Source organism: Spinacia oleracea, chromosome 1 (assembly GCF_020520425.1).
Source record: "Spinacia oleracea cultivar Varoflay chromosome 1, BTI_SOV_V1, whole genome shotgun sequence".
Lineage (NCBI taxonomy): Eukaryota > Viridiplantae > Streptophyta > Magnoliopsida > Caryophyllales > Amaranthaceae > Spinacia > Spinacia oleracea.
In genome coordinates, this window is record NC_079487.1 from 133,197,931 (window position 1) to 133,270,019 (window position 72,089).

The 72,089-nt window shown below is 36.9% G+C and overlaps 5 protein-coding genes across 6 annotated transcripts; 2 read left to right on the top strand and 3 right to left on the bottom strand.

Annotated features, from left to right (window-relative positions):
- Window positions 1–8,433: 8,433 nt before the first annotated feature.
- Window positions 8,434–9,964, bottom strand: LOC110799227 (uncharacterized). Its single transcript, XM_022004445.2, has 2 exons — window positions 9,814–9,964; window positions 8,434–9,160 (listed from the first exon to the last, which is right to left on the bottom strand). The coding sequence occupies exon 2, from the start codon at window positions 9,128–9,130 to the stop codon at window positions 8,582–8,584; it is 549 nt and encodes a 182-aa protein (XP_021860137.1). The 5' UTR covers window positions 9,131–9,160; window positions 9,814–9,964; the 3' UTR covers window positions 8,434–8,581.
- A 2,180-nt stretch (window positions 9,965–12,144) lies between these two features.
- LOC130466230 (uncharacterized) lies at window positions 12,145–13,711 on the top strand. Of its 2 annotated transcripts, none has more exons than XM_056834929.1 (2): window positions 12,145–12,278; window positions 12,963–13,711. In XM_056834929.1, the coding sequence occupies exon 2, from the start codon at window positions 12,980–12,982 to the stop codon at window positions 13,499–13,501; it is 522 nt and encodes a 173-aa protein (XP_056690907.1). In that variant the 5' UTR covers window positions 12,145–12,278; window positions 12,963–12,979; the 3' UTR covers window positions 13,502–13,711. The 2 variants fall into 2 exon arrangements, with proteins under 2 accessions (XP_056690907.1, XP_056690908.1); XM_056834930.1 differs by having other exon boundaries at window positions 12,195–12,278; window positions 12,971–13,711.
- A 522-nt stretch (window positions 13,712–14,233) lies between these two features.
- Window positions 14,234–41,811, bottom strand: LOC110799214 (putative FBD-associated F-box protein At5g56400). The gene is made up of 3 exons (XM_056829674.1): window positions 38,597–41,811; window positions 15,298–15,456; window positions 14,234–15,203 (listed from the first exon to the last, which is right to left on the bottom strand). Exons 1-3 carry the CDS (start codon window positions 39,491–39,493, stop codon window positions 14,907–14,909), a joined length of 1,353 nt encoding a protein of 450 aa, XP_056685652.1. The 5' UTR covers window positions 39,494–41,811; the 3' UTR covers window positions 14,234–14,906.
- Window positions 41,812–48,107: 6,296 nt separating this feature from the next.
- Window positions 48,108–52,146, bottom strand: LOC110799215 (F-box/LRR-repeat protein At1g55660). The gene is made up of 4 exons (XM_056829677.1): window positions 50,969–52,146; window positions 50,336–50,494; window positions 49,993–50,253; window positions 48,108–48,629 (listed from the first exon to the last, which is right to left on the bottom strand). The coding sequence occupies exons 1-4, from the start codon at window positions 51,872–51,874 to the stop codon at window positions 48,621–48,623; spliced, it is 1,335 nt and encodes a 444-aa protein (XP_056685655.1). The 5' UTR covers window positions 51,875–52,146; the 3' UTR covers window positions 48,108–48,620.
- A 7,956-nt stretch (window positions 52,147–60,102) lies between these two features.
- LOC110799234 (alkane hydroxylase MAH1-like) lies at window positions 60,103–61,903 on the top strand. Its single transcript, XM_022004453.2, has one exon. The coding sequence runs from the start codon at window positions 60,151–60,153 to the stop codon at window positions 61,657–61,659; it is 1,509 nt and encodes a 502-aa protein (XP_021860145.1). The 5' UTR covers window positions 60,103–60,150; the 3' UTR covers window positions 61,660–61,903.
- Window positions 61,904–72,089: the final 10,186 nt, after the last annotated feature.

Consider the following 72,089-nt stretch of genomic DNA (forward strand, 5'->3'; position numbering starts at 1 on the left):
ATCAGACAATGCTAAAGAGTTTTGTGAAGGTGACATGAAAAAATTATATCAGACTCTTGGTATTTTGACTCAAACTAGCTGTAGTCATACTCCACAACAGAATGGTGTTGTAGAAAGGAAACACAAGCATTTACTAGAAACAGCAAGAGCATTGTACATTCAATCTAAGGTGCCAGAGAGGTATTGGGGAGAGTGTGTCCTTTGTGCTGCTTATCTGATCAACAGGATGCCTCTACAATCCTTAGATCTTGAAACACCTTACTACAGATTGTTTAAACAAACTCCAAACCTCTCACATTTAAGAACCTTTGGTTGTCTTTGTTATGTATCCACATCTAAGGTTGGGAGAAACAAGATGAATCCTAGAGCAACACCTTGTGTGTTCATGGGATACTCTACTACTCAGAAGGGATACAAAGTACTGGAGATAGACACAAATAGATTCTTTGTAACCAGAGATATCCATTTTCATGAGAAACATTTTCCTTTTCATCTCTATCTAAAACACAGCCTTTCACCTTCTCCCTATACTAATGCCATCTACTTACCTAGCTTCATGTCACCTACAATTTTTGATCCACCTGATTTCACTTCTTCTGCAAACATCTTTCCACCTCACTCTTTGCCTGTACATTCACCACCACCCACAGAATCAGCCACATCTACAGATTCTGTGCATACACAGTTCAATTCTTCTCCATCTCCAACACCACCTCCCTCCAACACCACTCAAACTCCTAATAACTCTAACTCTTCTTCTGAATCCCACCCAAACACCACTCATTCCACAGATTCCACTTCCAGTTCCTCCAATTCATCTCTCCCTTATCCTATTATCAGACAATCTGCAAGAATACATAAACCACCAGGTTACTTAGATGCTTATGAGTGTTTTGCAGTTTCATCCACCAACACAGACACCCCTGTTGTCACCAAGCATTGGTGTAATCTAGTTTCATATGTCACATTTCCAGATGAATTTCAAGCTTTTTTGTCTCAAGTTTGTACTATCACAGAACCAGTGTCCTATACTCAAGCTGCTAAACATCCATTATGGCTTGAAGCAATGAAGAAAGAACTGGAAGCCTTGGATAGAAACTACACTTGGGAATTAGTGGAATTACCAAAAGGAAAAAAGGCTATAGGGTGCAAGTGGGTGTTCAAAGTGAAATTGAGATCCACAGGTGCACTGGAAAGGTGCAAAGCCAGATTAGTGGCTAAAGGGTACAACCAGAAGTATGGTATTGATTATGAGGAAACTTTTAGCCCTGTTGTGAAGATGAGTACTATTAGATGCTTGCTAGCAGTTGCAGCTAGTAGAAAATGGCCCCTTTTTCAGCTAGATGTCAATAATGCTTTCCTACATGGGGATCTCAAAGAAGAAGTGTATATGCAGATGCCTGAAGGGGTAGACAATCCAACCAACAAAGTTTGCAGATTGGTTAAATCCATTTATGGCTTAAAACAAGCATCAAGACAATGGCATGAGAAGTTGTTGACTGCTTTAGAGACACAAGGTTTCATACAATCCAAGTATGATTACAGTTTGTTCATCAACAAACAAAATGGTCACATCAACATTGCAGCAGTTTATGTAGATGACATCATTTTGACAGGAACAGATGTTGATACACTGAAAGCATTAAAAGCATATCTTCATCAAACATTCAGTATCAAGGATCTAGGGAGGTTAAACTATTTCCTTGGTATGGAGGTGGGCTATACTACAGATGGGATTATTCTGAGCCAGAAGAAGTTCACTAGAGAACTTATTGAATCTTGTGGTTTTGATACCACTAAGAGAGCAATCACTCCTTTGCCCATGACTGTTAAATTATCAAACACAGAAGGAGAGTTCTATTCTAATACTGAGAAATATAGGTCTTTAGTAGGAAAACTCAATTTCCTAACCCACACAAGACCTGACCTTTCTTATGCTGTCCAAACTCTCAGTCAATTTTTGAAGAATCCTAGAGAACACCATGTGGCAGCTCTGCACCACACTCTAAGATATCTAGCACACACTGAAGGTCAAGGGATATTGCTGAAAGCATCAGATGCTGTTAGTTTACAAGCATTTTCTGACTCAGATTGGGCATCTTGTCCTGATACTAGAAGATCAGTCACAGGGTACATTTTATTGCTTGGTGGATCACCAGTCTCATGGAAGTCTAAAAAGCAAGGGACAGTTTCTAAATCCTCTGCAGAAGCTGAATATAGAGCAATGGCAGCAGCTGCCTCAGAAGTTACTTGGATTGTCAACCTGTTAGAGGACTTGGGAGTTCATCATTTGAAGCCAATCACACTACACTGTGATAATCAGTCAGCTCTCCACATTGCTAAAAATCCAGTGTTTCATGAACGCACTAAACACATAGAGATTGACTGTCACTTCACCAGAGATAAGGTTTTGGAAGGGCTACTGCATCTAAATTACTTGCCTACTCAGCAACAATTAGCAGATATCTTCACTAAGCCATTGTGTTCTACACAATTTCAGACACTTCTTTCCAAGATTGGAGCTTGTGACGCCCCATCTTGAGGGGGGATGTTGATTATAGCATTATCATTCTATGCATACTAACAGTTTAGTGATGCTGCTTCCCTAATGTTGTAGTGTTGCTGCTGATGCTATGCTGTTGTTCTGCTGCTGATGCTGCTTTGTCAGCATACAGTCAGCAAGTCAGTTATGAGTTTGTTATAACAAACTTTAGAACAATCTAGATCCCTAAGCTGTACTATATATACTTCATTGCTGTAATAATTATATTATCATAAAATACAGAAAATCAGAAACTGAATTCTGCTTTCTTCTTCTTCTCTCAATCAATACTTTTCTATTCTGTTTCGTTTTTCTTCAATTCCGTATTACGTATCGATAAGGTTTTTGCTTCCCGGTTAATATTAAAGGTCTATGTATCTTGGTAATAGCCGTTTATGAGCTGTTTAAAAACGTTTGGTACTCAAGACAGAATGAAATAGTTAGGAAACAACAAGATGTTACTTCCCAATAAATACCTACGTACTACATGTGAGGTGGATTGAAAAAAAGAGGATAGAAAATACCAATTTATAAAATTTAGGAGTGAACTGAAACTTATTCACCCGAAATTCGCCAAATTTGGATTAGCCTAAGGGTAAAGCGGGTGGTAACGCCCAAAAAAAAAAAAGTTTATGAATTATTCCCACTGTTGCCAAATGATTTTAGTGTGAAACCTTTATTGGACTTATAAATGGACCGAACTCTCCCCCTACTTATTAGGTTGCATTTTCCTAGGCCTGTTCATATTTCTCTGAAAGCTAACAATCATGTTAGCCAACCACTAGATATGATCTTTATTGCACATAAATACATATAATTTGGAAGATCCAAAAGTATGATATACATCAAATTTTTACAAGTTATACAACACATATATTACATCCATTTCATATAGATCTTTACGGTTACTATTTGCACAAATATTAAGACAAAAGTAGAAATTTGTCTGAATATAATAAAATATGGCTAAAGTAATAGAAATATGTAAACATGTGTGTGAGTGTAAGAAAAAAATGAATAAAGTAATAGAAAATGCGTGAAAAATTATTAATATTGTGGGTAAGAATGGTAAGCTAGGTAGTAAATTTTTATGTCCATTATAAAACGAACTATACCGAAAAATACAAAGGTCATTTTGAAACGGAGGTAGTATAACTTGAAAGATCCAAGTGTATGATATACACCAAATTTTTACATATTACACACCACAATTGTGATTTTAAAAATAGTAACCTAGGGCATCACGCGCCCGGGTCCAAACACTAGTTAAAATTAAGAAAAGGGAACTTTGAGACGGCCTGATTTCCCAAATTCCCCCTAACAGCTCAAGTGGCTTAATTAAAGGTGTATAAATATGAACACCAATACACAAGAATTATATATTATCCAAACTCACCAATTTATTATACACACTAATTAATTACAAAAAGCTAATTAAGTTATGTCAACCCCAGAGCCAGAGGCAGAGCCAGAGGCAGAGGCAGAGGCAGAGGTAGGTGATATCAGGTACAAAACATACGAACTCCCACCAAGTTTAGGCGAAAATCCCTCAGACGAAACCCTCAAGGCCTTATTTTCAAACTACGGGTGGGTTTGGTTATGCCAAATCACCAACAAAACCGGCCATAATATCAATTTCTACAACCCATATTACGGCGTAACCGGCTATATAACTCCCGGTGCAACAGAATCTTACAACAGCAAGGGCTATCTCCCTTATTGGAGCCATTCTAGAAGGTACGAAATCACGTACTACAATACGGCTTTCGAGGAGTCGAAAACGATGACTATTAAAGATCTTGATGGTAACTGGTTGTTGTCGTTTGAGCAACCTGGTGTTGATGAAGATATTCGTGAGGTTCGACCGGTTTTCGTGCTCGTGGCTGGGATTAACCTGACTATTAGTGATAGCGGGTATGAGATTTTTTCTGTTAGTAGGAATTGCATGCAATCACGCATATCTTGGCAGAAACCTATCAGGGAATGAATTGAATGACTACGTACTGTTTGGTTTGCAAGATTGCGCGGTTTTTCTCTTAGGCTCTGTTTGGTATGACGAAAAATATTTTCGCCAAAAACAAAGAACAATGCCTAATTTAATTTGTTTTCATTTATGAAAGTTTGGTGTTTGTTTGGCTTGTAATCTTTTTTTTTATTTTTATGTTCTCGATTGTGTAATTTTGTAAGAAAGAAAATGAGCATTATGTTGTGTGGTCTCGTAACATTAATTCCAAACTACTATCTTTATTTTTGAGTTCGCAATGATATATATTTACCATTACTAGTTGCACATTGAAAAATATAAATATTAATTCTATAATAGACTAAACAAGAAACTGTAAAGATCATTATAAAACATACTAAATTGGAAAGTGTAAAAATGGCGCGCTCTTTAAGCCTCTTCGATCGAAGATCTTTGATTAGTGTATACTCTTTCCAATTAGGTCTTTTAGTTTGAGTCGATATCACATGCATTTAATTTGATTATTAGTGTCGATTAACCTTACGGTTTTTAGGGTTTATGAGGAGTTGACGGTGGCGGATCCTATTGTTCAATAACATAAACAAACGAAGTGTTCATGAACTTATAAGAAAGAGTATATGTATATTATATATTGTGTTCAATCTATTAATCAGCCTTCAAAAATTGTTCAATGTTATTGAAATTCTTTTCGTTGAAAGTTACTAGTACAAGATAATTTGAATCTAACACATACGATTAAAATCAAACAAAAGCTTTCGATCTTTCATCAAAGAATTGATCGTTGCGTATCGAATAGTTTGTATATCTTCTTTCATAACCTTTTTGAACGAGGGGTTTATGAACATGTTGTAGAAGTGAAAAAGATTCTCTGATTTGATCACCGAATTGCCGTCGAAAAATTACTCTTGCCAAGTAAACAACTAGACTTTTTCAAAGTGAGGATAAGGTTATATATCTCTTGAGAGTTGAGAGGTTGGAAAGTTGTTAATTAATTTGGTTTTTATTTTATTTAAATCCAAGAGATTATTTTATTTGGACTTGAAGTCGTTAATTTGAATTAAATTGGAAATTATTAGCGTGCAATCGGCCGGGCATCAAGTATCATATCGTGCTAGATACATGTCGACAACTACACAAGAATATACGCGGGAATCTAGCATTAATTGTAATCTTTGTTACACCTTCTTAAAACTTTACCACATAAGTTAGTTGACATTCACGTACCGAATTATCACAAATAATATTGATATGTTTTTGAACCACAAAAAAGCAATAATGTGGAACCCAAAATGTACCCAACACTAATATACGTAGTATTACTAGCTACAATGCTTCCTCTGTTCTTTAACGTTCAACTCACTTACTGTAGATTTAGTAATCAATACAAGGAAAATGGAAGTACCATGTGGGTTGTTGTCAAAACAAAGATGTGAATATGTAGTGTTGTTCATTTGCCATTGGCATGCGATCGTCTATCCCGACACGAGCCCTTCGTAAACCCGATATGGCACAAGAGTGAAGGCACGAGAATGGGCTATTATTTTAGAAATTTGGCACGAGCAAGACAGACCTAAGCCTAACCATGCATCATCCCACTTATTTTTAACCAGTTAAAAAAATCTTAAAAGTAGTAAGGGGGCCGTTGACGGAACATGTCCGGCACGACATTTAATTTGAACCTATCTCTCTCTTTCTCATGTATGACTTCTAAGAAGGTACTTAAAAAAAAAAAGTTCAAAGTAGTTACATTGTTTAATCATAAATGAACTCATAGAATGGTGTATAAATATAACCATGAATAAGCATTAAGGTAACATAATCCAAAGTATTTGAATTTCCTCTTAATTAACCTTGCATTAATCAATTAAATTAAACATTATGTCAACCAATGAGGTGATGGATGATCCCTCTTCAGAAACATCCCTAACTGATTTTGGTTCACTATACTTGTGCGAAATCACAAACAATTCTATCCACCATATCAAATTCTACAACCCATCAAACAACAAAACAGGCAGAATCAAACCAGGAGAAACAGAATCCATCGACAGCAAGGGCTATTTTCCACTATGGAGCCACCCTCGAAGGTACGAGATCACGTACTACATCGAAAATTACAAGGAGTGGAAGTCAATGACACTTAAGGATCTTAATGGGAACTCGTGGTTGTCGATTGAGCAACCCGGGATTGATGAAGATATTCGTACGATTTCTTCATCGATCAACCTTATTGTGAAAGATAATGGTTATGAAATTTTTAGTCCCGAATATAGTTGCACTCAAGCAGCTCTTATACTTCAACCAAGGTACTAATTATTCATTCGGATATCGCTTGGTTTTGATCATGTGTTTGTGCGCATGTTTGTTTTGTTGAATAAATTTAACTACCTTATTTTTCATCCTCGTATAGTCGTATACATATCATGTAAGGTATTGTTATTTGGTTTGTTTCTACGTACAGTTTAATACTTCATCCGTTCTTTTTCTATTGCATAAAATATTTAACTTTTTAATGTTGATTGTATCACGTCATTTGACCATCTTAATGTAAAGAAAAAAACAAAGTCAAATAAGATCGATCTTATTAGATGTGTCTCGTGTGATTTATACGTACTTTTACAAATATAAACTTTTTGTAATTTATTGCCAATATACAGCTATGTCCCCCCCCCCCCACACACACACACAAAAACAAAATAAAAATTTGGCTACGGCAATTAATGATCAAAGCTAGTTATTGTAATAGACTAGTTAGTTAATTGAGCGGGCTAGTTTGTTGAGCGGACTATCTGTAGATATATCTCAAGCAAGTTTGTAATAATGGGAACTGAAAAATTAATAAAACATTCTGAACCGGTAGATCAATATTAGACCTGGGCTGGTCGGGCCATAGTCGGGTCATGAAAGGTCGAAAATTGGACGGAACAAAATAATTAGCGGGATGATTATATTGTGGATGACCGGATGCATGGGTCATTAAACGAGAAAGAAAAATGAAAAAGGAGAGAGACAAAGGTGTAAACAAGTTATTACGAAGCTATATATACATACGAAGTGTACGTTTTTGTATCATGATTATTTTACTTTTCAAAAGTATTCGGGACGACCAAAGTTTTTTCAGTGGGTGCTATTTATGCTGCACCAATAGGATTTTAATCTAAAACATTCTTATATTATTAGTTATGTGATGTAAATTAATTGTGTGAAGTACACCTAATGCATGTGATTAGGTAATATATTACGAGCAAAATAATAAAAGTGAAACATAATATTATATGTTTAAATTTTTTACATTGGTACCATAATTTAGATTTTTCGTCATGTGAGGGCATGAGTATTATGGAGTACATAATTTTACTATTTATACGTTTGGTTGTTGAGATCGATAATGTCTGAATTTTCTTTACATGAACTTTGTGAATAGTTTTTCTTGCCTATTACTACCTCCGTTTCTAAATGATCTTCACACTTTCCGCCTTAGTTCGTTTCATAATTTTCTTTACACTTTACTTTGTGTAAATTTATCCAATTCCGACTACATCAGGCTTGAACCGAGACAAAATAATCCGCCGACATAAATCTATACTATATATTAAAAGGCGTTGATAAGCAAGTCTATGTGCCACTTGGCACTCACACTAATCTCATTCAATGTTCTATGTCATAGAAAATTATTTAAAAATGATAAATATGTATGATATAAGTCTGGAACCCATGACCACTAATTTGTAAACCAAACAATTAACCACTAATCCAAATCAAATTATATGTCATCTTTTCATAACAAAATATAATAAATGACAATTTAATAATTACGGAGTATTTATTCAAAAAATTTATCCGTGTATTAACCTGGGGCATCGCCCGGACCCGCATACTAGTTCGATAATTAAAACCCGATACCAAATAGAAAGGAGGATGCTTAAAATTCATTGACACTTCTCATTAGAAGAAGAAACAATCACATAGTTATTAAACAGAGATGGCTTTTATTAGCTAGCACACGGACATACATGTAGCTAGCATCATAGTAACAAAAGTTGAAGATGATGAAATTACTTATTAGTCCATGTAAGACTTGCTATAACAGAGTTCCAAGTAGGATCATAAATTTCATAGCCATCATCATTCACAACAAACTCAATTTTAGCCCAATCAGATAATGCTGCAGGATTAGGAGAAACTTCACGAACATCTTCATCAGGTTCATCAGTTTTAGAATCCCTAACAGAAGAAGTAGACATCAACCAATCTCGTTCAATATCATTGATAACTAATTTTGTCCATTCGTCGAACATTGTGTTGTAGTACTTGATCTCGTACGTAAACGAAGAGCCATCGTACGGGAGATAACCTACGCAGTTTTTAGACTCCGATTGCCCGCTTTCGATTTCGTCTTCTAGTCTTGCTTCGTATGGGTTCGTGAATTCGAGTGTGTGGCTTGATTTGTTTGTGATCTTTTGTACTTTTATCCATCCGTAGTCCGACAACCAGCCCGTGATATTTTCTTCATCACCCTCCAATTGCCTTGGTGGCTGCCTACTTCCCTGCTCTTTCTTTGGCCTATAGTTGACCTTAATCTCATCGTTGTTGCTTCCCGCCATATTGTTGATTGATTGATGGATTGATTACAACTGCAAAATCAATCAATTTTAACCAAGAAAATTAGCATTTTGTTAGTTGGAGTACTTAATTCAGTACACAATCAGTTCGATAATAAATATATACTACTCCCTCCGTCTCCGTCCCTTGATGTTTGCCTCATGCACAGATATTTTTATGAGAAGTTGGGTAATTAAGTACGGATTATAATAGACCTTGTCATCTATAGCTCGGCATGTTGGCCCGACCCTAAAAAGTACGCGCTTAGACAACCTCAAACACGCATTTTTGACCCAAACCCAACCCAGCCCGAAAAAGTGAGGGTTTAGACAATCTCAAATACGCATTTTAAGACCAAAACCCGACCTGGCCCCAAAGTACGGGTTTGTGCAATCTCAAATACGCATTTTTAGACCAAAACCCATCCTAGCCCGAAAAACACGTCTCGTCTTGAAAAGCCCGTACCAAATTTAGGGGTTTGGACAAGAGTTTGTGTGTTAAAGCCCGACCGGCCCGGATTTTGATCTCTAGAGCATTATTTAGAACAAATAAAGATGGTGACGCTAAACACATTTTATGTGAAAATAAAGTTTATTTTTAGTAAGTTGACAATCTTCTATAGACATATCAAAATGAAATATAGGATAAATAAAAAGAGGCAGAGGGAGAGAGAATATGTACTTACATTATAGTTTTTGAGAGAAGTATTACATGCTCTCTAATACAAAGCGGGGGGTGTTATTTATAGTTCATCTTCCAGCCTCCCTTATTACGGAGTAAAAAGTAACAACCAATATGGTGTGCACAGTGCACTTGTGGCTAAGCTATGCGTGTGAACGAGGAGACTATTTGCTCGGTCATTTAAAATAATTTTTGTGTGGTACTCCCTCCGTCCCGGAATACTCGACCCGGTTTGACCGGCACAGAGTTTAAGGGACTTGAATTGACTTATTTAATTTATTATGTAGTAGTTGATAGTGGGGTATTATTTTAATGTAGTTAGTGGGAGGTGTGTTAAGAGGTGGGGTTGGGGAGAGTAGGGGTTGAATTTTTAATTATTTTTTGTATGGAGTAGGGGGTAGGTGGGTTAATAGGGGTGGAATGAGAAATAATATAATATTGTTAGAATATTTCCATTTTTAGAAACAGGTCAAGTATTAAGGGACGGCCCGATAAGGAAAACAGGTCAAGTATTCCGGGACGGAGGGAGTAGTTCACAATTTGTGTAAACTTTCACTATTAGTTTATATTAATGTAATTTTAAACACTTCATCCCTTTCGAAAATATCACACCATTTGTTTTTTACACTATACACACTACGAATTTGGCAATTTTTTGTTTCCTTTTTTATATCGATTACCTAATTTACATATTTTCATAGTAAAAATATTGCATTGATAGTAAAAATATTGCGATCACTAATATCCTACGTGGCGGCTATATGTACCAATTAAACTCCGACACGAAAGATTGCGACAATTAAATATTGTCGCAACTTGCGACCTTTATCATCACCCAATTAAATTTGTGTATTGGATGAAACTACCTAAACATATTGGATCGGGGTAAAATTTGGCGAAAATTAGATCAGATTGGACTTAATATAATATGTCATACGGAGTAATTGAATTGTTTTAGATGGTAGTGTCTAGCATTCTTAAAACACAAATTCTTAATTACATCTGGTGTACAATAAATATTAGGGCGTAAAGTTACTCTAAAATGGATAAAAATATATCCAACATAATGTTAAAATTATTTATTTATTGGTTGTTTTTTCTTTTTAATAAATGTTATCTCTTTGAAATTATGCATTATATAAAAGTAACCATATCCATCAAAAATTACTTCATAATAAATAAAAGCTTAATCAAAATATGTACGACAGATATACCCCAATATATAATAAATTTATTGTACAACGAGATATACCCCAATATATAATAAACTTAATATACAACGAGCATAAGGCATCATTGATTAAAATATTCGAAGTGAAGTAATTTAAAATAGATTTATACGAAGAATTACGTTTCTTTGTCAACATATATATAATATTAATGGGTCGGCCAACTTTATACTTAATGAAAATCCTTTAAATAATGACAAATTGACAATAATAGTAACACTAAATCCATGAGAGTTTGGTAGAGTGCCCGTATGTTTGTCATTTCTTGCAAATTTAAAATGACAATTGGCGCTAGTCAATCTCTTAATCAATAAAATAAAACTTGAAAATGTTCGAAAATGCTATAAAGTCCAAATATGTCTTTTGAACTTTTGACAAACTTAACAGTGATGGGTAACCTAACAACAGAAGAGACTGACTAGGGTCTAGGGGTAGATTTAAAAATATACGCAATATTTTAAAATGACAATAGATACTTATATCTTACTTCTTTTTTAAAAGTTCTTTACGCTTTGGAATATGTGTCGAAATTATGGAAACTTTGACTGTAAATTCTCATCATAATATACATCAAAACGTTACATGTAAGATCTTACTAGATCAGTCTCGGTATGTAGTTTTAGAATATCAACTTTTTATAATATTCTCACCTACGAAATTAGATATATTAGCAATTAAATAGTGCATTGGAGTCCGTGTAAATAGTAACTGTAAAGAACTTTCTGAAACGGAGGTAGTAATTAATAAAACAAGTGTGTAACTAAACTCGAAATTAATGGTTAACCGAACACCAAGACCCCTAATCTTATTGCAATTTTATGAATTATTGCAATAAATCAAACATGTGGAGTATTGTCACGAACTAGAAGGTGTACCCGATTATATATAACACTATATCACTACAAGAATTTGTATCTTTAACGACAACCTAATTACGACGGGTTAAAGGTACATTTTTACGATTAAACAGTTTATACTTTACAATTTTTTTGTAAAATGTAAAAAGTACTCCCTAACTCGTATCCCTTATCACAAAGACACAGAGTAATAGATTTATATAATTAATAAATAGACCCTGATGACCATAAGGTTAGCTAGAGATGCGTACTCTATATATACATAATTGAAATATTCACAAGTATGCATTACTCCGTATAACAAAAGCTATAAACATCATAGAGTCAATTAGACAACAAACTTTCGAGCTAGTCCTAAGTTGCTAACCAGAGTTATCAATCAAGTAAGTTTTTTTGTACGTACGGTATGACGTTTCCTGTGTTTCTTTTGGTTCTTTTTGTTAGTTAAACTTTTTTTTTTTTATCTTTATCTTGGTAAAGTTTTCTCTTTATACCTCACACAATCCCAGTGTAACACTCTCTTTTCTACCAAGTTTTTTTCATATTACACAAACCTCGCTTGTTTTACCTTCTTACTTATTTTCTTTTCTTACACAAAACATTTTTGGACCGATCCCAGGTTACAATCCACGACTTCGTGCTCGTCTAGGGCCGAGTCAAGCCTTCGTGCCTATGCCCATTTTCACTAAATTTAACGTATCTTATCGTCTCGTGCTTAAGTGCTTTGTCATGCTTTTTCCAAACACATGCTGCTGAGTCCAGGTCACATCCCACGACTTCATTCTCGTGTCGGGCCTCTGCCGGCCAGGCCAAGAACCCAGGTCACAACCTATGACTTCGTGCTCGCGTCAGACCTAGTCGAGACTAAGTTTAACGTGCTTTATCGTGTCATGCGTCGAGAAAAAAACATGTGGTCGAGTCCAAGTCACGGCCCACAACTTCATTTTTGTGCCGGGCCTCTAGCCGGTTCGGCCCGCCCCGGCCCAGAGCTATCTCTAATCTACAACCGTAACCAACAGAAACAGAGAGTATACTTCCTATTCAATTAAATTGTGTTTTGTTTTTAGTTTTACAGAATCGAATCATGGCAAGCAATAGCGATGAGAAAACCCAGAGTTTGGGTTTGCCGGAGCAGGCAGCTAACGAAGAGGCGGTAGGCTTGTTTGATTATGGTTGGATAAAAATAGTAAAAATAGTAAATAATACCAAAATCGATGTAACCTTTACCAACCCAAACGGGGACAAGACAGGAACCATCGAACCGGGTCAATCAGAGAGCACGGACTGTGTTGGTTGGGTGCCTTACTGGGATTCTTCAAAAAAGTACACCATCAAGTTTTTTAATGATGTTCATAACGAGTTTAAAGAAATTAGCATGGTCGATTTAAAAGGTGAATGGAAATTATCGTTGAAAATGCCAGAGGTTCAAGAAGATAAAAGGGTTGTTCGCCCAAAATGGGGTCCTAATAAGGAATCAGCCCTTCTTAAGATCACTGTTTTTAATAGGTATGATGGTTTTAGTATGAAATATTCTGGGTATACTCTTACAGATAATGATTCTAATTGGGAAATTGGCGAATTTTATGAATCTAAAAGGGATTGGTGAATGGTGAAACTCTCCTCAACTAGTCAACCATATGTATTTGGTCAAACTCTCCTCCGATAAACTTATCGTACGATTGTCCCTTTTTAATTTGAGTGTTAACCAATGCCTCCGATTTCTGGAGTATCAACAGAAACTGTTACGAGGTACTGGAGTAATGTATTTTTCAATTGTAATTTGTAAGCTTGAATAATTATCGTATTTTGCACGAAACTCGGAACACTGCAAGAATTTGTATCTTTAGCGACAACCTAATAACGACGGGTCAAAAATTCCGACGTAAAAACCTTTTGCGACAGGGATAACAACTAAACAAAAACGGGAACAACCGTCGCAAATATCTTTTACGACGGGTTACAACTAGATTTTCCATTAACGACGTCCCCTTTTAGGACGGATTCGCGACAGAAAATCTCGTCGTTAATCAACGATTATTGACCTTTAGCGGACGGGATTTCCCGTCGTAATTGGTACAATTTCTTGTAGTGGAAGTTCCAATACTCAAACAAATGCACACACTTGGAAATCGATTCTATCATGTGTAAGTGTAAGTGAAGCTCCCTCAACCTGCTTTTTTTGTCTTACAGTAATGTCTTGGAGAATAATTATATGACTTGGGGATTAGTCATACTGTTATTAGCATTGAAACTAAAGTCAAACGGTCGCAAATAAAAGTCAAACCATCGCGTATAAAAATAAACAGAGAAATCTATGCAGAAAGGGAAATACCTAACTGGGAGAAATAATGTAACTAGTTCTGCAAAATTACATAAAACTCACAACTTTTACTACCTACCAAACAGGCTGCTATAATATCAAAGAGCAGCACCTGATGCTTAATACCAAGTATATATACACAACATATATAAACCGCATCTGACTGAACCATTTTCCTAGCAATCTCTAATTTAGTAGCAGGAACATTAAATTTTGTAACAGGGGTCCTATCTCCTAAAACAAAAGATATCATTCATTATAAACATGCACTATATGTCTATATGCACTATATTACCTACCATTAGGCCTGGTTATCGGGCGGGGCGGGTCAGGGTCGGTGCGGGTCAAAAGAGGGTCGGGTATTGAAAGGGTCATTTTTAGAGGGTCGATAATGGGCGGGTCAAAAGCGGGTCGCGGGTCAATAGCGGGTCATTATTGGGCGGGTCAATAAACGAGCAATGAAAAATGAAAAACAAAAGAGCCATGTGCAAGTACAAGTAAATACGAAGCTATGCATGTAATTTTTTGTATCATTACTATTTTTATTTTCAAAATAATTGTAGTATAAGTTTGACCCTATAATGACACTGTCCAATAAAGGCCCTGTCCAATAAGAGCTCTGCCCAATAAAAGCCCTATTAACTTGACCCTAACCCTATATCCATTGGACTACCCTGTCCAATAACCAGGTCTACCTACCATTAGTATATTTCTTAGCAATGACAACCTTTGCCTTCTGTGAGGCCCTTGGTAATCCTGATAACTGTGAAATGAACTCTTTTTCCTCTGTTGAATAAAGTTTATCCTTGTTGTTGCAGACAATAAGTAATTTCTCCAAGACGACTGCACTTTTGAGCACAAATTTCATCAGCTCAAGTAGAGCTTTACAAGGTTTCTCATATCCACGAATTATGACAGTTTTGAGTCGCCGCATCACAATTGGAGAAGAAAGCTCATACAGAAGCATATTGCAGTCACACAAAAAATCCTGACAGTAGTTACATGCAAAATTCTCTGTTATATGAAAGGTATTGGCCAACTTAAGTATTAGCTAGACAAACTTGATATACATATAGACTTACCACATCTGCAAATATAATAAGTTTCTTCAAGCGCCAAGAATTTCTCAGCAATCTACAAATGCCTAGCAGACAGCTTCCATGGCTTACAGGCCTCAAAGCTAAATCAGTCCATGGAGTTTCTCGAAAAGTCAGTTTCTCACTACCACATTTTCCCAGTTCCTAGTAAGAAGGAAAGAACATTAGAATTATTCCACTTTAGTCAAATAATAGTATGAAAAAACTATAGCAATGAACACCCAACAACAGACAGATAGAAAGCACTACTTAGATGTTGAGGTTAACTTGCTTAAATCTATCTGAGAATACAACAGAGTAATTGATATCGATAATGAAACTTGGTAAAACATTGCTCTATTCGACTACATGACGTATGGTATCCTACATAAAATGCTTTACCACAAACCATGTAATAAGACACTGAGAGTCACATAGTATCAGCTGCTTCATCCCTCAAAATGTAGCGAATTTCAGCTACTAGAAAGTGAAGAGCAATACTGTAAATTAACTACACTACCTTCTCCCTAATATCCAGAAATAAAACCTATGATTCACCCACAGTTTAACACCTTTTACAAACAAGTTGATTCACCCAGAGTAACTATCTTCTTCTTTTTTTTTTGAGAAAACAGAGAAACATCTTTTACCATACACTCTTCCACAGTTTCACCCGCCTGAGATAAATTACATTTACTAAGTGTACGGGATCATATCCAGAGAGGGCAGAACATCAATGACAGAGCAAACCCTGACACCCAGGGCACACCCAAGTCAAAGAAAGACTCTAAACCCCAAGCCAAGTATATGCAGCCCAGGCAGATCAAACCTCCCCAGATCACGTGTAAAGACACAGAGCAGAGCTAGGCAAAGCTGCATCAGTCCAAGAAGGGACCTGCAGGCTAAACGACAACGACAAGGAATAAAGTACATCGCCGTCATACACGTGGCGGCATCTGAGTAGGCCAAAGTACAGAATAGTACGCCTATAAATAGCACCCACATCATTCATGATGGGACAGATTCTTACACACGGTACTTGCTCCACCTTCTCTCTATATCCCCTCTCTAAAGACTTCTTACCTATTTGCTGACTTAGGCATCGGAGGGGGTTTCCTCGGTTAAACCCCCGAGGTTAGCTCACGTTTGCTCTGCTTGACAGGGCCAAGGCACTCCGGAACGTCCTCCCAGTTCCACACCCGGAACAAGTGGCGCTAGAAGGAGGGGACTTCCCAGACCTTGCCTCTAAAAGACCTACCCTCCCACAAAATGACTGAGTCAAGCGAACCGATAATCCAGCAGATAGAACCACCCACCTCTAGAAACAACCAGAGAATCACAAACGTACCTTTGTTCGGCATGCCTCAGAGTCTTGGTCCGCCAAGAGAGACACCACAACCCAGAGCTATGGCAACCCCCAGCCAGGGCCAGGGCATCCCAGTTCCAACCAGTGCCTCACTAGCACGGTTGGGGGCACAGTTCTCACCCGACCAGATGCGCACAGCCATAGAAGTCCTGACCTTCCTTACCCAGACAACACCGCAAGCCCAGGTCGTGAGGACAGCCCCAGAGGTTGAGGTTGAGCAGAGGAGGAAACGTCCCAGACCCCAAAACAGTCCGAACGTCTGGAGGAGGAATCTGCAGCAGGAGATGGAAGGGGCTGACAGCCAGGAATATGAGGCAGAAAGTATCACACCTAGCAGAGCTCAACCCAGAGCGAGAACCGAACAAGCACCCAGCCAGAGGCACCACTCCGGGTCAGGTATGCCAAATCCCACCCGAGCAATAGTTAAACCTGATAATTCCCCTTTCTGTGATGAGATACTCTCGGAAAAAATGGAAAAGATAAAAATGCCCACCTGCAAATATTCCGGAAAGTCAGACCCAACGAATCACCTCTCTGCCTTTGGAGGACACATGATGCTATATACCAACACAGACTCTATGTGGTGTAAGGTTTTCCCTTCCACTCTGGAGGGGATGGCACAGAGCTGGTTCGGTAAAATACCCAAGGGCACCATAACCTCTTTCCGGCAGTTAGCCATTTTGTTTCGCACCCAATATGTGGCAAACATTGCCAGAGAAAGGATGACAGGGGAGCTGATGTCAGTCATCCAAGGACCTCAGGAATCTCTGAGGGAGTACATATCCAGATTCAATATGGAGGCATCGAATATACCCAAGTTACAGCAAGAGGTAGCAGTCCTGGCGATGATGACTGGTCTGCGGGATGGAGAATTCAAGAGTTATCTGGGCAGAAAGTCATTCACAACCCTGGCAGAGGTACTGGGGAAGGCAAATGAATTCATAAAAAGTGAAGAGATTGGCAGAGCAACCTCACGACGATATGTAGCAAGTGAGAACAATTACGGTAGTCAGAGCAGAAAAGAGCCATACAAAAAAGAATACCCAGACAAAAGGGAAAATCAGCAGCCCAGAAAAGATTGGCACGGGCAGGTCAGAGGAAGGGGTAGTGAGTTCAAAACTGAAAAGCGAGGCAAATTCAACGAATACACTCCTCTAGTTGCATCCAGAACCCAGATTTTTGCTATCAGCAAGGAGGATGAGAAATGGCAGAGACCACCGAAAATGTACAACAAATACAGGGACACGAAGAAGTACTGTGATTTTCACAAGGATCATGGTCATCTCACAGAGGAATGCACTCACCTGAAAGATAACATTGAGGACTTGATCCGAAGGGGGTACCTAACACAATTTAAGGCAAAGAGCTCATACAGCAGGACCTACGAAAACAGGGATGATGAGGGTCGATTTGATAACAGGAAGACAGAGCAAAAACAGAACCACCCAGCAGAGCAGAAGAGGTCGAATGATATACTGGTCATAACAGGAGGACCAGTCTACGCTGGTACTACAGCCAGCGGTGCTAAGGCCAGTGTGAACGAATTCAAACACCAGGTTAATTACCACAACTCAGGAAAATGGCCTGCCCCTCCAAAAATCCCACAGTGCACTTTTACAGAAGATGATTGCAAGGGCATAATTTATCCCCATGATGACCCAATGGTGTTAGCTCTGGATGTGGCTAACAGAAAAGTCCATCGAATCCTGATAGACGGAGGAAGCTCTGCAAACATTCTATTCTGGCCAGCTTTCCAAGAGCTGCAGATTGAAGAGAAGCACGTAAAGCCAGTTAGCTATCCAGTAATTGGTTTCACAGGAGCAACGGTGATACCAGAAGGAATAGTTAGCTTACCTGTCCAAATTGGGCAGGGGAAAGATATCAAGGATGTCATGGTTGATTTCATGATAGTCAAGGTACCCGCAGCGTACAATGCCATTCTGGGCAGACCATTCATTCATGATGCAGGAGCAGTGGTGTCTACTTATCACCTCACCATGATGTACACAACGAATGATAACAGATCAGCTAAGGTCAGGGGAAACCAAGAGCAGGCTAAGAGATGCTACCACACAGCCCTGAAACAACCACCCAGACCCCCGCCCCTGGCAGAGGCAGACATTCCCTTGTCCAGAAAGAGAAAGAGAGCAGAGCGTAAAAAAGACGCACTACTGGACATGGAGAATTTTGAGCATCGTGAAGAAGGACTGTTAAAACCAGCCCCAGCAGAAGAAACAGAGGAGATAGAGCTGGAAGAAGGAGTAGAGGACAGAACAGTCCGAATTGGCACAGATATAGACCTTTCCCTGAGGGTAAATATCATTGATCTGTTGCGAGAGCACGCAGACATATTTGCCTTCTCTGCTGACGAAATGCCAGGGATTGACCCCAACGTCATGGTCCACAGGTTGAATGTTAACAGAGAAGTCAGACCGGTAAAACAGAAGAAGAGAACTTTTTCGACAGAGAAGAATGTAGCCATCCAGGAAGAGATCAGCAAACTGTTAGCAGCCAAATTCATAGAAGAGTGTGACTACCCGGAATGGTTGGCTAATGTCGTGATGGTAAAGAAAGCAAATGGTCAATGGAGGATGTGCGTAGACTTTACAGACCTAAACAGGGCTTGTCCAAAGGATTGTTACCCGCTGCCTAGAATAGACCAACTGGTGGATTCCACCAGCGGGCATGCCCTGCTGAGTTTCATGGATGCCTTTTCGGGCTATCACCAGATCAGTTTGTTAGAATCAGACCGGAAAAAAGCCGCCTTCATCACAGACGCCGGAGTTTACAACTACAGGGCTATGCCATTTGGCCTAAAGAACGCAGGGGCCACATACCAGAAACTGGTAGACAAAATATTTGCAGGACAAAAAGGCCGAAACGTGGAGGTGTATGTAGATGATTCCATAGTCAAGAGCAAAAAGGAGGGTGATCACATTAAGGATCTGAAGGAAACTTTTGCAACATTGAGGCAATTTGGTATGAAATTAAACCCAAAAAAATGCGTGTTCGGTGTTAAGTCTGGAAAATTTTTGGGATTCCTGGTCAGTCAAAGAGGAATTGATGCCAACCCAGAAAAAGTAGAGGCCATACTCAACCTACCAGAACCAAGAAACATACGAGACATCCAGAGGTTGACTGGGAAAATGGCAGCACTCACCAGGTTCATCAGCAAGTCCGCAGACAAGTCTCTCCCCTTTTTCCAGGTGCTAAAGGGAAACAAAACATTTAAGTGGGGAGAGGAGCAAGAGAAAGCATTCAAGGAGGTGAAGAACCATTTGAAAAGCCTCCCAACCATAGCCAGACCAGAAGTGGGGGACATATTACAGCTATACATCTCTGCCTCCAAGAAAACTGTAGCAGCAGCTCTGGTAGTCGAGAAGGATAAAATCCAGCAGCCAGTCTACTTTGTCAGCCACATCCTCAACCCAGCAGAACAGAGGTACCCCCTGATTGAAAAAATGGCCTTCGCCATCATGATAGCTGCCAGGAAATTGAAACCATACTTTGACGCGCATAAAGTGCAAGTGTTGACTAATCAGCCTTTAGAGAAGTCATTGCAGAGGCTAGATACCTCTGGTAGACTCCTGAAATGGGCAGTGGAACTCTCAGAATATGACATCGAGTACAAACCCAGAACCGCCATAAAAGCACAGGCACTGGCAGATTTCATTGCAGAGGCATCATACGAGGAGGAGGAAGAACCATTGGGGACTTGGCAGATCTCAGTAGACGGCTCCGCCGCAGTCACAGGGTCGGGCGCAGGTATCATAATGGTGTCACCAGAAGGCAACATTTTCGAATATGCTATAAAATTTAAATTCAAAGCTTCAAATAACGAAGCAGAGTATGAGGCGGCAATCGCAGGAATCCAGATGTGCAAAGCAGCAGATGCTAAGAAAATAGTGCTCAAAACCGATTCACAGCTGGTGGCCAGCCAATATAGAGGCGAATATGAAGCCAGAGAACCGTCTATGCAGAGGTACTTGGCCTTGATGAAAGAAGCAGTAGCGCAGCTAGAAAGCTTTGAGATTCAACTGGTTCCCAGGGCAGAAAACAGTCAAGCAGACGCCCTATCTAAGTTAGCAAGTTCGACATTACAGGACTTGGAAAGAACAGTGATGGTAGAGGTCCAGGAAGAAAAGAGCATTGACAAAAAGCCTGTAGTCAACTTCATTGACACTGAGCCACAGTGGTATGACAGTATAGTCTCATACAAGCTGGGAAGGGGCCTTCCCACGGCAGAGCAAGAGCAGAAAAAAGTAAAACGAAATGAGCATTGGTTCGTCATTTACCAGGGTAAACTGTACAAGAAATCATTTTCGTTGCCACTGCTGAGATGCATATCAGCAGAGGAGTCGCAACGAGTCATTGAAGAAATACACGAGGGAATATGTGGAAACCACATAGGCGGCAGGACATTAGCCTTGAAAGCTCTCAGAGCAGGATATTATTGGCCAACCATGGTAAGTGACTCTCAAGCATATGTTAAAAAAAGCGACAAGTGCCAGAAATTCGCCTCAGTGATCAACCAACCCTCTAATGACTTACAGCCAATCATCAACCCCATACCATTCGCCCAGTGGGGAATGGATATTCTGGGACCATTCACAGCAGCAAGCGGGGGAAGAAAATTTCTGATCGTGGCAGTTGACTATTTTACTAAGTGGATCGAGGCAGAGCCCACTAAAAGCATAACAGCCAAACGGATGAAGGATTTCATCTGGAAGAACATTGTGACAAGGTTCGGCATCCCAGAAAGTTTGGTCTTCGATCATGGAACACAGTTCGACTGCACTCCTATAAAGGATTATTGCGCTGAACTAAGAATAAAATTCGCATACGCATCTGTGTGCCATCCCCAGAGCAATGGTCAGGCAGAGGCAGCAAATAAACAAATCCTGGGAGCACTGCGAAAGAAGGTAGAAGATTTTAAGGGTGCATGGGCCGACCTTATTCCAGAGATCTTATGGTCCAACAGGACCACTGAAAAAGAAGCAACAGGAGAAAGTCCTTACAAACTAGCTTTTGGGGCTGAGGCGGTCCTGCCTGTCGAAGTGGGTCTACCTAGCTTTAGAGTGCAGTACTATGAGGAAGGCACTAATGAGCAGCGTATGAGGGAAGCGTTAGATCTCTTACCAGAAGTCAGGCTGCAAGCAGAACTCAAGTTGGCAGCAAACAAAGAAAAAATGAGCAGGGCATACAACAAGAGGGTAAAGCACAGACCTATGCAAGTGGGGGATCTGGTCCTCAGAAGAACAGCTGCCACTGGAAAGGGAAAGGCAGAAGGAAAATTCTCTGCCAATTGGGAAGGACCTTACCAGATCACAAAAGAGGTAGCCCCAGGCTCATACCATCTAATGACGATGGAAGGAAGAGAATTGAAGAATAGCTGGAATGCCAACATGCTAAAGAAATACTATGTATAGACACAAGAAGTTAATACTATAACAAGGCAATAGAAGCCAGAGTAGTTCTTCACTTTTGTAATTTTCCACGCTTACAAGCATAATGAAAATTGGCCCAGCTACCTTCGGTAAGAAGAAAGTGCGTCAGGTCTCTTGGAAAAGTAAAAGGTGAACGGCTAAAACTCGTAAAAAAAAAAAAAGGGGGGGGAAACGCTACCCACGAATAACTTGGTCTGATCAACCAAGTTATTGGGTAAGTTTTTTCTCAACGAGATTTAAGCAAAAACCTTTCGAGCTTTGTCCTGGCCAAAGCCAGGTCAATTCAATAATACGCAGCCAAAGTAGGCTGGAATAAATATGAAGATACTTTTTGAGCTTTGTCCTGGCCAAAGCCAGGACAATTCAATAATACGCAGCCAAAGTAGGCTGGAATAAATATGAAGATACTTTCTGAGCTTTGTCCTGGCCAAAGCCAGGACAATTCAATAATACGCAGCCAAAGTAGGCTGGAATAAATATGAAAATACCTTTTGAGCTTTGTCCTGGCCAAAGCCAGGACAATTCAATCATACTCAGCCCAAAGTAGGCTGAAGTAAACACAAAAACACTTCTCGAGTTTTGTCCTGGCCAAAGCCAGGACAATTCAATAAGGCACAGCCAAAATAGACTGAAGCAAATGCGAAAACACTTCTCGGTTTTTGTCCCGGCCAAAGCCAGGACAACTCAACAATACACAGTCCAAAACAGGTCGAGGCGAATATAGAAATACTTTTTGAATTCGGCCCTGGCCAAAGCCAGGACAATCAAGCATGCAAAGTGGGTCAAATGGAAATATGGGGGAAACAAAACAATAAAAAAATAGCAAGCAAAAAACCACAAGGTAAAAGGCAGCATAAGCACGACGAGTTAACAAACAACGGGACCGGCGGCTATACCTCAAAAACTTATGCAATGTACAGCCCTACAAAAATGGCCACTGTTGATAAAAACTAAAACCGATAAATATTATCCCCAGAAACAAATTCTTACTCTCCACGCAGGGAGGACAAAAACAACCAGAAAAAATAAACTACGCATTGGCTGAGGTAGTGCAAGATGAACATGGGGACAGCCGCCTGTGCCATTATTGCCCAACATCATCTTCAGCATCAGACAGAGGCAATTCCCCAGGGTGAACATTTTCAACACAATGATCAGGCACCCCATCATCTTCTGGCACCGCACCGCCCGCAGCTAGAGACGCTTGCTCGGCCTCCCTCTTCTTTCTCAAAAGCTCAACATGGAGCCCAGCCAACCAAGCAGCTTCGATTGGAGACCAGTCAAGATCAGGATGCTTCTCTTGCACTATTAGCGAAGCAGCCTTCCACCCACCATCATAGCTCTGAGTGCGTAGAGCATACTGCTCATCTGACCGACGGAAGTCGCGAACGGCAGCCACAAGCTGATCTTCGATGGAGTTCTGCAGTTGGGCCATCTCATTGTCATGAGACTGCTCAACAGAGAGAAAGTCTTGCTGGAGAGCCTCAATTTTCTGCTGTCCGGTGACCAGATCAATTTGGGCCTGAGAAAAGCTAGCCTGCAGCTGATCACGCTCTTCAGTAACAAGCTTCAATTGATCATTAGCCGAAGTAAGACAGGTTGAAGATAACTCCAGATCAGCAGTGAGCTCCTCAATTCTCTTCTTTTGGGCCTCTATGTGAGCAACGTTGGCAGCAAGTCGTTTCTGGTAAACTATGAAGACTTCTGTCAACTCACGAACAGCGTTGCCACACTAAGAACACAGAAAAAGAGACAAGCATTATAAGTTGGTGCATAACAAAAAAAAAAAAAAACAAACCAATGTACCAAAGGAGAAGAGAAGTAAACCAAGTATACCTCCATGACCTTCTGGCAGGCATTCGCCCCAGGAGTATACAAACGCTCTTTGGGCAGGTCGCTGGGCAACTGCAGACCTCTTAACATCCTCAGGGCAAGCGTCCCGCCTTTCTCAGGGTAGTTCCCATATAAGCTTTCTGATTCGGACACATCCCAGCGCGGGACAAAAGTACGATCCAAAGCAGCAGGACCAGAGAAGATAGCAGCCAGCTCAGGATCGGCCTGGGGACGAATGTCGAGAAATTCTTTCTCAACGAACTCCTTATGCCGACCCGTGATATGCAGGTCAAGATCATCAGCAGCCAGATCACTTCCTTGAAGCTCGTGCTCCAAAAACTGTCGAAGAGAGCTACCAGAAGTGTTGCTACGATGGGGATCAGCCGCAGAAGGGGAGGCTCGAAGTTGCTCAGCTCCGCTATCAAACCTAGGTTGTTTCCCAGGACGCTGAACAAAAGGCGGCTCCTCAGCTTCGATATCCACAGGTTCCGACGCAGAGCCCGAACAACCTGGCTGGTCACATACCTCACCAGCCACTTCCCCAAAATCATGGCCTGCACCCTCTGTCGGAGCTTCGAGCCCAGCCTCGAAATCGGCTCGGTCACGACGAGAGCCTGACAGAGCACCACGATGGGAAGCTCCGCGAGAGGTCTGCCCTCGACGAATAGGAGTGCTCGCAGAACCAGTGTTTGTAGAGGAGACCACTCGAGACACTCTGGGAACGATCCCAGAACCGCCACCCCGACCAGAACGGCGTGTAGAACTTCTCCTGCTGCCCTCTATTTGGTCAGCCAAAATTTGATACCCATTCGCAGCAGGATCGGGGGGAGCAGCGCAGATGAAAGAACCATCAGCCCGAACACCCAATTCCTCAAGATTCAAGAATTGACGACCTAAAACAAAAAAAAAAGGAGTAAGCAAAAAAAAAAAAAAAAAAAAAAAAAAAAAAAAAAAAAAAACTCGCACAAAGAGAAAAGAAAACATGAAGTGAAAAAATAACACAGAACTAACCTTGAGGGTGAGTAGAACAAAGAAACATAGCGGACATCACGTCATTCCGCAGAACATAACTTGAATGCGGAAGCCAAACACGAGGCAACCGCCCAACCTCTTTACCAGCAGCATTTAACTTGGGCTCAGATGAAAAATGCTCAAAAGCCCTCTCCTCCAAGACAGCACCATCCAAAATCTCGACTCCCTCTAGCCGAGTCCGAGGTCTAACAAAGCCCCGAGCAACAGGAAAGTCAGCAGGGACAGCGAGCCAGTAAAACCTATCCTTCCACTCCTTTTGGCCAGTAGGCATCCCATGGCAGGTCAATCTTCCACGATTGCAATAGATGGAAAACCAGCCAATCTTGTTCCCAGTACCGCTGTTGCGCAGATGATGGACTCGCTTGCAGAGAGAAAGGGTCTCAGGAAACTCCAAAAACCGGCAGACCCAAATATAGCTGATCAAAGTACGAACAGCGAAGGGATGGAGCTGAGCTAAGCAAACGTTGAAGGCACGAAGAATCTTCACCAGGGTAGGATCCAGAGGAAAGCGCGGACCAAAATCCAGACTATAGGCATAAACGCCTATGCACCCCTCTGGTGGATGCGTAATCCGAGCATCATCGTCTGGCACGATGAGTCGATAACTGTTAGGTTATGATACATATGACATTTACATAGATCATGCGGAAACAACCATTAACCCAGGAAACATATTATTTACACATAATCATATAGCATAATTAGATGCATACTCTTTGTTGCGTGCCTTCCCTAGCTGCGCCCGAACCGAACAAGAACAAGTCTTTTAGGACTCCAAGTGTCGTCCCTCCGTAGAAAGTCCACAGCACGTCCGGATCCGCCTTAAGATTGACCAACTAGAATCGCCCTTAAGGTACTCAGAAAATTCGGCACTTTTGGGGCAAGATGGGTGTTTGAATTTTCTCTCAAAAACTCACTTTTGAATACTTTGAAACTTGTGTATAAATTATGACCCCTAGGCCTTTATTTATAGAGTTATGGGAAAAGGAATCGTAATCCTAGTAGGATGCGAATTAATTGGAATTAGAATTCTACATGAATTCTACTTAATCAATTTATCCAATAGGAATAGACATTTAATCATACACTGACTCTTGCAGATTCAGGAATCTCGCATGAGCTCAAACTCACACACACACGGCAGCCACAAGGGCTGCCCACGCATGCGAGCAGCAGCCCACGCAGCGCGGCCCACGCATGCGCGGCCTTGTGCGCGCTGGGCTGTGGCGTGCGTGCTTGCTGGGCGATGGCCTGGCTTCGTGCTGGGCCTTCGTCCGGCAGGCCTCGTCCGATGCTAATTCGTACGATACGCTTCCGATTAAATTTCCATTTCCGGAATCTATTTCCGATACGAACAATATTTAATATTTCCGATTCCGGAATTAATTTCCGTTTCGAACAAATATTTAATATTTCCGTTTCCGGAATTATTTTCCGATTCCGGTAATATTTCCGATTCTGACAATATTTCCGTTTCCGGTAATATTTCCGATTCTGGTAATATTTCCATTTTCCAACAATATTTTCCGATACGTACCATGTTTCCGTTTCCGGCAACATCTACGACTTGGGTAATATTCATATTTCCGATACGATCCATATTTCCGTTTCCGGCAATATCATCGTTTCCGGAGTATTCATTTCTTGCCTGTGACGATCTTAGCTCCCACTGAAACCAAGATCCGTCGGTTCCGAATATTCATAGATGGAGTATTTAATGCTATTAAATACTTGATCCGTTTACGTACTATTTGTGTGACCCTACGGGTTCAGTCAAGAGTAAGCTGTGGATTAATATCATTAATTCCACTTGAACTGAAGCGGCCTCTAGCTAGGCATTCAGCTCACTTGATCTCACTGAATTATTAACTTGTTAATTAATACTGAACCGCATTTATTAGACTTTAACATAGAATGCATACTTGGACCAAGGGCATTATTTCCTTCAGTCTCCCACTTGTCCTTAGGGACAAGTGTGCATTTCCTAATTCCTTTGTCGCTCGATGCTTGCTCTTGAACATAAGGTAAGAGTTGTCATCCTTATTATGTCCAGAGGTGTTCCTCGGTTTCAGAGTTCAACTGATCAAATAAACAGATAATCATAGCCTATGATTCATCCGAGCACGGCCATGCATTTCACAGTTTCTAGCTCTCCGAGTGGCCTTGTACAACTTTTAAGCATCTCATCCCGATTTATGGGAGGACAATCCCAATCTTGCGATCTTGAGATTAGACTTCGTTTGATAGGTGATTACCTGAGCGTTGCCTTTATAGCCTCCTTTTACGGTGCGACGGTTGGTCAACGTCAAAGCAACCAGTTCTCAAACAAGTAATCTCAAATCACTCAGGTATTGAGGATTTAGTGTCTAATAATTTAATGAAATTTACTTATGACAGACTTTCATCTCTTACAGTAAAGTTTCATAGGTCTTGTCCGATACTAGTCTTCCCAAAGTAAGTATCTATGCAAATGATTATGACATTGCCATGTCCACATAGTTCAAGAAACAGAACTACTAGTCATCTTGCATTCTAATCGTCTAACGTTTTCTATGCGTCCAATTTTATAGAAAACTCCGACTAGGGACCATTTTCAACCTTTGACATTCAAGTTCACTTGATAGACATTTCTTAGTCACAGGACTGGTCCTGACAGTCTATCTTGAATATATCGTCAAGTTGAAGGGACTCATCATTTAATAAACCACAAATTAAATGGAAAAATGAATTCCTTTCATTTATTGTGAATGATTAACCAATAATGTTTTACAAAGATTTAAACTCTAAAACTTTAAAACATTAAACAGAGACATCAAAGCCATTCTCCAATATGCTTGATTCCCATAGCTGCAGTGTGCGAGTTGTGCTTCGCTTGCGGCAGAGGTTTAGTTAATGGATCTGATATGTTGTCATCAGTTCCAATTTTGCTTATCTCGACTTCTTTTCTTTCAACGAACTCTCGTAGAAGGTGAAATCTACGAAGTACATGCTTGACTATCTGGTGGTGTCTAGGCTCTTTTGCCTGTGCAATAGCTCCGTTATTATCACAATACAGGGCTATTGGTCCTTTAATGGAGGGGACTACACCAAGTTCTCCTATGAACTTCCTTAGCCATATAGCTTCCTTTGCTGCTTCATGTGCAGCAATGTACTCCGCTTCAGTTGTAGAATCCGCAATGGTGCTTTGCTTAGCACTTTTCCAGCTTACTGCTCCTCCGTTGAGGCAGAAGACAAACCCAGACTGTGATCTGAAATCATCTTTGTCGGTTTGGAAACTTGCGTCCGTATAGCCTTTAACAATTAATTCATCATCTCCACCATAGACCAGGAAGTCATCTTTGTGCCTTTTTAGGTACTTCAGAATGTTCTTGGCAGCAGTCCAATGCGCCTCTCCTGGGTCTGACTGGTATCTGCTCGTAGCACTGAGTGCGTACGCAACATCCGGGCGTGTACATATCATAGCATACATTATTGAACCAATCAATGATGCATATGGAATCCCATTCATTCGTCTACGCTCATCAAGTGTTTTTGGGCACTGAGTCTTGCTTAGAGTCATTCCATGAGACATGGGTAGGTAGCCTCGCTTGGAGTCCGCCATCTTGAACCTATCAAGCACCTTATTGATATAAGTGCTTTGACTAAGTCCAATCATCTTTTTAGATCTATCTCTGTAAATCTTGATGCCCAATATGTACTGTGCTTCCCCTAGATCCTTCATCGAAAAACATTTCCCAAGCCAAATCTTGACAGAGTTCAACATAGGAATGTCATTTCCGATAAGCAATATGTCGTCGACATATAATACTAGGAAAGCAATTTTGCTCCCACTGACCTTCTTGTATACACAAGATTCGTCCGCGTTCTTGATGAAACCAAAGTCACTGACTGCTTCATCAAAACGTATATTCCAGCTCCTGGATGCCTGCTTCAATCCGTAGATTGACTTCTTTAGCTTGCATACCTTTTTAGCATTCTTTGGATCCTCAAAACCTTCAGGCTGTGTCATAAACACAGTTTATGTTAAAACGCCGTTTAAGAAAGCAGTTTTGACATCCATCTGCCATATTTCGTAATCGTAATATGCAGCGATTGCTAACATTATTCGAATAGACTTTAGCATTGCAACTGGTGAAAAGGTTTCATCGTAATCCACACCGTGGACTTGCCTGTAACCTTTTGCAACCAATCTAGCTTTGAAAACTTCAAGTTTCCCATCCTTGTCCTTTTTCAGTTTGAAAACCCATTTGCTTCCAATGGCTTGGTAGCCATCTGGCAAATCGACCAAATCCCATACTTGGTTTTCAGACATGGAGTCTAATTCAGATTGCATGGCTTCTTGCCACTGCTTGGAGCTAGGGCTCGTCATAGCTTGCTTGTAAGTCGCAGGTTCATCACTTTCAAGTAATAGAACGTCATAGCTCTCGTTCGTCAAAATACCTAAGTACCTTTCCGGTTGAGATCTATATCTTTGCGATCTACGCGGGGTAACATTTCTAGATTGACCATGATTCTCACCAGATTCTTCTAAAGATCTCTGAGTTTCATCCTGAATGTCATCTTGAGCATTCTCTAGAGTTTGTTGTTCGACTCGAATTTCTTCGAGGTCTACTTTTCTCCCACTTGTCATTTTGGAAATGTGATCTTTCTCCAAAAAGACACCATCTCGAGCAACAAACACTTTGTTCTCAGATGTATTGTAGAAGTAATACCCCTTTGTTTCCTTTGGATAGCCCACAAGGATACATTTGTCAGATTTTGGATGAAGTTTGTCTGAAATTAATCGTTTGACGTATACTTCACATCCCCAAATCTTAAGAAAAGACACATTTGGAGGCTTTCCAAACCATAATTCGTATGGAGTCTTTTCGACAGCTTTAGACGGAGCTCTATTTATAGTGAGTGCAGCTGTATTTAGTGCATGTCCCCAAAATTCTAATGGAAGTTCGGCCTGACCCATCATTGACCTGACCATGTCTAGCAAGGTTCTGTTCCTCCGTTCTGACACACCGTTCCATTGTGGTGTTCCAGGAGGAGTCAATTCTGATAGAATTCCACATTCTTTCAGATGGTCATCAAATTCATAGCTCAGATATTCACCGCCTCTATCAGACCGCAGTGCCTTGATCTTCTTGCCTAATTGATTCTCTACTTCACTCTGAAATTCCTTGAATTTGTCAAAGGATTCAGACTTATGCTTCATTAGGTAGACATAACCATACCTACTGAAGTCATCAGTGAAAGTGATAAAGTAGCTGAAACCACCTCTAGCATTTGTACTCATTGGTCCACATACATCTGTATGGATTAAACCCAATAGTTCATTTGCTCTTTCTCCAACTTTAGAGAAAGGTTGCTTTGTCATTTTGCCAAGTAAACATGATTCGCATTTACCATAATCCTCTAAGTCAAATGGTTCTAGAATTCCTTCCCTTTGAAGTCTTTCTAAGCGTTTCAAGTTTATATGGCCTAATCGACAATGCCACAGATAGGTGAGATCTGAATCATCCTTTTTGGCCTTTTTGGTATTTATGTTATATACTTGTTTGTCGTGATCTAATAAATAAAGTCCATTGACTAATCTAGCAGATCCATAAAACATCTCTTTAAAATAAAACGAACAACTATTGTCTTTTATTATAAAGGAAAATCCCTTAGCATCTAAGCAAGAAACTGAAATGATGTTTTTAGTAAGACTTGGAACATGGAAACATTCTTCCAGTTCCAAAACTAGCCCGGAGGGCAACGACAAATAGTAAGTTCCTACGGCTAATGCAGCAATCCGTGCTCCATTTCCCACTCGTAGGTCGACTTCTCCCTTGCTTAACTTTCTACTTCTTCTTAGTCCCTGTGGATTGGAACATAAGTGTGAGCCACAACCTGTATCTAATACCCAAGAAGTTGAATTAGCAAGTATACAGTCTATAACGAAAATACCTGAAGATGGAACGACTGTTCCGTTCTTCTGATCTTCCTTTAGCTTTGGACATTCTCTTTTGTAATGGCCTATTCCATCACAATAAAGACAGCTTGATGTGGACTTGTCCTGCTTTGATTTAGCATTGCCCTTGGACTTTCCACCTTTCTTGAATGGTCTCTTTCTAGCCTTGAGTAAATCCTTGGCTTCACAGTCCAGTACTATTTCAGCCTTTCTGACAAGGTGAATAAATTCTGCAACTGTTTCTTCTCTTGGTTCACTTAGGTATTGTTGCTTGAAGCGACCAAACCCACTGTGTAGTGAATTGAGCAAGACAGAGACTGCCATCCTTTCGCTTATTGGTGTTCCTAGTAGACTTAGGCGATCAAAATATGAACACATAAGATCCACATGGAACCTCAGTGGGACGCCTACCCTCTGTTTAGTGCGAAGGAGCTGAACATGTGTTTCTTGGACCTCCATCCTATAACACCTGTTGGGAGAACTAACCTTTAGTCCAGACATTGATTCAATCAACTCATGGACGTTCAGGTCCCTGTCCTCCGTACTTCCACGACAGATATCCCTCAGATTCTTGATGAGCGTAAAAGGTTCATAGGCTACAAACCTTCTAGCCCAATCATCAGGGATATTGTTCAGCATGAGACTCATAACCTTTTTGAGATCCGCATCCCAGGCGTAAAATCTCTCAGGGGTCATGTCTCTGGCATAGTAGCTTGGCATGGGATGTGATAGTACATACTCAAGTCCATTGAGTTTGACTATTTCAACTAGCTTAGCTTCCCATTCAAGAAAATTTGTCAGGTTCAGCTTGACCATAAGCTCAGAACCCATGATGATGTTTTGATTGTTGTTTGCCATATTAAAAACTACAATTGAAAAGAATAAACAAATAAATAACCATTCACAGTTTCTCTTAATAAACTTAAATTCTAGCATTCATGCATAATTCAATGTTTATTAAGCATTTTATTCAAGTTATGTGTTCCGGCAGGTGTGAATAAAATGATTCCAAGATCCTAAAATCATTGAAGAACTAAGCACAGTTTGTCGACTTAATCCTAGAACATCTTAGGTAAGCAAAAGCCTTTTGCTAATAGTCTAGAAACTATTCTTGGTTGATAGGTACGTCTAAGAACTTATTAGGTAAACCTATCGAATTTGCCACGACATAAAAGGACTCCTTACTTATATCGTTGAGTTTCACCAAAACTAACATGTACTCACAATTATTTGTGTACCTTGCCCCTTTAGGACCAATAAGTAACACCTCGCTGAGCGAAAACTATTACTAGATTGATGTAAAGGATATCCAAGCAAGTGTATATTTTGGCATGGCACCTTTTAACTCAATTTTTAAGTTTGGAACTTAAGGCTCTTACTATGTTGGTTAGATTTTAAGTGAACTAAAATCCTTAATCATACAACATAATCAAGCTTTTGATCTCATGCATTTTAAGACATATTTAAAGCAATAAATAACTTAAAACATGCATAAGATATTTGTGATCTAGTATGGCCCGACTTCATCTTGAAGCTTTGACTTCAAAGTCCGTCTTGAAAATCTCCGTGGGAGGCACCATTTTCTTCAAATAGGATAAGTTATAACTAATTACAACTATTTGATGGTACGCAGACCATATTTGAATTGAAAAACAACTTTGGTACTTTAGACCAATTACATTCAAATTAATGGTACGCAGACCATATTTTCTATCCTATTTGGGCCATACTAGTCACTTCATAACCTGCAAAACAGTACATATACAATATATACCATTCACCCATTCATTATCATGAATGGCCCACATAGCTGGTTAGTTAAACACATTATGCATCACGTAAACATTTGCAGCAATTAATCAAGGGCACCAATAATCTACCAATTATTCAGTCCTTATTAATTCTAATCGAGTTGTTTTAACCTTAAGGATTTGTAGACCTAATCAAGAGTTTATGACTAAAAAGCACTCCCACTCAAACCAATAAATTCATATGCTTTACTAATTTTAAACATAAAATTGTATTTCTAGTCTAACCGGAAACATACAAATTTAATTAAAATTTAAAGCTCATATAAATTTATAATTGAATCCAAAAAATTTAATTTAATTTCAGTCGCATTTAAATTAATTCATGATTTTAATTTTAGTAAAATAATTAGAATAAATTCCATTTATTATAATTATAATATTCAAAATTAAAATCCAAGAAATTAATTCAAATTATTAATTTTAAAATTAATTAAAATTACGTGAACTGAAATTTTCAAATTAAACATTCAAAAACGATCTAATCGAAACGCAAACACCCTACGCGTTGCACGCCCATGGGCCGTACGCACACAGCCATTGCTGGCCATGTGCGCGCAGCCCATGCGCTCGTCGCATAGCTGCTGCTGTCCTATCCGCAAGCCTCCGCACAGCGCCCACCGCACGCGAGCTATCGCTCGCAGCGCGCGCGCGTTACCGCGCTCGCTGGTGCGCGAGATCGCTCGCTGGTGCGCGCGAGCCATCGCTCGCTGGGGCGCTGCATCGCTCGCTGGTGCGCGCGAGCCATCGCTCGCTGGTGCGCGCGAGCCATCGCTCGCTGGCGCGCGAGATCGCTCGCTGCGCGCGCGCGAGCCATCGCTCGCTGGTGCGCGACATCGCTCGCTGGGCGGGCGACGTCGCGCGCTGTGCGCGCGAGTGATGCTGTGCGCAGCGCTCGTGGCACGCGAGCTTGCGCTCGCTGCGCACGAGGTTGCGCGCTGTTGTGCGAGGCAGCGCGCGCTGTGGCGCAGCTCGCTTGCTGCCCACACGCGACTGCCTTGGCTCGCCTCTCGCCCATGCCCATCCGTTCATTGCTCGTGGCACACGACACAAGGCAGGGCTGCTGCCTTGTGCTCGTGCACTATGCCCTTGCTCATTGCATTCGTGCCGCACGGGCGACGAGCTCCCTTGCTCGTCGTCGCATGCCCGCATTATACAACACCCCTTAAGGGTAACACGAAGCGTCCATTGCTTCGTGCGTGCAAGTTATTTGAACGAATCGCATAAAAATTTAAAATTTATATTTAAAATTAATGACAAATTAATAAATATTATTAATTTCATAATTTTAGGGCGAAAAATCGAAAATTTATTATCCAATTGATTTCCGATTGATATGGATTCAAGTCTAGGTCATAAAAATTTAAAATTTATCGTAAATTTACAATTTTTATGGTGGTTTTTAATCATAGGTTTCTAATTAAATTACAATTAATTATGAAAATCAAATTAATTCTAAATTATTCTAATTTTCAACAAATTAATCATAATTACAAATTAGATTGCATAATTAACAAGACTAGGCATTCAAACTTGTTAAACATATGCAGTAGGTCAATCAAAAATTCAAGATTTATCAACAGGAATCGCAAATATTTAATTTAACATCTTAAATTTACGAAATTTTGCATCCGAAAAACTAAAACCTTCGAAAAGTCATAGTTAGGCTTCGAATTTGAGAATTCTGGGTTCGGCAGAAAAATACTATTTTTGTCAAAATTTTAGAATGCCTTTTACATGCGGAATTGACACAAAAATCACTCAATTCGGATGAGTAATGAAGAAACTGCCGAAAAACTGCGTACATATAAACGCAATTTGCAATTAATTAACAATTACGAAAATTAATCACCCCTTTTAATTCTTGCAAATTTGTAATATTTAACCATGTTCATGCAATTTAGATTATGAAAATAATAAGGGGCTCGTGATACCACTGTTAGGTTATGATACATATGACATTTACATAGATCATGCGGAAACAACCATTAACCCAGGAAACATATTATTTACACATAATCATATAGCATAATTAGATGCATACTCTTTGTTGCGTGCCTTCCCTAGCTGCGCCCGAACCGAACAAGAACAAGTCTTTTAGGACTCCAAGTGTCGTCCCTCCGTAGAAAGTCCACAGCACGTCCGGATCCGCCTTAAGATTGACCAACTAGAATCGCCCTTAAGGTACTCAGAAAATTCGGCACTTTTGGGGCAAGATGGGTGTTTGAATTTTCTCTCAAAAACTCACTTTTGAATACTTTGAAACTTGTGTATAAATTATGACCCCTAGGCCTTTATTTATAGAGTTATGGGAAAAGGAATCGTAATCCTAGTAGGATGCGAATTAATTGGAATTAGAATTCTACATGAATTCTACTTAATCAATTTATCCAATAGGAATAGACATTTAATCATACACTGACTCTTGCAGATTCAGGAATCTCGCATGAGCTCAAACTCACACACACACGGCAGCCACAAGGGCTGCCCACGCATGCGAGCAGCAGCCCACGCAGCGCGGCCCACGCATGCGCGGCCTTGTGCGCGCTGGGCTGTGGCGTGCGTGCTTGCTGGGCGATGGCCTGGCTTCGTGCTGGGCCTTCGTCCGGCAGGCCTCGTCCGATGCTAATTCGTACGATACGCTTCCGATTAAATTTCCATTTCCGGAATCTATTTCCGATACGAACAATATTTAATATTTCCGATTCCGGAATTAATTTCCGTTTCGAACAAATATTTAATATTTCCGTTTCCGGAATTATTTTCCGATTCCGGTAATATTTCCGATTCTGACAATATTTCCGTTTCCGGTAATATTTCCGATTCTGGTAATATTTCCATTTTCCAACAATATTTTCCGATACGTACCATGTTTCCGTTTCCGGCAACATCTACGACTTGGGTAATATTCATATTTCCGATACGATCCATATTTCCGTTTCCGGCAATATCATCGTTTCCGGAGTATTCATTTCTTGCCTGTGACGATCTTAGCTCCCACTGAAACCAAGATCCGTCGGTTCCGAATATTCATAGATGGAGTATTTAATGCTATTAAATACTTGATCCGTTTACGTACTATTTGTGTGACCCTACGGGTTCAGTCAAGAGTAAGCTGTGGATTAATATCATTAATTCCACTTGAACTGAAGCGGCCTCTAGCTAGGCATTCAGCTCACTTGATCTCACTGAATTATTAACTTGTTAATTAATACTGAACCGCATTTATTAGACTTTAACATAGAATGCATACTTGGACCAAGGGCATTATTTCCTTCAATAACCATCAGGCAGACCATAAAACTCTTTACCAACAACAGCGTGATTCTCTTTTCGCGCATCATCAGTCCACTTAGTGTTCAGCTTCGCGTGTAAGGGACCAAAAGCAGAGGCTTCAGAAAGGTAGGGTGTCGAATCCCCAGGAACGACATTCTCTTCCACGTAGTTGGGAAAAGGCCTCATCTCATTCACCTGGGCCAAAATATCCTCCCCACCAGCTTGCCCACCCACGGAAATAGTGACATGGTTGGCCATCATAGAACGAAAAATAGATTCCCGGCGTCTGTAAACACGCAAAGACAGTTCAGACTCATTAGCTCCAGCAAGCTGTTCAAAATCATCTAACCAGGCCTGTTCAGACAGAGGCTGAACATCAAGCCCTGGGGGGACATTGGACGGCGGATTTATCCTAACTATCCGCGACAGATAATCATGGCGCATCTCCCTAAGAGTTTGACGTAAAGATGGGGACAGGTCGGCCGTAGAGTCAGGACACCCAGAATCACCCGCATCTGGGGGGGGCGGCTCCTCCCCAGAGGATTCATCGTCAGAGGACAAAGGAATCACAACAGGCACAGAGCGAGACAAAACATCATGCATTGATTTGGTTCTGTGCTCAGCAGAAGCCCGAGTCTCCTCATCAGAAGATAAAGAGACAGAGGAGGGAGAAGAGGTAACATAAGAAGCAGAGGAAACGCTTTTAGCGCCCGAGCTACTAAGGTTTTGGCTATCAGATGCATCAGACATTATGAACTGAAAGTCACAGGACAAGGGAAAAGGGCACAAAAGTAAATAACAAAAAAAAAAAAAAAAAAAAAAAGAAGGGGAAAAGCTACTCAACAATGGCGGAAGTTCAAAAACGACTTAACAATGGCGAAAAATACCAGAAATTGAAACCCCAAAGACACTAAAATCAAGCGAACAACAAACAAAGGTCATGCAAAAGAATCGAAAAAACAGCAAAAAATAGAAACTTACCGGAAAAAGAAGATAGAGTTAGAATCAAAAGAAACACAGCAACGAAAACCTCCCTTCGCGAAATGGAAAACGAAAACACGAGGGGCAAATGACCACCACAAGCAACAAGAACACTAGCAATCGACCGGAAAAGTGACGGCAAACACAAAAATGTGCGAAAGATCGAATTTTGAGAAGACTTCTGCAAATAACAAGCAACGGAAAATGAGAGCACTCGAGTGTTTTTCTCAGAAACACCAAGGAGAGAGAAGGTAAGAAATGAAGATGAAGAAGGAAGGAAGTTACCTTTTCTCTTTAAAAGCCAAAGAAGAACGGCTGGGAAGCGAGCAACGATACAGTTGCACAAGCAGGATGAAGGACACGTGTAGACCTCAATACAACCAAACTTAATCATGATGAAGGACGGTCCAGATTGAGCGACGATTCCAATCGACTCTTCGGATGGGCAACGCGTGGCACGAGGAAAAACCGGTTAAAATCCCCAAAGATTTCTTACCATTCAGAAAGCCCGCCCAAAAAAAAAAAAAAAAAAAAAAAAAAAAAAAAAAAAAAAAATAGATCTACTCTGGAGGGACTGGTAGGAAGAAAATACACAGCCAGGACAAAAGCAAAAAACCAACAAAACAAGCATTGCAGCCCCAAAGAGTCCAGATCAAGGACAGAAGAGCAGACCTGACTTAAAAGGTCAGCTCTACTCTTGAGGGACTAGTTGTACGGGGTCATATCCAGATCAAGGACAGAAGAGCAGACCTGACTTAAAAGGTCAGCTCTACTCTTGAGGGACTAGTTGTACGGGGTCATATCCAGATCAAGGACAGAAGAGCAGACCTGACTTAAAAGGTCAGCTCTACTCTTGAGGGACTAGTTGTACGGGATCATATCCAGAGAGGGCAGAACATCAATGACAGAGCAAACCCTGACACCCAGGGCACACCCAAGTCAAAGAAAGACTCTAAACCCCAAGCCAAGTATATGCAGCCCAGGCAGATCAAACCTCCCCAGATCACGTGTAAAGACACAGAGCAGAGCTAGGCAAAGCTGCATCAGTCCAAGAAGGGACCTGCAGGCTAAACGACAACGACAAGGAATAAAGTACATCGCCGTCATACACGTGGCGGCATCTGAGTAGGCCAAAGTACAGAATAGTACGCCTATAAATAGCACCCACATCATTCATGATGGGACAGATTCTTACACACGGTACTTGCTCCACCTTCTCTCTATATTCCCTCTCTAAAGACTTCTTACCTATTTGCTGACTTAGGCATCGGAGGGGGTTTCCTCGGTTAAACCCCCGAGGTTAGCTCACGTTTGCTCTGCTTGACAGGGCCAAGGCACTCCGGAACGTCCTCCCAGTTCCACACCCGGAACACTAAGTTACTAACATTCAAGATCGAATAACGATATAATTCAAACAACTAGATTTTTGTATCCTGCAAAAGATTATATACGATTGTAATTCAATAAATAATATAGGTAACAGATATCTTTTCATCCTAACAGCGCGGTTAACTGTACAAGACACCAAGTTGGAAGTATGAGGCAATGAGGTACAAGGAAGTAGAAATAAACCAAAAGTACAGGGTTCTTCACAAGATAGAACAAGGAAGCAGAAACTCACCAAATAAGCTTTATCTCCCAATTGGAAAATCTTAGCATTTAGAAACTTCTCGAGCAATATTTTAAAATAATCAAAATTGTCGCGAGACAAACAACACTCGTTGATTTTTGCTTCACGAACAGATGAAACATCAATCACATCCAGAAGTTCCAAACATACTTCATTGATATGCAATATCTTCAAGTTAGGGCAATTAAGCGAAAAACGTTCGTGGTAACGACTCCTATGCGAGCCATCCGGCATTTTTGTTTTCAAGCAAAGATCAAGCTCCAACTTCTCAATGCTCGGTGCATCAAAATCCAGGGCCTGTAACTCAAAAGGATACTTAATAACCAACTCCTGTAAACAAGGGATTCCAGATAACAGAGTTTTGATCCTCTCATTACTCTCACGCACAAAAGTAAGTTCCAATTTCTTAAGTGAACCCATATGAATCTGAGTACAATGAGTGATGCCGAGGAACACATTAGTAAGATGAAGCGAAACAATGAATTGATTTCTCCAAACAATACCAGGGACAGAAAAACTATAGTACCCATCATAATAATGAATACCCAATACCTTGGTCTTTTTTTTTAAACGAAAAGTAATCAACTTCATCAACTCTTCTTCTAAAGGTCCAAATTTCTCCCTAATCACAACCTTATCAATTGTGGGACTTTTGTGGTACTTCATCACCTTGTTGATAAACCGACCACCCAGTTTGAAATCATATTCAATATTATGAAGCAATGTCCAGAGTTTACCAAATCGGCGAAGTAAGACAGTTCTAACAGCATCTCTAATTGGCAAAAAAGATAGAATGTGGACAAGTAATTCATCTGGCAATTCACTTAACCTATCAATGCAATTGCCCTGTTTATCACAAATTCCATGCTTCTTTGACCTGAAATTCATGATTTTTCAAGTATAAATCTACCCAGAAATTGAATTGGAAACTTAAAATCAGCCTCAAATCATATTGGGAGCAGTAATTGGATACGGAGTATATAAATTACTTCCAACAAATTGGAAAAGAAAAAGGGCGAGACTTACTTTGTAAATAAAGCGAAGTAAAAGGATTTTGGACTTTTGGGTAAATAAAGCGATCGGAACAAAGCTGCCGAGGTTTTTACTACTCCCTCCTTTTTAATGCTTGCAAGTTGCAACGTGTTAGATCAAAATACTTGTCAAAGCAATTACTAGTTGACCGTAATTTTTTGTTTGGTTTTTTGGCAAATTTGTCAAAAATGACCTTTTATAACTCAAATTTTGCGAGAAAGTACCTTATATAATTTTTTTTGTGAAAACACACCTTAAAGTAATTTTTTTGTGAGAAAGGACCTAAGGGAAGTTTCCGGCATTGACTGAGCTTTTCCGGCCACTGACTTGCACGTGTGGCTTACCTTGGCTAAAGACACTGATTTTCCCGACTCTTGAATTTTCAAACTTGATTTTATTTCGGTTTTTTTTTTTTAACTTTAGGTTTTAAAGCTTAGAATTTTAGAGGAAAATTTGGTGTTATTAGTAAAATAAAGTCACACGTGCTTCTCACGTGCAAGTCAATGGCCGGAAAAACTTAGTCAATGCCGGAAATTTACTTTTGGTTGTTTTTCGCAAAAAAATATTACATTAATGTGTAATTTCACAAAAATAATTTTATATAAGGTGTTATTTTACAAAAAAAATTATATTAGATCCTTCCTCGCAAAATTTGGGTTATAAAAGGTCATTTTTAACAAATTTGCCTTATTTTTTTAGTTTGGTCGTAACTATAAGCAATTAAATATTACTAAAAGTTTTAAAACAAATTAATCAGGTTGAATGAATCAATTTTGGATTGAATTTAGTTGGGATAAAACTTTACGGAGCAGTTCGAATTATGAATTTATCGGGTCAAATCAGACCAAACACAAATTAAATTTTGGGATTATTTATATTAGTGTAGACCCTATATCAATAGTTTTTTCTAGCACCCTTTTTACAGACATAGAGACTTTTATTGCTCATATAGTACTATAATAAATTAAACACCAAAATTTTTAGACATATTAACCATTTTTAAATCATAGAATCCTTATGTTTTTAAAAGTGAATTGGAATTTAAAATCACATTATGCAAGCATAAATTGTAACAAGGACACCAATTTGATATTTTTTTTCCATAATTATCCTAATAAACGTGGCAAAACAAATTAAAAATAAATTGTTGACCTTTTGTTAAGAATTATCCTAAATTTTGTGACTTATTCTGGCCAAAATCAATTGTCTCAAATCATGTACTCTATATATATTTTTTTTTACCCTTATGGCTAATCCGAATTCGGGGCGAGTTCTGGGTGGTTAGGTTTCAGTTCCCTCCCAATTGTTGTTGCGGGGGATCGAACACGGGTTCTCCCTACCAAGTTCAGCCCCAATCACCACTGAACCAACAAGCAATTGGTATCATGTACTCTATAATGAGTTGTATCAAAGTCATACTCCGTATGTTTTATCAGGTTGAGTGATATCGATTCCGTGTTGACTTTAGGTGGAATAAAAATTTATTTCAAATTATGGATTTATCGGGTCAAAACATACCAAACACAAATCTAATTTTGTGACTCTTTCAGTCTGGGTAGGTTTTTTACCTCTCTATTTTAACCGGAGGTTGGCTAAATTAAGATGAATATATAAGTAAAGAGCATATCCCTTTTAAAAGAAAAAAAAGTGAATTGACAAATACTTCATCCGTTTTAAAATAGTTGCTAACACTTTTGTTATTCACATAATCTACTTTGTTTAATTTTGATGATCTATATATACTTTAGGAAAAAAGTATTCATGTGGGATCTTGTTAGATTCGTGTTAATGTATATTTTGTTAAAATCAATTTTTTATAATTTTTACTTATCGATAATTAAAGATATTAATGGTTCAAGTTATGTATTGGCAAGCGTGAAAAGAAAAGTGTTGCAACTAAAAAGAAACGGAGTAAATATATTATTATTGTCAACCAAATATATTAAAATAGATAAGGTTTAGCTCAAGTTGCGCTGTATAAATATGAAGATGGAAACGCATGAAAACATCATCCAATCTCCACAAATCACTCCGATCCAATTTGCAAATTGAAAACATAACCATCTTCTTAAACTTTGTTATTCTCCAAACTTTCTTAATTAATTAGTCGTTATGTCAACGGCCGATATTAGGTACGATGACCAAGAAGTGAGAAAAAGATTGGGCGAAAATCCCTCGGAGGAAGCCCTGAAAGCATATTATTTTGGAAAAATTACTTTAAATAATCCAACCTTTCGACGATTTTCCGTTAATAATCCAACTTTTGGATTATTATCTAATAATCCAACCTTTGCACCCCATTAACTTTTATTAAACCCGAGTGACCGAAAACCGGTAAAAAAGGTCAACTTTTTTTTTTCCAGTTTCTTTCCCTTACCTCCTTCCTCCTAACTCATCTGCCTTCATAGTTGTTTGCTGATATATCTTCTTCTTCCCTCCCAGCTACTGCCATAATACCAGCCCACCAAAAAATCAACCCCACTCAATAAATCATATACCCGTCTCCTTGAAACACCAACCCACCCTCGAAATCCGACCTCTCTCCCCCGCCTTCATCTCATATGCGACCACCATCAACACCTTAATTAATACCATTCATGGACATCCTAACTCCACCTCCAACCAATCTCCCATCAAAACTGACTAAAAATATCGTCTCTGCCACCGCAACAAGCTGGAGAAGGCGGAGAGAGAAAATCGAAACTCCTCACACCCAAACTACCACCGACGTTTCGACTCCCTGCGCACCAATCCTTTGTGCATCCCATGCAAATTAATTAATTATACGAGTATAAAATAATTTTGGCCTTTTTTATGTTTGTTTATACTTTTATACATGTAATATATGGTGCATGATTTGAATTCCACTTGAAATTTCATCTTTGTTGACTGTTAATTTGTAATGCTGAATTTGTAGATATTTTTTTCTTACTTTTGTTTTTTGGATTGATTTTGTGTGGTTGGTTTTTGCTTTTTTTTCTTTTCAATTCAAAATTTGAAATGAAGTGGAATTAATTCGCGTAGATGAAAGAGAAAACATTGAAGATGATGTAGATACAAAGTGTTGTTTCCTTTGTTGGTGAGGAGGAAGTCAAGAGGAAGGAAATTAAAAAAAACCCAGAAAGAAGACAGAAGGAAAACAAAAGAGAAAAAAAAAATAAAGAAATTATACATTTTCAAAATAAAAATAAATTATGACGAATAGTCGCATGACACGTGTACAAGTTACCTGTTGAATCGGGTTGGTGACCTGTTGGGTGCAATAAAAGTTAATGGGGTGCAAAGGTTGGATTATTAGATAATAATCCAAATGTTGGATTATTAACGGAAAATCGTAGAAAGGTTGGATTATTTAAAATAATTTTTCCTATTATTTTAGCAAAGGATGGATAAAAGTATGCAAAATCATGAACGAAACAAGCAACACCGTATCGTTCGACAATTGCGGGTATACGGGCGATATCGGCCCGGGTAAACAAGACTCCTATAATAGTGTTGGATACATACCGTATTCGGACTCTACTAAGAAGTACACGGTCAAATACTATAACACATCTTTACAACAGTGGAACAACATGACTCTTACAGATCCTAATCGCGATTGGTTGTTGTCATTTAATCAACCTGGTGTTGATGTTGACGAGCGCGAGGTTCGTCCAGTTTCTGGTTTCTCATCTGAAATCACACTTATTATTAATGATTCGGGGTATAAGATTTATAGTTGCAGTTTTGGAGACATTCAATCAAGCTTAAAAATTAGGTCAAAGTGGAGCCCAATCCCAGGCTAAAGTTTGAAATGTCAAATTCTTGGCATAAAATTCGAACCCGATACAATACACAAACTTTTCGCCTTAATACATACTCAGTATGTTTTAGCCTTGTTTGAAAAGAAAAAAAAAAAAAGAGTGTTTTGTCTTTTCTTTTTTTTTTTACTTTAAGAAATCAATAAATTGTAAGATAAGTGAGATTATATACGCATGTTGTAAGTTTATTTGGATTAATCTTATTCCCCGTTTTTCAAATTTGCACCGTTGTCCAGTTTTCAATTTTTTTTCAATTTTGATTTTGAAATTTATGTGATTTAAATTAATTCACGAACTAAAAAAATAGTTGAACCCAGGTTGATTTTGCATTTGAAAATCGACAACAACAAAACAAAAAAAAAAAAAAAAAATATTTTTGTGATTTTCGTTTGATTTTTAGTTTTATACTATATCCATTTCACGATGATCTTTATGGGGGTAATAGGGTAAGAACCGTAAGATGATACTACGTACATTTTCAGACTAAAAAATACGAAGTGGTATAAAACACAATGTATATAACATTAAACAGACTAAAATAAAAATCGTAAAGATTATTTTGAAACGAAGGTAGTAGAAAACCTTTAAAACAAAATCGATTCCGAACAAGCCATCAATTGTTTGGAACTAGTTTGTTGTTGGGTTTCAATTCCACATATTTATTGTGTTACGTTCATCGATTACGTTAATTTATTGAACTAATGATGTGTTGGCCAAGTAGTTAATTAATATTAAGTGTTTGTGTTGAATAAGTTACAAGTTCGACTCTCCACTCCCCCGACCCATTGATAATGTGTATTGTCATTGTGGCTCATTTGCGCCCAAAAAATTATGTTCATCGTAAAAAGTCATAGTAATTTAACCTAAGATTGACATTAATCACCACTCTGTGGCGATTGTTTCTGCAAAAGAAATATAAATTTATCTACAAATTTTTATATAAGGCGGTCTTACACAAAAGACTGCATTAGTGTCATATAAGTTAAGCATTGGAACCAAATAGTTAAACTATGGAACTAACTAGTTAAGCACTGAAACCAATTAGTTAAACAATGAAACTAATTAGTTAAGCAAATAAATCAATTAGCTAAACAATCAAAGTGATCTTTCCGATAATGCGATCTTACACAAAAGTTAGCCGAAATTTATCAAATATTGTACATACAAGTTGAATCAAATAAGTATATTGTTCAGGCTTCATAAATACTGCGATCGCTGAAAAAATCGCTAGAATTAGAATATACAACCTTTTCAAAGATTAATCGTGAGGGTGATTTAATTTCCATATGATTTATCATCCGATTGTATTGAACGATCGATAACTATTACAATCCCATTAATTACTTACTACGTAGCATCAATTAATACTCCAATTTTACTTCACAAATCACAATACTAATAAACTAAACTCGGAAAAGTCAACTACGATTTAACCTACCATAGGAGAAGTGAACACTATGATTTAACGGAATATGCCAAATAATCCAAATACATATCTAATACTTCGATTCAGAACTGATGAATGATTGTGTACATATCTAATAATATCTTTTATTCCCTTCGTTTCTTTTTAGGCTGCGTTCTATTCACCTGATTTTCACTTATTTTTTCTGAATTTATCTTATCTGAACTTATCTGAACTTAACTGAACTTATCAAAACTTATTTTAGTTATAAATTGTACTTGGTCAACCCTTATTTTTCCTGAACTTATCTTATCTGAAGATAACTAAACTTATCTAGACTTATTTTTCCTGAAATAAGTGGAAATGAGGTGAACAGAAATCCGTATCTTTTTACGTTTGATATCATTCACGATCAACAAATAACTACTCTTCCGTCTCTTTTCGTTCTTTACGTTTTCCTTTTTGGTTGTCTCAAAATGTTCTTTACATTTTCTTTTATATTATCACATACTACGTTTTCCTTTTTGGTTGTTCCAAAATGCTTTAATATTTTATCAAATGTGTTCAATGATTATTATAACAATTAAATTCATTGGGTCATTTAATCTCTCATATTTTTTCATCGTGACATTAAATTTTTCTCATTTTTTCAATATTAGAATTTTGATAATAATCAAAACATTATGAATAAACATAATTTGCCTTATTTAAATAAATAAAATAGAGGAATCTCAATGCACATTAATTAGTCGTTAAAAGGCGTGCAAAATACTAAAGGTATGGAACAAAAAGAGGCAGAGGGAGTAACAGGGCTAAAGATTCTTTTTATTTTTTACTTAAACAATGCAAATTACGAATAATGTTTTTCTTTTTTTTATCAAAAACCTGACATTGGAAAAGTGAGAGATTTAATACCCAAATAGGTCGAAAAATGTGAGATTTAATGTTCAATGAACTTGATTGGTTAAAATAATCACTTGACACAAATTTTGACAGAATATCGGGAACATTTATGTTACAATACAAAAGAAAATATTCTAAACGTAAAATTAAATGGGACATCCAAATTGGTATACATAAATAATAAAAGAGACGAAGGGAGTAGCATCAAAAATATTATTCACGGCCGTAAATATTGTACATTATATAAGTGGTAAATTAGTGATGATCTTATTCACGATCATAAATTAACAAGTTTGTTCAAAAATATAAATAAACGAGTTATTAATGAACTTATTTCAATGAGTAAACCCATAAAACTCAATATTCAAGCTAGCTCATGCATTCATTAAATAGGCTTGATTTTTTTATTGTTTTTCCCAGAGTGTCCACTCATTTGGATGCCTATCCAAAACTTATTTATCTCTAATTGACGGTTTCGAGCGATTTAGTCTTCTATAAATAAAATAACTGAGAGTTAAGATTTGGTCCATAAATACATGTCGTTGACATTAAAGTCATACGTATTATTTTATGTAACCTTGCATCATACATGAATTATGAAAGCTTCGCTTATGTTAAAATATGATGACTTTGAAGTTTAGTCTGCTATTATATATTTTTGAGATGTTGGATATTAATTGATTAATCTGTTCGGTTTTTTTTTTGGTCTGAATAAGTCACAAAGACGTGTAAACTGTGAAGGGGTTGGATATCGATCAGGTCATGTTAACAACTACTCCGTACTTCGTACTATGTACGCGGGAATATAACCAATCAAAGTCTACCTCTAGTTGTCATTTTTTTATGTGAAATTCAAATTAGTCTGTTCACAAATATTGATGTGAGTAATTTTAGATTGAAAAAATCATGAGTAAACACAATTATAACTATAAAATTCTTTAACAACTGGACTTGTCAAAAATCGACTCGATTTAAAATCAGATATAATATCGACTCGAAAATACTGGATCTTAACAATTTTGTGACCCGGGCCATATCACCTTTTGTTTTCTCTTTTTTGTATTTTTATATGTGTCAAGATAGAGTTTTAACGAGATAGATCAATGTGTAGGGTGTCAAATCGGATCAACGGATTGGGTTTGGGTCGGACTCATCGAATTCGGGTTGAAACAAATTCATTTGGCTAACGGGTCAGATCGGATCGGATTTAAAACTTAACGGATCGGACCGGGTCGAATTTTTTATGCACAGGTTCATATCGGATCGGGTTGTAAACAGGTCGCATTGTAGTCGGATCGGGTCGGATCGGATCGTATTGGAACATGACGGATTATTAACGGGTTTAGACGGATTATAACGGCTTCGGGTTCATATCGGGTCGGATTTATATCGGATCGGATTAATCGGGTAGCGGACTAAAACGAGTTTAGCCGGGTTACGTACATCAGATTCAGTTTCATATCGGTTCGGGTTATTATCGAATCAAGTTTACAGGTAGCGACTTGGAATCTGGATCGGGTCCATTCGGTTCCAAATAATATAATTATAATATCGATGACTTAATTATGGGGACAAAAATGATAACTAACTTTTAAAAGTATTAAGAATTTAATATCAAATAGTGTTTTACAAATATTTACATAACAAGAGTGCACATCAATTACAAGTTTCATTTGAGCAAAGTATATAAAGGAAGACATGAATTACAACTAATAGTCATACACTTAATTGATAGTGCGGCATAATTAATGTTCTCTTACGGGTCGTGAACGGTTCAGGTTAAACGGGTTCAGATTGAAATTGGTTCGATTAAACGGGTCATGGGTTGAAACGGTTCTAATTAAACGGGTCATGGATTGCAAACGGATCGGATGAAACGGATTTTTCTCGGGTTGGAACGGATTCAGATTCAAATGGATCGGATCATTAACGGGTTTCAGCTCGTTTCAGTTCGGATTAAACGGATTCGATTGTCACGGATCGGAATATTGATCTTAATCGGATTAACATTAACGGGTTGGGTCGGATTCTGGTTGAACGTAATCGGATCAGATAGGATTTTGAATTTTAGCTCGCAGATTCTAGCAGTTCGGATTTTAAACGGTCGGACAAATTCATCGGGTCCACTAGGTCGGATTAAGAATATCAATATGCGAATGTTACCACGTAGGGAGTAAAAATGAAATTCATCCAAACTTGTATTTAAATAGGACCCACTTACGAAAATAATGATACGTAGTCAATTGTTATAGCAACTCAATTAAAGAAAAACATGGATCGGTGTATAAATATGAACGAACATGAATATATAACAGTCACACAAGCACAAAATTAAAGCATCATTCACTCCAAAACCAAATTAATTAAAGCTTCATTATCCAGCTTAATTGCAATTAATTACAAACATCCTCTTAAATCTTAATTAACAATGTCAAGCAGCAGCCTAGAGGTGGCTGATACCAGGTACCAATCAGAAGAACACCCAATCCCAGCCCAGCCCAGCCCATTTGGGCGAAAACCCGACAGAGGAAGCCCTAAAGTCATGGTATTCCAACTTGGGGGTGGGTGTGGTTATGCCAAATCACAAACAGCTCTAGCAATACCGTCAAATTCTACAACCCATGGTACGAAACAAGCGGCGATATAGCTACTGGAAAAACAGAGTCTTATAACAGCAAAGGTTACATACCCCTTTGGAGCTACTCTAGCAGGTACGAGATCACACATACAGCTTTCGATACGTCGAGGAAGATGACTATTAAAGATCTTGATGGTAATTGGTGGTTGTCCTTTGAACACGATGGTGTTGATGAAGATATCCGTGCCGTTCGCCCGCCGTTTATTGTGACGATTTCAGGCATCAACCTTACTATTACTGATACTGGGTATGAGATTTATAGTGTTAGTTGGAGTGCCCTTAACTCACGCCTTTCATTTCAAAGGTGATTATTATGAATCAGGAATTGGCCCAATTTAAAATGAGTAATTTTATTGGTTTTCAAGTGTGGGTTTTTATTTGCATTAAGCCAAGTTTGTATGTTTGTAAGGGAGACAATGTGCATGTCCTCATCATCATGCATGTAGGGTTGTATTAATATTCTTGTTTGGTTAATTTTCTAAGCGTATTGTTTTTTGTTTTATTTTCCCTGGTGATTTGAGTTTTTTTATCCTAAAACAAATCACAACATCACAACAAATCCAGCCGGTGGATTTTTAATTCATGTATCCCCACCGGCTAGAGACTTTTTTATGATCAAATCAAAATTATCTCTAATTTCCTAAACACATTAGAACCCTAGATATACCATAACTCTAACACGTCACATATTCACATGATATCATAATTATTAATTTCTTCTGTTTTACTCCGTAGTAAGTAAGTAGGCAAATCAAACATAAGCAGGCAAATCAAACATGAAAGGGAAGAAGCAAAAACAAGGAAGGCAAGAACTTTTGTGGGAACCCCGACTTCTGAGAAAACCCACCAATTCACTATGTAAAAAATACACATAGATGATGAATCACAATTCACAAGCCCCACAAACATTAAATAATATAAAAAAATACCCCACATACTCACATTGAAAGATAGAGAGAGCATTTTATCATCCTCATATACAGTGAAAGTCAACTAATTAATTTAGTTGGAAAAGTCTGAAAGGTGGTACCCCAAGAAGTGAGATTATCTCGTCTACCCCTTTGTAACTCTCTTTTCACAACCAAAAAAAAAAAATTCTTGTAGGTTAATAAGCACACAAAGATGTTGTTATTGCATTACTATGTTATAATAAGCATATGCATTATGAAGGAGCATATTGATGAAACGGTGGTTACAGAGGATGGAAGAGACGCTTACTTAAGGAACTACTAAAATCACATAAAACTCATTACTTTAACTACCTAACAAACAGGCTGCTATAATATCAAAGAGCAGCATCTGATGCTTAATATTATATACATGATACACCAATTAATTCTATGACAAAATCATGTCCATAACATTGAGCTCATGGCATCTAGCAACAACATATACAAACCGCATCTGACTACAAATTGAAGAACCAAAATCACTATAACTGAACAATTTTCCTAGCAATCTCTGACATTAACACTAGTTCAATACCAGTAGCAACAACACTGAATTTTGCAACAGGGGTCCCTATCTCCTAAACAAAAGATATCATTCATTATAAACATGCACTATATTATATGCACTACTATTGTTTCTTATCAATGACGTATACCTTTGCCTTCTGTGAGACCCTTGGCAATCCTGATAACTGCAAAATGAAATCTTTTTCTTCTGTTGACTGAAGTTCATCCTTCTTTTTGCAGACAATAACAAATCTTTCCAAGATGACTGCACTTTTGAGCACAAATTTTATCAGCTGAAGAAGAACTTGACAAGGTTTCTCATATTCACGAATTTTGACAGTTTTGAGTTGCTGCATCACACATGGAGAAGAAAGCTCATCCAGAAGCATATTGCAGTCACAGAAAAATTCCTGTTACATGAAATTTTCTCTGTTAAATCAAGGTTTTGGCCAAAATATTAGCTACATAAACTTGATTTACAGATAGACTTACCACATGTGCATATATAATAAGTTCCTTCAAGCACTGTGAGTTTATCAGCGATCTACAGATGCCTAGCAGACAGCTTCCATGGCTTACAGGCCTCAAAGCTAAACGAGTCCACTGATTTTCTCGAAAAGCCAGTTTCTCACTACCACATTTTCCCAGTTCCTAGTAAGAAAGAAAGAACATTAGAAATATTCCACTTTTGTCAAATAATAGTGTGAAAAACTAAGCAATGAACACCCAATAACAGACAGATAGAAAGCATTGGTAAACATTGTTCTATTCGACTACATGACTCATTGCTTCATTGCTTCATCCCTCAAAATGTAGCGAATTTCAGCTACTAGAAAGTGAAGAACAATACTGTAACTTAACTACATTACCTTCTCCCTAATATCCAGAAATAAAACCTATGATTCACCCACACAGTAACATCTTTTACCATACAGTTTCACCCGTCTGAGATAAATTACATTTTCAAGAATAACTATATAATTCAAACAACTAGGTTTTTGTATCCCACAAAAGAGCACAAAGATTATATACGATTGTACAAGACAATAGACATGATTTTGGAAGTAGAAATAATCCAAAAGTGCAAGGTTCTTCACAAGAAAGAACAAGGAAGCAGAAACTCACCAAATAAGCTGTATTTCCCAATTGGATAATCTTAGCATTTCGAAACTTCTTGCGCAATTTTCTAAAATAATCAACATAGTCGCGAGACAAACAGCACTCTTTGATTTTGGCTTCACGAACAGATGAAACATCAATCAAATCCAGAAGTTCCAAACATACTTCATTGATATGCAATACCTTCAAGTTAGGGCAATTAAGCGAGAAACGTTCGTCGTAACGACTCCTACCCGAGCCATCGGGCATTCTTATTTTCAAGCAAAGATCAAGCTCCAACTTCTCAATGTTCGGAGCATCAAAATCCAGTGCTTGTAACTCAGAAGGATACTTAATAACCAACTCTTGTAAACAAGGGAATTCAGATAACAGATTTTTGATCCTCGCATTACTCACACGCACAAAATTAAGTTCCAATTTCTTGAGTGATACCATATCAATCTGATTATAACGAGTGAAGCCGAGGTACACATTAGTAAGATGAAGTGAAACAATGAATTGATTTCTCCAAACAACACGGGGGGGAACAGAAAAACTATAGTGAAGCCGAGGCTCATAATAATGAATACCCAATACCTTGGTCTTTTTTTTAAAACCAAAACTAATCAACTCCATCAACTCTTCTTTCATTGGTCCACATTTATCCCGAATTTCAAGCTTGTCAATTGTGCGACTTTTGTGGTACTTCATCACCATCCACATAAACAGACCGCCAAGTTTGAAATCATATTCAATAGTACGAACCAATGTCCAGAGGTTACCAAATCGGCGAAGTAAGACAGTTCTAACAGCATCTTTAATTGGCAAAAAAGATAGAATGTCGACAAGTAATTCATCTGGAAGTTCACTTAACCTATCTTTGCAATTGCCTTGTTTATCACAATTTTGGTGTTTCTTTGAATTGGAATTCATGATTTTTCGAGTATAAATCTACCCAGAAGTTGAATTGGAAACTTAAAATCAGTCTCAACCAACAAATTGGAGGGAAAGAAAAAAGGAAGTGGCGAGACTTACTTTGTAAAGAACAAAAGATTGAGCGAGTTCATTCAAGAAATGAAGAGTTTTGATAGTGATTAGCTGCCTGAGAATGAAGGAAGACGGTTTTGGACTTTTGAGTAAACAAAGCGCTCTGAACAAAGCTGTCCGAGGATTTTACTACTCCGTGAAAACTGAAAAGAGAAGTAGATTCGGATCGGGTGATGGTGTGGAATTTCACCCGCAGTCGCAATTCGATTTAATGGGTCGGGCTGGGGGTTTAGTTTCGGTTCGATTTCGGATTGTGTTAAAAATATTAGAAATATTGTAAATAATAATATTACAACAAAATATGATAAATTGGTCAAACTAGTTGATTTCAGGTCATCCAGGTTCGGTTCGGTTCAGGTCATGTTCAGGTTTCTCTCAGTAATTTCAGGTCGGTTATTGGGTCGGGTCAGGGATTACCAGCCCTACTAGCCGCATCCGTACACTTATCAATCTATTCCACTGCATCTATATGTGACTCGCTTAACTCATCACCCGCATCTATCCTCATTCGTGGATAAAACGTGTAGATTGAATTGGGTGATTAATGGATAGATCAAATTGATAAAATGATAGATGCAAGTAAAGCTTTACCTAATCTAAATCCAATCTATTGTCAATTTGTCATTCACTCATTCCTAGTGAGAAATGGAGTGGAGTGGGTTACTAGCAATTTTTCTCACTTCTTTGACCGGCTATATACAAAAATATACTTTGTGTTTATAAGTAGAATCATCCTTTGACATTATTCATTCATTTTTTTTCCCAAGTCATTTTTTATACTCCCTCCGTCTCAGAATAGTTGTTACACTCTCTTAGGCACATAATTTAATGCGATAAGTAGTAGTGTGGTTATCAATTATTATTTTATTGAAAAAGTAGATGTGATAGGAGTTAGTGGGTATTTTTTTTAATTGAATGAGAGAGGGTGTCGGAACAAAAACAATTTAGTGGGAAGAGAGAGACAATATAATAATTGTGGGGTCATTCCTTATTTAGAAGTGTAACAACTAATCTGGGACGGACGAAAAAGAAAAGTGTAACACCTAATCTGAGACGGACGAAAAAGGAAAGTGTAACAACTAATTTGGGACGGAGGGAGTACTTTATATTCCTATTGGGCATAAGCCCATATTTTGTCTTTATAATTTGGAAAATTTGTCAAAAAAATAACTTTTTATAACTCAAATTTTCAACACAGTATTTCTCTCACTGTAGCACAACAATTTCTATTCATTACAAATCTTGTTCCACTACTTTGCCTTTATAACCAATATTTTGTCTTTATAATTTGGCAAATTTGTCAAAAAATAACATTTTATAACTCAAATTTTGCGAAATATGATCTTATATAATTTTTTTTTGTTAAATCACACCTTAATGTTTTTTTTGCGAAAGACAACCTAAGGGAAGTTTCCAGCGTTGACTGAGTTTTTCCGGCTATTGACTTGCACGTGAGCAACACGTGTGGCTTAAGTTGGCTAAAGACACTGATTTTCCCGAGTCTTGAATTTTCAAACCTGATTTCTTTCAAAAAAAAATTCCATCTTTAGGTTTTAAAGCTTAGAATTTTGAAGGAAAATTGGGTGCAGTTAGCAAAATAAAGCCACACGTGCAAGTCAATGGCCGGAAAAACTCAGTCAATGCCGGAAAATTCCTTTCGGTTGTCTTTCGCACACAAAAAAAAATTACATCCAGGTGTGATTTCACAAAAAAATATACTTCCTCCGTCTTTTAATACTCGCAACGTTTGGACTTTTGCCACTATTCATATAATCTACTTTGACTATTCTTAGTGCTTTTTATATAATATAAAACATAGTCTTGTGGGATCTTGTTAGATTCGTCTCAATGTGTATTTTCAAAATATCAACTTTTTATAATTTTTGCATAAAGAGAATTTAAGATATAAATGATCAAAGTTTTGCATTGGCATGCGTGAAACTAAGGAACGTTGCGAGTATTAAAAGACGGAGGAAGTATTATTTAAGGTCATTTCTAGCAAATTTGAAGTTATAAAAGGCCTTTTTAACAAATACTACATCCGTTTCAGAAAGTTCTTTACGCTTTGAAAAATGTGTCCAAATTATAAAAACTTTGACCGTAAATTCTCACCATACATCAAAACGTTACATGTAAGATCTTGTTAGATTGGCCTCGGAATATATTTTCAGAATATAAAATTTTTATAATTTTTTCACATACGAAATTGAATATATTAGTAGTTAAATATTGCATTGGAGCAGGGCCGGTCCTGACTTTTTTGTGGCCTATGGGCGAAATAAAAATCGGGCCCTATATATTTAAAGGTTTACAATAAAAAAAAAATTGTTAACAGGGTATGTTTTTTATTAAAAAAGTGATAAGATACTACTTTCAAACAACTTTTTTTTTTCCTCTTTTTTCACTTTTGAACTCTATTAAAAACATAAGTAGTATAAGGTTTGAAAACATTCGATCTTTTATTATTGAACATGAATTACAATATCTCAAACATTAATTATCACACTAACATCAAAAACATAACAAGTTAACAATGAAACATCTACATATCGCAAAGTACGTTGGATGAAAGAAATGTATTAAAAAAAGAATTATGTTCGTATTGTACAAATTTTTTAGCAAGTGTATGCAAATTTGTGAGCTATACGTTAAATGAATTTGATTACATATACTGTGACTTAAAATTCAATTCTTTTTCCTAAATCCTAAAATTATAATAGGAAGTGTAATTAAATAAACAAAAGAAAAAAAAAACCTAATTATAATAGGAAGTGTAATTAAATAAACAAAAGAAAAAAAAACCTAATTATAATAGGAAGTGTAATTAAATAAACAAAAGAAAAAAATAACCTAATTATAATCGGAAGTGTAATTAAATAAACAAAAGAAAAAAATAACCTAATTATAATCGGAAGTGTAATTAAATAAACAAAAGAAAAAAATAACCTAACTATAATAGGAAGTGTAATTAAATAAACACGAAAATAACCTAGATTGTGTTGCTGGGAGTCGAACCCGCGTGCCCTGCAGTATGTGAAATCCAATCACTTGAACCAGTGAGCCACGCATTGGAATTTGTTTTATTTTCATCAGAATATTATATTATTATAACTTGTAGATTGCGTGAAGTTCGGCCCTTTTCCGTTGGGCCTAGGGCGGTTGCCCCTTATGCCCTGCCCAAGGGCCGGCCCTGCATTGGAGTCCGTGTAAATAGTAACTGTAAAGATTTTTTTGAAACGGAGGTAGTATACCTTATGATTTTGCAGGTAACAAATTGCACTCATCTAGTTATTTAGAATTAAAGGAAATGCACCAGTTCCTGATGTCTGCTCTACTTATTTAAAAATTTATTTTGACATGTGTAACACATGATTAACACATACGGAGTAATTAACATATCTATGTCTATATAGCACATAATTAAGCTACAACTAATATGGCCAAATATTGTCACAACTCACATGGCAAAAGAATCGTAAGTGCCTCCTTTATGCGCGACCACCTAAATCTAGTGCTTTAATTTAATAATTAGTGGCACTAAATCTAATGTTCTAATTTGTTAATTATATTTCTATGTTTATTGACACGTGATTATTTCATCAATTTAGCTACGGTTATTTAAGCAATGGATTGTGTTAATCACATCACCAAAATGAGTTCAATATTTCTCCCACAATTTGCAATTACTACAATTGTAATCGTGCTTATTGTTCTCTACAAGTCTATCATATCAAAATTTCTTACAAAAAATGGTCAACTCACAGGGCCCTTATTTCGTATCATCAAGAAGGGTGAAATTGTCAAGGACATGTTTGATGATCCGCACATAAGTGGCAAAAAAATTATCGAAGAAGAAATTTCTAGCAAGATTAATGGTCTCATGTTAGCCGGATTTTTCCCTCCTAACACAACTACGGCTTTTATGATCAACATTCTCGTGAAACATAACAATTTTTATGGAATGGTTTTTCAAGGTAGTTTAGCCCTATTATTGTTCATTAGTTTATCGATTTATATCGGTTTTTTTTGTTAATGCAGTCAATAATTAATGTTATTACTCTTTTTTTAGTCATATTTGACTTTAACACCGTCTTTAATGTAATTTGTAAATGTAAATGTTTGCAAAGATTAAAAAAAAATTGATATTGTGAATCTATAGATTGAGAACAATTTTGATTTTTGTTAGTGTAAAATTTATTGTTTTTCCAACTACGAGATTGTTATTTACTAACTCTACTAATTATCCAATTTTAATATTATTCAGTTATTCGGGTTTAGGTCTGATTTTGATTGTAGTTGAATATTTCCATAATGTTTACTACCCGAAATCTACGGCTGACTTTATTTCTGCATGGGTGAAAATAAAGGGAAAGAAAAAATGAAAAAGTCAAATATTTATCAAAGACTCGGCCCAATGTCAACCACATTGTGCCGCTGTCATTCGACAATCTGTTTCATAAATTGGGCCAACTATAAAATGATAATAGATTGTCGAATGACAGCGGCCCAATGTGGAGTAAAAGTCAAATTGTCGCAAATAAAAGTCAAATAATTACTTCTACATATAAAGTACAAATTATATATTTTCTCCGTTCCTTAAATATCGCATCATGATTGAATTTTAATATCTCAAATTGTGGGTAAGTATAAATTATAAAAAATTAATATTTAGAAAATATATATCGATACGAATCTAACATGACTTACATGATTATAATTTTCTTATGTTTGAATCACATAAAATAGTGCGATATTTATAAAACGGTGAAAATACGTAAGAATTGACTCAGTTGAGTGACTATATATTTTCTCCCTCTTATTACCATTTCATCCTTTATAGGCAAAGTCTAAAATCCTTATTTTTATGACCTGTACCTTACTAGGATACACTATAATTTGATGTAATGCATGTTTAGCCAATATAATAACGTCGTTAACTTAACAATCAAGTAATTAAATTAATATTCCAAGTTTCAAACATATATACGTGCCATTCAATTTTGCAACATCAAAACTTCACAAATTCTTTCTATTTCCTAGCAATTATTTCAAATTATTTATTATAATTATTATGTCAATAGTTGATCACAACGATAATGTTTGGAACGAACATAAACTAGACATGTATTGGAAACACCATGACTCCGTCGGCGCAACCGGCCGCCGTCCGTACAGGACGGAAATTTCCAACTACGGCTACATTTGGCTTAACAAAATCATCAACAATACAAGCCACGAATTAAGCTTCTACAATCCATGGAAGGATGACTATGGCGACATAGCGGCCGGCCACTCGGAATCTAACACGTGCAGGGGATATATACCCTTGCAGGAAAGTTGTTCGAGGCGGTACGAGATTAAGTATTGTAATGAAGTGTTTAAAGAGAAAAACATGGAAATTATGGATAATTCTAATGGAGATAATTGGTTGCTTTGTGTTCAAGAAGCTAATAATGGGATAAATAGACGTAATTGGGATGTTTGCCCACCTGAGGAACGAGCGTTTTCTGAGGTTGAGATTACTATTTTTAATTCTGGTTATGAGATTTTTAGTGTTTATGGTAACTCATTTTAAATTCATGAAAGAAAAATATGTTATACTCCCTTCGTTTCTTATTGATTTTTCTGCATGTTTTGATTGTGCATATTTATCGAGATACGTACATTTGACCATCAACATGATAAGACATACACTTTTGTTGGACAAATTAATTTGTTGTTGTTAATTTTATTTTATTCTAATACTAATATAATTTTTCAATTATATGTTGTGAGTGTTTATGATTAAATCAAATCAAATCAAAGGAGAGTTAATATTTCATGTTTGCAATGGGTTATATTGTAACTCATGAGTTCTAGCCAAATTCCGAAATAGGCAGAATAATTTAGTGCTTTTTATAAGGTAATATGAAGAGTCTTACTGAATCGAAATCCCACACGAGTCAACCTGACCACGACCTTATGATTCGAAATACTGAAGTATGTAGTACTCCATATAATAAGACTAATATTTTGTATTACTGTATAACATTCAAAAGGTATCATTATCCGAACAGGCGCGAACCACTGTGCTAGTATGTCACTCACCTATTCTCCCAAGTTCTTTTTTCTCACAAGTTATTGTGTATGTGTGTTAGGCCCGTGAAATGCATACGCTAAACACGTACTACGTATTTTATGTATTAAAGTGGAATGAATTGAATTGAATTGAACTAAATTGAATTGAACTAAACAGAGCTGAAATTATGGAAAAAATGTCCAAAATAACAAAGCCCTAAAATGAAATACCTAATCTTTACTTGAATAGAAAAAACTCGATCTAATCCGATGTGAACCAATTCGGTACAACTAACTCAATATTGACCAATACCATATTTGAGAGTACATAGTAGGACGTCCTGAATTGACCTTAACCAAATTTACCAATCAAAACAATGCTTTTGCCAAGTTTAGTACGAAGGTGCAACAATAATTGAAGATCTCCAAGGCTGTGATTGGTTTAAATAATTTGACTGAAATTAATTAACTCATTTAAACTTATTTTTTATGAAAGTAACTTATTCGTGTCCTGAAGTGTGATTTTTTTTTTCTTCTTTTCTTTACTTATCTGACTTATATTAACTTATTTCTGCTCAAAATAAGTCCAAAATGGTTAAAATAAATTGAAATAAACGGACTCCTACGGCCCAAAACTTTCTTTATTATTTTCTATTATTTTCTAAGCCATCTTCTATCCTAATCAAAATTTGTTAATTAGCGGACATTTTCTCTTAGGGAAAAACCGGCATATAGAGGAGCTAGTTAACCACTTAACCATTGTTTGGATTATTACTCAAAAAAAAAAAAAAAAATTGATTCAGTGGCGGAGCCACGGTCCTCTTAGGGGGGTCCTTGCCCCCACTTGATTTTTTTTTTCTTTTTTTATAGTTAAATTTTCAAAAAAAATTTAAAAAAATACATAATTTTAATGAAAATCTTATCAGTTTTTAAATAGTGACCCCACTATCTTGAATTTCTGGATCCGCTACTGTTTTGATTAGATACACCCCGTGGAATACCTCATTAGAGGGAAGTAATCTTGCTGCATTAAAGCTGGGCCAACGTTAGACCCATTGGCCCATTATACTCCGCAACTCCAAAAGGGGAAAGTGCAATTATAACTCAATCGTAACTCAAAGTATCAATTGAATAAGTTGTACTTTTTTTTTTTTGTAAGTATCATTTGAATAATGTTGTACTCATTAGGCTAAATTAATATTTGATAATATTACACTTTGAAAGTTATACTTCTCTCGTATTTGCAGTTTCCATTGTATTTTAACTTCAGAGAATTTAGCATAGGAGGTTAACATTCGAGAATGAGAAATTCTACTTACCTAAGGGTGACTACGCACGTCATTCCCCCCATTTTGGAAAAAGTAATCAAGTAGAACTTTCTAGAAAGTTTTACTTCCTAATCTAATATCAACCAAACGATCATTTACTCTTTACATTCTAGGAAATGAGACTTTTCATGCAATATACAGAAATACAGAATGTCAACCAACACTTATGCTACAACGGTGTCAAGGTTGTCAACCACATCCCCTCAAAAACAAAAAATGTAAATACTACATTGAATGGATGGCAATACATCGACGTAATAGAGTATTATCTCTATGTCGTGGCACCACTCTAAGTTTTAAAGACAAGATAGCAAGACCACGTCTTTTTCGATGAAGTATTTTCGAATATCTGATATGTGCTTGCAAATGCATATCACAGTAAAAGATAAAATAGGAAAAAAGACAAAAAAAATAAAAATGAAATAGTACTTTTTTAACAAAATTAAATTTTTTTTAACATAAATGGTACTTCTTTTTTTGTCTTTTAGTTTTTTAGTTGATATGTATCTGATATCTGAAAAAACGACCCTGTCTTTCCCCCCTTTGCCCGGTTTGCCTTGTTAAAGGTCCTTTACTATGCTAATTTAGTTTTGTTTTGGCGGAATTAATAATTAATGATAGAGAAAATGGTTAGATATAGTTTTCAATGTACGTAGACACGTGTAGTAGTACAATAATAGTATCACTAATGCCTTTAACTCTTCTATAAAGAGATCGGACTAAGCTAGCGCTTTAATTACTCACTCCATAATCTCACTATTACATTTGCCAACAACAATGGAGTATATTGATATCTTTATACTCCTCCTCTCTCTTCTTCTCCTTCTTCTCTTTTGCTACTTCTTTCGTAGCAAAAACGGGCTCCCGACAAACTGGCCTTTTCTAGGGATGCTTCCTGCACTCCTTAAAAACGTCCAAAGAATTCACGATTTTGCCACTGAACTGATGGACAATTCTCATATGACTTTCCCTTTTAAGGGTCCTTGGTTTACCAACATGTACTTGTTGGTTACCGTTCATCCCGCCAACGTGCACCATGTGATGAGCAAGAACTTTGGAAACTATCCCAAAGGTTCAAAATTCAATGAAATCTTCGATGTACTAGGAGATGGAATCTTTAATACAGATTCCTTCGTGTGGAAATACCATCGAAAAATGGCTCAATCTTTCCTTACCCACCCAAAATTCCACCCTTTTTTGGTTAACAAAACATGGGATAAAGTTGAGGATGGACTCATCCCTGTCCTTAACCATTTCTCTGATAATCATTCAAATTCTAACGAAGTTGTTGACTTGCAAGATTTATTTGCAAGATTCACTTTTGATACGATATGTATCATTTCTATGGATTACGATCCCAAATCTCTATCAATCAATTTGCCTTATAATCCATCGTCTAAGGCCTTAGACGACGTCGAAGAAGTGATCTTCTATCGCCATTCAGTGCCATCTTTTGTTTGGAAGTTCCAAAGGTGGTTAGATATTGGAGAAGAGAACAAGTATAGAAAAGCTTGGGAAACGCTTGATAGTTTCATCTACAAATGCATAGATATGAAGAGATCACAAGAAGAACCAATCAATGAGTTGTTGAACGTCGATCTACTCACTTTATACATGAAACAAGATGAAAATGGTAAGATTGTTAATCAAGGTGATAATAATAAGTTTTTAAGGGATACAATTCTAAATATTTTTGTAGCAGGACGTGACACAACTAGTGCTACGTTATCCTGGTTTTTTTACCTACTTTCTAAGAACCCACAAGTCGTTTCCAACATTAAAAAAGAGCTAGATAATAATGCGACGATATGTAGGGAGAATTTTAAAGAGGTGAGTAACAAGTTAGTGTATCTTCATGGTGCTTTATGTGAGACTTTACGATTATACCCTCCAGTTGCATTTGAGGCTAAGTCTCCTGTTGAGCCGGATATATTGCCAAGTGGCCACCACGTGAATAAAAATATGCAGATTATATTCAGTATGTATGCGATGGGGAGGATGAAATCTATATGGGGAGACGATTGTTACGAGTTTAAGCCGGAAAGATGGAAATCGGAACAAGGAAATATTAGACATGAGCCATCATACAAGTTTTTAGCTTTTAACGCGGGTCCAAGAACTTGCCTAGGAAAAGAAATGGCCTTCACACAAATGAAGATTATTGCCACAACCATAATTCAAAACTATGTGATTGAACCAGTTGAAGAACATCCAGTTGTTCCTAATATCTCTATAATCCTTCACATGAAGTATGGGTTTAAAGTTAGAATACGTCGTTCTCGATGATCGATTAATGATCTAGACATATAATTATAATTGTGCAGTTTGCGTAGGGTTTCCTAAGTATATTTTTCTTATTTTTTAAAAAATTATATAATTGTGTAGCTTTGCGTAGTTAATACTTATCTCTGTTTTCGGAATTGTTGTTACGTAATTGATCACCCAAATCGGTTGCCTGTTTCATTCTAAAGTAACACGTACTAAATGTAAATGTGTGGGTCTTCTCCTTTATAACCACATAATTCTTATCTTTGTTTTTTTGAGAAAATTTAAGCTAGTTTAGTAATCAACATACAACTTGCCCATAAGTTCTTGCGGTAATGACATTTCAATAATTGTACCGATAAGTGTGGTAATAAGTGTCGAACCTTGTATCCTTACAGTTTTAATACATATTGCTTATTTTTTTTTTCCCTTTAACCACTAGAATAAGGGAAATTGATAGTTTGTCCTTACAGTTGTTAATACATATTGCTTTTTTTTTTTTTTACTTTGGGGGGGGCGCCCCCCTACCCGCCCCCTGTCTCTGCCTCTGTTGGTACTGATATACTCTTTGTAAAAAATGTTGTATTTGGTAATTTGTTTTCAATTTGATTACAAACTACTTGAGGTTTATAAAATCTCTCATTTTACCTCTGCAAGCATGCCCTTAAATTTATGATAAAGAAAGGCATTACGATTTTTACAGATTTGGTACACCTTAACCTGAAATTCACATTGATATATTGCATTACCTAACCATCATATTCTTTGTAGGTTAGATATAATAGTTTTGTATAAAAAACACGGTCGAAACTGGCCCAACTACAAATAGAAACCCATCAATGACATAAACATGATGAAATCAACCCAAATACAACTTAATAGAATCAATTGGTGATATTATCCAATAATATTGTGCTGGTTTATAAGCCTTATTAAAGGCTATAAACTATACAGCCCAATTAGCCAAGCTTACACATTAGTTGCAATTGGGTAGTTTTAAGTGAGTTGGGCCCATAATAGTGTAAAACCCACTAACTTCAAGTCTTCCACTAAACTATGTATTCAAACTTCTAATTACCCAAAACATTAATGGCAAACAAGCAAAGTTGCAAACAGCCAAACACCACTCCAATAGGACCAATATGCACCACTCACTATAGACACCTGTCACACCTCTCAAGCACAGTCAAGTCCATCACACTATTACAGAGTACGGACTAGTATGATATCTCCTACGTTGTACGTGGTACACTACCAAGTCCATACTCCGTAAAAGATTACTCCCTACGTCCCAAATTACTCGTTATACTTATTTTTACATAAAGTTTCAGATGATAAATGATTATTTGGTTATCAATTGTTATTTTATTAAAAAGGTAATATGATACTAGGAGTTAGTGTGATATTTTTTAAATTGAATGACCTGAGAGAGGGTGTAGGGACAAAAAAAATTAGTGGGAAAAGAAAGACAATATAATAATTGTAGAGTCATTTTTAATTTAGAAGTGTAATAAGTAATCTATGACGAACGAAAAAGGAAAGTGTATCAAGTAATCTGGGATGGAGGGAGTACAAAAGAAAGGAAAGATCTTATTAAATTGAATCCTCTCGTAAATAAATCGATTCAGCTACATAAGAAAAGAAAAATGACCGTATTGAATTGAAATCTCTCGCAGGTAAATCAGTTCAGTTAAAGATGGCACTTGGTTGGGCCAAACACAAGCAGAAACCCGTTGGTCGGATCTAGGCGTCACTTTATTTTAAAAAGCACGAGAAGATACAATATAATAGTAAAATTAGGCATAAGTACGACAACCCGACCTGACAAGAAGGCACTTATTCCTAGGCCACATTTTTTTATTTTTCAGTCTTGTCCGACATGTAACAAGTGGGTTTGGTATGGGTTGGGCTCGTCCAAGCCCATGTACCGTGGGCTCAACCAAAAACCTGGCTTGGCCCGGCCCATCTTTAGGTTCAGCTACAAAAGTCAGAGCCCACAGGCTCTTTGGGGAATACGGAGAAGAAAATAAGGAAATGTTAACCCAAAAAACCGCACCTGATAAGTGATTACATGTCATCATAAGGTAAAAAAATCCGTAACAACTACATAGAGTACAAGATTGAGGAGTTTTTTATGAGATTTCTTCAAGTGTTGCACACAATAATCAATAGTACAAATGTGAATGAAGGCGCAGAAACATGATGGGTGATTATGATGTTTGTAGGAATAAGGCATATATATATCATCAAATAATAACGTAGAGAACGTAACCATGGTTTCATGTCGTGCATGTATTGAGAATGAGTAACATCATCATCATACATTTGATCATTTTACATTTGGCATGTCATTTCATTATATCATATGTTACCTAAAGCGTGCCACACATGAAACCCCAAAATTAAATTAAATTAAATTAAAAGCACTAATCTTCTTTTTACCTTAATTAAGTACTCCTATATATTAGTACGACTATTAAACAGGTTGATTTCTGCTTGGATTTTGTGTAAATGATGGGTTACAAAAATTAATGGTACTAACTACGACATTGCATGCTTGCTAATATGACTAATTCACACGTCATATTTTTTTTAAAAATAAGAATATTATATGGTTTCAACCTCTCACACTACCCATTGGTGATTTACTGATTACTACCCTTCGTAATAGTTGTCGGAATAAGTTTAATTAGAACCTCGATCTTTTACTCATCTTATTTACACATATTTATGAGAAAATAAGTTCATATAAGAAAAATTCAAGAAAAATAAGAGCTTTTAAGTTCAGTTTACAATTACGGATAAATTAAATTAAAACAAGTTTAGAAAAGTTCAAAGAAGTGAAATCAGGTCAATAGAATACTCACATACACAATATTAGTATTATACGGAGTATTAAATAGAAAAACAGAAGTACGTACTCTGTATGAAACTACGTACAAACGTAAAAAGTTAAAAGATTTATTGATTTATGTTAAATGATTGAAAGAAAATGATTGTACTTTATATTCAAGAGCACAAGAAAATTAAAAAATGGAGTCACAAAAATGATGAGGTTTGAGTTTGATTAGGGCGAAGCATATAAAAAGGTGAAAATGCTTTGTTTGACACAATTATGGCTGCACATTCCCACATTCAATTCTCTGTTGAATGAAGCTGCTTTTTGCTCTCTTTTTTTTATCCCCTTTTCTCATTGCCTTTACAACTTATTCTTTGTAGTTTTATATGGTATACTCACTTAAAGTTATTATCCTAGTTTATCAAGCACAAGGTTGATTCACTTACATCAAAACAACTCCCTAAGAAAATAGAGAGAGAAAAATAACAGCTAAGATTTAAGGGGATAATATACAAATTGGTTTGTATGAATTGTATCGCTCATGTTACTACAAATACGGAGTAATCAACCATAATTTTGATGCGTTTGCAAACAAACAACAACCTTATTACTTTTCACGTAACGAGTTTGGATAGAAATAGCATTGATTAAGAGTGTATTTTACTCACTTGTTATTTGTCTGTATTAAAAGTCTGTTATACTCATTATATTTACACTTATCTGAACTCATTAGTTAAAAAATGAACTTGAATAACCCATGCGTTAATTTCTTGAACTTTTTTTATTTGATTGTAGTCGTGCTTAATATATGTTTCTCAAGTAAGTGTAAAAAAGTTGAATACATCACAACATCATGGCTAGTTACGTCCAATTCAATGTGATAATCTCCCGTTGATATTGGAGAATGATGTTTATTATGATACTAGCAAGGAAATTTGTCGCTAACTTAGCTCAACAAGATGTTGGCCAACGAGCTACGAGTATAACTTTATGGTTTAGCTATATGCCTATATATCAATATATGTCATTATGTGTTGTCTGTAAAGACAATAAGATTGAGTACGTAAATGATGACTCTCTAGTTAACTTATTACATATCTGAAATGTGCATGCCAAATTTCAAGGAACAAGTCTGCTAGAAAGAGTTGCTAGTTAACTAGTAGTGGTGGATCTTGGTCAAAAAGTTACGAGGACTAATCTATACTAATATATTAAAAGGCGTTTATGAAAACGTATATGTGTCACGTATACCCCCTCCTTATTATGCCACATCACCACTAATAAGCATCATGGCATGTTGACAACCAAAAAAATCATGTAGCAATTCAAGGATCGAACATCAAACCTCATGGATTAAAGTTTCACTTCTTACCGTCTTAACTAGCTACAATGTATGTTATATTTTCCCATATAAATGTAAAATACAATCTTTTAAAAATGGGCACATTTTTACAAAAAGTAAAACCCGGAGCAACGCCCGGGCCACACCCTAGTTAAGGTTTTAAAAAAAACATCTTACTAAATACGTAGTATAATGCATTCAATTAATATGCCAACCACAGTTATATGTGCGTAGGATATTTTAGCTTGTATAATTAATAATTTTATAAACTTATCTGGGGCTGACCATTTGCCCCGGTGAAAAATCCTCCCCTAATGCTAAGGAATCAAGCTAACATGGAGTTCTATGAACAATACGTACATAAACACTAGTTTTACATGATGTGAAGTGATCACTAAAGTCTCTAAAGATTTCATACTTTTTATCTTTTCATGTGGTTCTAATGCAAAATTCTCTTGTTAATAGTGGAGTTTAATTAATTCTTTTTTCCACTTGATGCACAGATGATGTTCGATCTTTTTATATAGCAACATGATCGAGAGTAAAGTCAAACTCGTTATATTCACTACAAGAAATTGTACTATTAACGACGGGAAATCCCGTCGCAAAAGACCAATAACCGTTGATTAACGACGGGATTTCCTGTGGTGAACCCGTCATGAAAGGGGGCCGTCGTTAATAGAAATCCCGTCGTAAATCCGTCGTAAACCCGTCGTAAAAGACATTTGCGACGGTTATTCCCGTCATTGTTTGGTTGTTAGCCCCGTTGCAAAAGGCTTTTGCGACGGGATTTTTGACCCGTCGTAATTAGTTTGTCGTTAAAAATACAAATTCTTGTAGTGATTGACTGAATAAAAAAAATTAATCAACTAAACTAGCTAGTTTCACGAAAATTTTCCTATTAATCTCAATGTATGTCTACATGTAGTTATATATTTGCATATCTTGTGAATCAAACTATTATCGTGTGAGATCGAGTTGAATATACGAGTGTCGAAATTAATCGGTAGACACTAGACACAATCACACTAACACCAGAATTCCCGTTAGTAAATACAAGAATCAAGTGAATGTGGGTTCATATGTAATGATGAATGATTTTGTGCGACAAATTTCTTTTTTGACTTTGAATTGAATTCAATATATAGACTGATAATTGACTAGTTTTGATAGAATAGTAATGCTAAAATTGTTGTAGTTGCTAAATCAAATCATGAACATTTCTTGTTCCATTTTTGTTCCTCCAAAAGCAGTCTCCCGTTTTCTTGTGGGGCTATCGTTATTACGATCCAATAGTCAATAGAGAGAAAACCCAATTCTTAACTAGCCTTCCCTAGACAAATTTTCTTTCATGTTTTTCATTTCAATTAAGGTAAAATTGACACCTGTCAAAAAAAAAAAGTTGACAGATAAAACACTAGCTATGGTCAAGCTAGGTGTTGTGCACTCTACAACACAATGAACACAACTTATTAAAGTCCGATCTACCCTGATATTCGGCCTCCATTTATATTGTAGTTTGTGAAGAACGCACTAGTGTTAACTGTTAAGTTGTGTTATTAAGTCACAATCGCTATAATTGGTGCATATTGTATCCATCTTTGTCTTTAATTAATGAATAGTATACTTTATCCATGTGTTTACTTTCTTAATCTCTCTTTAATTGTAATTTTTTTTTTATCTAAGCCAATTGATATCATGAAGTGACATTCGCGTTAAGAGCATCTATATTTAGGTGTTACTCCGTAAGACCGTAACTTATATGATAAAGGGAATTCCGTATTAGGTCTTGCCACTTCATAAAACTTACAACCATGCAAACTAGTTTGATTTTCGCCTAAAGAAGGTAAAAGCAATGAGCTAATTACCCTCATTGAGAAGTTTAAGATATCGTGACTACAAGAAAACAACACAACAATGTTGGTGGTGTGACAAAGCAAGAAGGATGTTTCAGATATTGTGCTGCCAAAAGCCACACAACCAAAGTGGGCCCATTCCAAGTTTTATGTTGGTATAACTTCACTTCAGTCCAAATAAACCACTTTTTAGCTTTGGAATATCATTTGTTATTATTCAAACCAAATCTAAGCCTCTTTAATCAACAACAAAAAAGAATGAATTGAACAAACAGAAAAAGAAGCTTTATTATTTCATAAATTATCAAATTAATTAAATAATAATATTTCATAAATTCTAGTCAATCCGGCAAAACAGGATTCAAATTACATCTCAACAAACATCACACCACAATAATTATGCCTATTTGTGCATTATTATGTTCAATACTAATCCTATATTCATAATCATACCTCTTATTATGAATATTATAGATTATTTTCCTCAATATTTTCGATGCATTGAGACCCTGTATGAAAATATGTACATGCAGAGTTATTTAAATCGGTGAAAAAAGGAACCAAAATGATAAAGGTCGCAACATGCGACCTTTAAGCCGTGTCACAATGATGACATGGCATACTTATGTGTCGCGATTTAAATAGGAAATTAAAATATTTAACTTATATATTCTATTATACATGTTTCAAAAAAAGGTAGGAAAATCTTAATATTCTAATTTGTTTCCTTCTTTATATTGATTACCGTATTTACATAATTTCATAGTAAAAATATTGCATTGATAGTAAAAATATCATGATGACGCATAACCTACGTGGCGCATACATGTACCAATTAAACTCCAACACGTAAGATTGCGACAACTAAATGTTGTCGCAACTTACGACCTTTATCATCACCCAAAAAGAAATTAATGATTAACTTATAAGTTTGGTAAGCTACTTCTTTCATTTTCAATTGGTTTCAAGATAACTCCTTTCAGGCTAAAAGTAGATAACTTCTCTTCTTATTGTGCGCGACTAGGCCAACGACAAAAAGTCATCATGGTGTATATCAGTATATGTTATTGAATGTGTCATTTCTATAGATTCCATTTGCAGACACCATGATTAGTGCTAAGGTCTAAATCTCATGTTTATCAATCATTAATCCAGAAATAAAGCATTAGGTTTTTGTTGTACTATTGTATATATACTATGTTATGAAATATAAACGATTTGGTATTTTGGTATATTATATAGACTTTCGTAATTTGTGAAAAAAAAAAAAAATTAACCTATAGATTTGATATATCAATACTTATATCGATCTTCCCTTGTCTCTAAAAGTTTTGCCCTAAAAAAGAATTTATTATAACCACGTCCCATAAATATATTCAAACAGTAGTTTTCGAATTTCAGGATTATAAGGGGATATAATGAAAGTCATAGCCCTTAGGTGATAATCGAACCTCATTGTAGGCACGATCGTATCAAATTGTTTTATTTGTTTGTGAATTTTTTGGAAAAAAAACCTATTATCTAAATAATTTATTTTATTTGAATTCGTCTTAACTTGTTTTTTTTAAAAATAAGTTGAAATCGAACAGGGCATGCCACCACCTAGCTCTCTACAATTATACAACTTCGTCCATTAAAATATCTTTCTAATTTTGCTTTATTCCTTGTACGGAGTGTTATAAATGTGTTCGCGCTATTTGCCTATCGTAGCCCCCACCTGTTAGTTCTAGGTAATTTTACACTCTCTTATTTACAAAGTTACACTATATTCACTTCATATTTTTTATAAAAAAGTAACAAAATAACGCACTTTCGCACTCTTTCCCCGAATTTTATTTTCATATGAATATCTAAAGTAATTGGAAAAAACATTATGATCGAAATGAAGAGAGTATATACACCGAATATACATGTGTATATAATGGAAGACAAAAATATATATAGGTCACACTTTTACTTTCCTACACTCGATTTATTTTAACTTTTACATAGAAAATTATGACACAAGCAAATTAACTTCAATTGTTCAAAATTAATATTCAAAAAAGAAATTTTTTTCTTTTTTAAAAAGTCAACCTATTGCAGTTCTACACATACATGATTAGATAGTCTCCGTAGTACGAACACATGCCACCGCATAGATTTTCACTTTTTTTTAAATTTATTATATAAAATTCAACTCTTTATTTATTTATTTATGTCTTAATAAAATCAATTTAGTAATAAATAGTAATACGTCATGAAAGAACAATATTATTAATAATTAGTCATATATAGGACATGTACCATGATAAAATAGATTTGTATACCACCATTACAAGAATTTGTATCTTTAACGACAACCTAATTACAATGGGTCAATAATTTCGTCGCAAAATCCTTTTGCGACGGAGCTAACAACCAAACAAAGACGAGAACAACGGTCGCAAATGTCTTTTATGACAGATTAACGACGGGATTTTCCATTAACGACGACCCCTATTTATGACGGATTCGCGACAGGGAATTCCGTCATTAAACAACAATTATTGGTCTTTAATGACGAGATTTTCCGTCGTTAATGGTACAATTTTGTAGTGCGCGGATTTAGAGAAATTACAAAACTAATACAATCACAACAATTATTATTTTTTATACTAAAGCAAAGCTCATACTCCACCACTTCTATCTTGACGAGTGAAGTGATTTCGATATTTTTGCATCTTTCTAAGTAGAGCCCTCCGCTATTTGCACACGAATCTTTTCGATCGATCAGAGAAAACCCTAAACTAGTATGAATCCATATCGCCTTCCCAATTAATGAACCCTAAAAATAAATTTTCATCCATAGATGAGAATCAAGAGCTTAGAAAAATATAGGAAAACCAAAAAAAGAAGGGGAAAAAAAAGGAACACCCCACGTGGTATCAGAGCACGAAGAAAAAACAAGAATAAGGGTCGAAAATAGTCTAGTTTTCCAAGAAATTTGACTACTTTCGGTATGAACGATCAAAAAAAGTGAAACCCTATAAGATGAGATCGAAAGAAGAGAGAGAAAGGTAATGAAACAAATATTTAGTACTTGACAATTTGATCAAATAAAGGTACTAATAATAAAATAAACTACGAACGTTAAACAACTATTGTATTGTAGAAATCTCTCGCACATATCACTGGAAAATAAAGTTTTTTAAATAGGTAATATAATAATTTGTTGTACTCGAGAGGATGGTATCTATCTAATTCATTTGATTGCATTCAGAAACTTGATAACTATTGCGATCCCAGGTAAATATATTCACCAACGAACCAACTTAATGGTCATCCAAGAATTTTATCTAAACTCAACTAGAACTACTACCTACATTCAATTATTCAAACGTGTTGTTTTATTGAAATTAACAAAACAAACTTGAATAAATTAAAGAGAAAGGGAGGAGAAAAAAAATCGATTCAACTCGTTTTTACGTCATCTCAACTTATTGACCAGTGCTAGTTAATCACATACGGAGTGTTAAAATTCAAAATAAACTACTCTGTATGATATTTTGAAACTTGAAAAATTAAATTAATTGATTACGATTTCTTTCTCTTATCTCTTTCATGAGATTCGCCTGTATGTTTAACTTATTTTCACTTATTTTAGTATATACATAGTATAAGTTCAGGAAAAATATAGGCCACTCAATTGCAATTTGCAATTGATATAAGTTCAAATAAGTAAGAATCTAGTGGTAAAACACATCTTTAATTTAGAATCGTAAGAAGAAATATAAATTCTTGTAAAATACCGTATGATAGTAATATACTACGGAGTACTTCAATTCGTACCGGATAGATCTGATAATTAATTAAGTGCAGACGGTCTAATATGAGATTGGTCGAAGAAAAAAAGTAACAAATTATACGGCCATACGCATGCATGGCATTATGTACATATATTCATGCAGAGCATAGTATTAGTAACGCTCTATTATAAAACATGTACGCATGCCAAAATAGCATGCCTACTTGGCCCCTACACTAAACAGGTCAAAATCCATGATTAACAAAATGGTAATTCTTGTCCAAACAAAAAAAATGGTAATTTTCTTTTCTATTTCCTGGAAAACGACACTTTAAAAGTCTTCATTTTTCTTGCTTCTTTAAGCGTCGATTATGATGTAAACTGTCGTAATCTTAATTTTTTGTTAAAGTTATCTTAATCTTAATCTTAATTCATGTTCATTTGAAGTTCCTTATAACAGTACAATGGGTAATTGGGAGAAATAATTTACCTTTCCATGACCGTGAGCTCATTGGTTGCATATACTCGTAGAAAATTGCACTTTTTACCAAATTTTAATTGATAATTTAAGGAATTCTACTATAAGAATTTGTATTTTTAATGACAATCTAATAATGACGGGTTAAAAATCTCGTCGCAAAAGTATTT

Bases quoted from the DNA above. Each gene is read 5' to 3' on its own strand.
- LOC110799234 (XM_022004453.2), top strand. From the start codon at position 60,151: ATGGAGTATATTGATATCTTTATACTCCTCCTCTCTCTTCTTCTCCTT.
- LOC110799214 (XM_056829674.1), bottom strand. From the start codon at position 39,493: ATGAATTTCAGGTCAAAGAAGCATGGAATTTGTGATAAACAGGGCAAT. The intron at 15,457-38,596 runs GTGAGTTTCTGC...CCTTCTTACTAG, and splicing joins TGGGAGATAAAGCTTATTTG to GAACTGGGAAAATGTGGTAG. The intron at 15,204-15,297 runs GTAAGTCTATAT...AACTACTGTCAG, and splicing joins TTATTATATTTGCAGATGTG to GATTTTTTGTGTGACTGCAA.
- LOC130466230 (XM_056834929.1), top strand. From the start codon at position 12,980: ATGGCAAGCAATAGCGATGAGAAAACCCAGAGTTTGGGTTTGCCGGAG.
- LOC110799227 (XM_022004445.2), bottom strand. From the start codon at position 9,130: ATGGCGGGAAGCAACAACGATGAGATTAAGGTCAACTATAGGCCAAAG.
- LOC110799215 (XM_056829677.1), bottom strand. From the start codon at position 51,874: ATGAATTCCAATTCAAAGAAACACCAAAATTGTGATAAACAAGGCAAT. The intron at 50,495-50,968 runs GTGAGTTTCTGC...CTTTCTTACTAG, and splicing joins TGGGAAATACAGCTTATTTG to GAACTGGGAAAATGTGGTAG. The intron at 50,254-50,335 runs GTAAGTCTATCT...TTCATGTAACAG, and splicing joins TTATTATATATGCACATGTG to GAATTTTTCTGTGACTGCAA.